Here is a 72089-nt window from a genome sequence, read left to right as displayed (position 1 = left end):
CTTCTTTCACAACAGTGTCAACCCGATGGTTGTTGGCATCATAGAAGGACCGATCAACAGTCAAGTTCACCTCTTCAGCCAATTGACTTGCTACTGGATGCATCTCCTTGGTCAGGGCTTTGAGGGCTTCATTATCAAATGCTGATCTGTTTTCTTGTTCATCCGGATAGCCCTTGGCGATGTCAACTGGATCCAGGTCAGCTATCCATGCTTTGGCTCGAGTCAGTGCTAACAAAGCGCCAGCCCTGGCAGCGGATCGTTTCATCTCTTCTATCTGCACCGGTGTCATCGACAATTTGGCCAATGTATCTTTGATCAACGTTGGTGCCGGTTTGTTGTACGAAGCTGCACAAATGACGCGTTGTGCACCGGTATATAGTTGCTCAATCAACGTATAGACTGCCTTCAATTTCATATGCATGTCCGAACCCAGATGAGTAATCTGGCTACCTGTAATGGTTCAAATAATTTTTTGTTAAACCGGCAAATTCAAAGATGGATATGCAAAATATTTACATGAGATGTTTACCAAATATTGCTGAAGTCATAGCATTCACTTGATGCTTCAGCCTAGTTAACTCTTCAGCCACCGGTTTAAGAGCGGCCTCGGCATCTTTAGCCCGTTTCAACAAAGCAGCTTTTTCAGTTTCCCAGTTGACGCGTTCATTCTTGAAGCCATCCTTCAATTGTTCCATGGCTGTCAAAGCGTCCTTTAGCTCCTCTTTAGCTTTAGAGGTCTCTTTTTGCTGGGACTTGATATTTTCTTGAAGATCGGCGATTTGAGATTCTTTGGTGTTTATATCGGTCTGCAAAAATCAGATGAAGATATTATTTTTCTCAAAGTCCCATGCCTATAACCAGTTATACACTTGGCACTTGGGGGCTAATGCGGATTGCTTTTTTCAAGTTGATTATTTGAAGTCCCAAGGCTCAATACAGGTATTAATCTTGGCACTTGGGGGCTAATATTTATTTGATCAAACACTACCAAGGCAAAGGAATTGACAACATACAGCTTGGAACATGAAGTCCCGGTTCCTCTTCACAAGAAACAAATCGGCCCTTGGGGGTTACTCAGTTGAAGTGTTCTCTATCTCAGAGTCCCAGTTTATCTTCAAAAGACAAACCGGCCCTTGGGGGCTACAATGGAGTTGATGTATAGAACAAGAAAGTTTTAAAAGTGATTTGGAAGATTACCTCATAGCATTCCTTCATCATATTCACTAAACCGGCTTCATAGTCTCAGCTTTTGTATAGGCGGTTTAAGAATCCGGAATGGAGCTCCTGAGTAGAAAGATTGACAAAGCTGGATAATTCTGTCTTCCCTTTCCCCTTGCCCATAGCAACAAATTCTTCCTTGGCAGTATGCTTTGATAGGGCAACCGGGTTGCCAGGGATGGTATGACCAGTACCGGTGATAATAACATCATCATCACCACCTTTTGACGGGCTTGGCGGATTGGTAGTATCCGTGGTCGGGCTCTGCAGATCTATGTCTTTGGCTGGGTTGGGCGGAGCAGCTTGAGGACTAGCCGGGTTAACTTCCGGCGAATTAGCATAAGCATTTTGATCTTGAGGCACAGGGTCATCCACGGCAGTGTTAGTATTCCCACCAGTGTCTTTTGGGATCTTCTCTGGGTCAACATCCTCTGCAGAAGCATCTATTCTTGCCTGATTTCTGAGCCGGCCTTTGGCACTGCAGAATAACAAACAAAGTTTAGTCTATTATAACAGGCGTAAGAAAGATAACTAAAACTTCAGTGTACTTACCCAGGGACAGTTTTGAGGGGAGGCATTTGAGTGGTTGATGAACCGCCAGATGAAGAATTGGAAGACACCTGGTAATTCGAATCAGACGGATTAAGTGGGTATCGGAAGCAACCCGCCAAAGGATAATTTTTTTTGGGAGAACAAGAAACCTCTGGACGATGCTTCCGGGTTGGTGTATCCGGTAAACCAGAAGAAGTGACTTGCTGGCCACTGTGCCGGATTGTGCAACGACCTTCAGGTTGCTGTGTCTTCAAAGAAAATTGCGGATCCAAATGAGCAAGAGGGTGAGAGTATTTTACTTTCCGAACTGCGTGGCGAAGCTTGTGAACCGACACATGATCTGAATCGGAGGAAAGATAGATTACCTCTACATGGTCCGCACGACTGGCCTCCGCATCATCCTGGAAATAGTCATTGTCAATAAGGTGTATGAAAAATGAACCAAGGGAGTCAAGTTCTACCTCTCGATCCGACTTATCAACGTCTTCGGGCAGATCAGAGGACTCGCCGTTCTTCTTGGCTGCTTTCTTCGTGACTTTGCTTTTTGCACGAGGAGGCCTCACCGGTTTGTCTGAAGTTTTCCTCTTCCAGAAAGAATCTTTGGCCTGTAAAATCAAACAAAGGGTTATCGGAACAATGTTAAAGTGGAGACGGATCAATAAAGGTAGAAAAGGTAAACTTCTTACTGCTGGCAGTTTGTTGGAGGTGTAAAAAGGGGCCAATCCGGTCTTGCTGCATTGAGTGATCGGTTCATCCAGCATCTTCCTCATAGATTCAGTGACTTCCTCATCAGTCATTTCTATCTCATGATACCATTGAGGGTCTTTGATGTTTGCGGTATACTCATGTATCAAACTGGAGCGTCGGCTTAAGGGAAGTATACCCCATGAAACCCAGCAACGAACAAGGTCAATGCCGGTTAAGCCATTTGCTAGAAAGGCCTGGAGCTTAGCAAGTTGAGGTGCATAAGCTTGTCATTCTTTGGTTGTGAGCCGTGGTGGCAGTGGATGGCCATTGCTGAGCCGGTGAGCACGGTAACCCGGCAGAGGGTTTTCATCAGCAGGCGCGGTGTTTTGACTGTAGAACCATGTTCGATTCCAGTCTTTCGGATGGCTGTGATGTTTGGCATGAGGGAAATCGACTTCCTTCCTCTTCTGAATTGACACACCGCCAAGTTCAGTATTGGGGCCGTCAGAGAATTCGGTTCGGCGGTTTAAGTGGAAAAAGTCTCGGAAGAGCTCAACAGTTGGTTCTTCTTGAAGGTAAACTTCACAGAACACTTGAAAGTTGCATATGTTGGACACCGAATTTGGTCCAATGTCTTGAGGATGGAGTTGGAAGCTAGCAAGCACATCCCGGAAAAACTTTGAACCGGGAGGGCTAAAACCCCGGTCTAGATGCTACATGAATACAATCACTTCTCCATCTTGAGGCACTGGAGGGCACTCAGGGCCAGGAACTCGCCAATGGAGAACATCTTTCTTGGCCAAAGCGCCGGTTAAAACATATCCATTGAGCTGTGTTTCTGTGATCCGGGAAGGAACCTAGTTGCAAGCAGCGAATTGCTTGGTCATTTTGAAAGGTAAACTGAAAAAGTACGAAGGCCGGTTTATGATTCAAGGTTGATGTGTACAAACCGGTGTTAAACCGGGGAATTATACATGTTAAAACCGGCTATTGCTACTCAAGTCAGGATGGCGGTTTAATTGAGGGCTAATGGTACCAGGCAGATTATGATTTTCTACAAGTTAAACCGCCTATACTAGAAGCAGCAGAGCTGAAATTCACTAAGAGTTGCAGAAACAAGTTTCACAAAATGGTGATATAATTTTGGATCTACCATGGTTCAGTAAAGGGAATTTTCTGAGTCCTACAATGGTGTTAAGGAGAACAGAGAAGGTCTAGATGGGATTTATCCAGGAACAGCAAGATGCTGTAGAACGGCAGACTAAAGCTATGGATCTACCGTAGAAGGAAACTATCAGACATAGCTACGATGCAGTAAGAGGCCAAGGGGAAAAGTGGAGAAGCACTGATGAATGTCGACGAACACAGATGAACACGAAGCCCTAATGGAGACTTAGGGTTAAGGAAGGGAGTACTTACCAGGGCCACGCAGCGGCGGAGGAGTCTCGCAGGATCTCTGGTACGAACAGGGTGATGCAACGGCCTAGTCGGTGCAGATTCGGGGGTTGACAGCGGCGGCGGTGCTTGAGCTCTTCGGGTCGCGAGGAGGAAGACGAGAGGCAAGGAGGAAAAATGGGAAGACCCCCCCAGCCTTATTTATAAAGAGAAGGGGATAAGTAGCAGGCGCGAGAATCGAGGAACCTGAAGCGGCAAAAGAGGGCGCATCTGTCGCCTCGATCTTCGAAAAATAATTAATGAAGGGAATCTTTATTATCTTTTTATACAGAGATGGCATCATGACGATTCACTGCTGCGTTCAGAGGATGACGTCACGACGGTTTATCAAGATTGACAGGGAGAAGACATGATGGCGGTTTACGAGAATCATAAGAAGATATTCACGGAATTTTTCTAAGTATTGAAGATTGACATGAATAGGTTCAAATCAATCTGGGGCCTAATGTTGAGGATATAACTACAGAGTGTAAACCGCCAAGGTGGGTCCGGTTCACACTCAACTATACTGAAGCCCAGGAAGACAAAGAAGATGGCGGTATACTGATAAAGCTTATAGGCCCAGAGCCCGAAGGCGGATTAGGGCCCATAATGGTAAACCGCCATAGTTGTATAACTTGTATTGTAAGTTAGGAAAAGGGAGACCGAGGCGGACACTTGTATGAGCCGGCCTCGGGACTCTGTAAACCGGTCGGGCGTCAACCTGTGTATATAAAGGGATGACCCGACGGCGGTTCAGGGACAAGAAACAACAACTCGAGACTCAGGCGAAGCGTATTCGCTCCCTGGTCATCGAAACCCAATCAATTCCATCACAACTAGACGTAGGCTTTTACCTTCATCCTAAGGGGCCGAACTAGTGTAAACTCTCGTGTCCCTTGTCCGGTTTAACCCCTTTAAGCTAATCTCGTTGCGATGGCTCCACGACTAAGTCCTTCCGTTAGGACATCTGACGTGATATTTCCATGACATGCTGTAAGAAGGAGAACTGCAGTGGATTACATGTTCCATACAAAGGAACAACAAGATTTCTATGAAACTGTTTTGCTTGACAAGAAGCCCATAGTGTGTGATATGAGATGGATTGACTGGAACTACATCAGAGAGAATGAAGATCACTTTCCAGGTGTCTTTGATAGCTTCAATGACTGTGAGGTTAACAAATTTGTTGGCTAGAAGCTCACAAAGTGGAATGATGAGCTAATCATGCAATTCTACTCAACTGCTCATTTCTATCCAGATGGTAGAATTGTATGGATGTCACAGGGTACAGGGTACCAATCTACAGTTGATGAGTGATCTAGATTGATCAATGCTCCAGATGCTCATGAAGATGACTTGGATGTCTATGCCAAGAAGAAGAAGGATCATAACTCAATGGCTAGCATGCACAAGGAGATTCCTGATGTAGACTTGGAAACTCACAAGTTTGGCTCAGTGAAGCACTTACTGTCAGGGCTGCCTACTATCAATACCATTCCGAGGCACACTCTGTTGCCAAAATCAGCAGATCACAGAATGATAAGAGGACACTCCATCAACTTGTTGCATATATTTGATGTCCCTCAAAAGTTCAAAGTGATGAGTTTGATTGTTGAGACAATCAAGAGAACAGCTATAGATCAGAAGAGGTCTTGTGGGTATGCTCCACAAATTCAGGTGCTTATCAACTCCAAGATGGGCACATGCACATATCTGTTGGACAGAGATAATTTACCCCTCAGGCCAGATTTTGAGGATAACACTGTTGTTATGAATGAGGAAGACCCTTCCTCAGTGCAAGCACATGAGAAGAGAGAGAAAGCAAGGGCAGAGAAAGCTGCAAGGATGTCAACAGCTGAAGAGGCATCTGAGGTGTTCTTGAAGAGCAAGCAAGATCAGCCTGGATATCTGATCCAATCCACCTTGAGGATTGAGAAGGGCTTGGCCACCCTGACTCAAAACCAGGAGAGCTTGGAGAAGATCATTGAGCAGAAATTCTATGATCTTAATGTCAAGGTAACTGAGATTCAGTCAGTAGTTGAGCAACTTCAGGAGGAAGTGGAGGAGAAGAAGGGCAAGTCTACTATAGATGCTTTCACTAGAGTGCCCAGGAGTCAGAGGTCTGCTGTAGTGCCTGTTCCAGATACAAGAGCTACTACATCTGCACCAGCAGCCACAACTTCAGTGCCACCAGCTCCAGCATCCACTCCACCAGCTCCAGCTACATCAACAGAAGCTTTCATCCTTGGAGTCATCTCTACACCACCTCATGAAGACCAAGCCTGAGAGACGCATAACACTATGCATATTTTTGACTTTTAGGTAACTTGTTGCCAAAGGGGGAGAAATATGTATAGATCATAGTCTTCGAGAGAGAGAGAGTGCTGCTTCTTTGTCTCTCTTTGCGCTTTATTCGCTTGAACTTTATTGTGTGTTTGCTTGATACTTTATGCACTATGCCTGTTGTGAGATACTTGGATGATCATGTGTTTGATCATATGCTACCTTTATTGTGCGCTTGAATGATATTATCCTTCATATCCATTTATGATCATTCACTTTGCTTGGTGATGAGTGCATGCTTTCAATTATTATCATTTTGAGCGCTCCACCAAGATGTATGTGACATGGAAGAGTGCCCACGATCCCAACACATTGTGCATTTGCAGTCTAAAGCAAATTTTAAATAATGCACAAACTTGGGGAGAGATCTTGCTTGTTACATACTTCTCAAAGCGATGATGTATTTCAATCTTATTATCATTTGTCGAAGCTTTGATCTATATGTTGTCATCAATTACCAAAAAGGGGGAGATTGAAAGTGCAACTATCCCTGGGTGGTTTTGGTAATGATTTACAACATATAGCTCACTGAACAAATGCCATTTCAAGATAAATATTTCAGGAAAGTTCAATGATTAGCATGGCGCGGATAAGGGTTGTGGACCCCTCAAAATGCTAAGGATAAAAGATTGGCTCAAGCTCTAAAGTCCAAGACTCTAGATTTTCCATTTTAGTGATCCAAGATCACATTGAGTCTATAGGAAAGCCAATACTATTAAAAGGGGTTGAGGTGTTGCTTAATGGCTTGCTTGCTCAAAATGCTTAGTGATATGCTCCACAACCCTCAACCACTTTCTCATATCCACATATGTCCAAAACCAAGAGTCAAACTCGGCCCCACTGATTTGATTCATCCGGTGCCACCGAGTTCAGTTGACATAGCCACTGCCAGAAACCCTGGTCTTTTCTGTCTCACCGATAGGGATCTCAGTCTCACCGAGATGGGATTGCAAACTCTCCGTTTCCCTTTATAACATTTTTATCCAACGGAAATGAGCGATCAGTCTCATCGAGTCTGCAATGCAAACTCTCTGTTTCCTTTTCATAATGCTTCGGACCCACCGAGACGAGCGAATCAGTCCCATCGAGTTTGCCTGACCAACTCTTTGGTTAGCTTATTACCAAAGTCCGTCCAACCGAGTTTGTGTAATCGGTCCAACCGAGATTACGTTATGCCCTAACCCTAATGACATCGGTCACACCGAGATGACACGTCGGTCCTACCGAAATTGTCTAACGGTCACATATGAACTGAATTGGTGTGACTGAGATTTCTGATCAGGTCCAACCGAGTTTGGTGTAATGTGTGTAACGGTTAGATTTTGTGTGGAGGATATATATAACCCTCCACCCTCTCCTCATTCGTGGGGGAAGCCATCAGAACGTGCCTACACTTTCACTATCCATTTTCTTAGAGATTGCCACCTACTCATGTGTTGAGACTAAGATATTCCATTCCAACCATATGAATCTTGATCTCTAGACTTCCCCAAGTTGCTTTCCACTCAAATCAGCTTTCCACCAAATCCAATCCTATGAGAGTGAGTTGAGTGTTGGGGAGACTATCATTTGAAGCACAAGAGCAAGGACTTCATCATCAACATGCCATCTATTACCTTTTGGAGAGTGGTGTCTCCTAGATTGGTTAGTGTCACTTGGGAGTCTCCGACAAGATTGTGGAGTTGAACCAAGGAGTTTGTAAGGGCAAGGAGATCGCCTACTTCATGAAGATCTACCCTAGTGAGGCAAGTCCTTCGTGGGCGATGGCCATGGTGGGATAGACAAGGTTGCTTCTTCATGGACCCTTCGTGGGTGGAGCCCTCCGTGGACTCGTGCATCCGTTACCCTTCGTGGGTTGAAGTCTCCATCAATGTGGATGTACGATAGCACCACATATCGGAACCACGACAAAAACATCTGTGTCTCCTATTGCGTTTGCACTCTCCAAACCCTTCCCTTTACTTTCTTGCAAGTTGGATGCTTTACTTTCCGCTGCTTATATACTCATTGCATGCTTGCTTGAATTATGTTAAGATTGCTTGACTTGTGCTAAAATCTACCGTGAACTAAAATTGGGAAAAGGTTAAGTTTTTATTTGGTTAAGTAGTCTAATCACCCCCCTCTAGACATACTTTTGATCCTACACACTTGAAAGGTTATCTCTTCGGACCGATAATTCTCCAGCGTGCCGAATACCACATTGAGTGTGATTTTTCCCACACATCATGCCTCCCGACTGGGAATAATCCCTTAGAAGGTCGTGCTACTTTGCTCATTGCGGCTCCTGTATATTTCCATTTTGTAGAGAGTTTCCTAGTAAATGAGGTTTAGTCCGCTGCCGCCGTCCATGAGCAGTTTGGTAAGACAAAAGCCGTCCACAATCGGACTGAGGACCAATGTGGTAGGTGCCCGGAGTGTTCTGAATTTTGGTTCGTCACTGGCATTGAAAGTTATGGCCGTGTCGTTCTAGGGGTTTATTGCTTCGACTTGGCAGACTTCGGCGAGGCCGCGGAGTGCCCTTTTGCGCCTATTTTTTGAGGTGAAGGTCTCGAAGACTGTCAATACCGTAGGTTTGTTGTCTTCCATGGTATGTTGCTTTGCGGTATTCTTGGTGAGGAGATCCTTGCCGCTCTTGGCCACTTGCCGGAGTATCCAACATGCTCTAAGGCTATGGGTTGGTATGGTATCCGGCGTCGTGTGTATTTTGCATGGCCTATTGAGCCATCCCTCCAGTACAGTTCCGCACCCCATAATGGGCTTCGATTTTGTTGTTGTTGGATCAGGCGACCGACGAGGGTGCATCCTTTTGGTCCAGACGAGGGGTTTAGTGGAAACTGGTGGCTCCCAAGAGGCTGCTTGAGTTTGCCAGGCGCTTTCCATTGCGCAGTACTTCTGTACTATGGTTGCCAAGTCAGCGAAGTGTGATACATGACGGCGGTTGATGGCATTGAGGATCCCCTCGTCCGTGCAATTTTTGCAGAATAATGAGATTGCGTCTTCATCATAGCAGTCTTTGATCCTGTCCTTGACAAGGCAGAATCTGGCTCAAAAGTGATGGACCGATTCCTGGGACTGTTGTCTGATGTAGATAAGATTGCTTGTATCTGGGTGGGTGGGTGGCTTTAAATCCGACTCTAGGTTCGCCGTACGGGGCGTGTCTTCCTGCGGGCGGGTGTCCGGCTCTATGAGCAAGGCAATCTGAACATAGTTCGTCTTCAATGTAGAGGAACAATTGTTGTGCTGCTCCTCCACCACTGCTATCTGATGGGTGATCGGTGGAGATTCTATTTCTCTCCGATCGGGTTTAAGACCAATCTGATCATAGTCTTTAACGACTCCCAGGGCGGCGATGCGATCCAGGAGTTCGTTTAAAGACAACAACTTCGTCGGATCCATCTGCTTAGAGTATTCTGAATTGACACGGAGGCGATTTTCGATGACCCGAGAAGTCATTGTTGGCGCGGCAGCCGAACGGGCGGTCATGATGAAGCCGCCCAGTCGGAGGGTTTGGCCTGAGGCCAGGGCTCCTCCGGAGGTGATGTTGTCATTGATAACAAGGCGAGCCATCAAGCCTGTTTTCGACGTCACAGGGGAACTCTCAATGAAAGCACCAATGTCGGTGTCAAAACCAGCGGATCTCGGGTAGGGGGTCCTGAACTGTGCATCTAAGGCTAATGGTAACAGGAGGCGGGGGACACGATGTTTACCCAGGTTCGGGCCCTCTCTATGGAGGTAATACCCTACTTCCTACTTGATTGATCTTGATGAATATGAGTATTACAAGAGTTGATCTACCACGAGATCGTAATGGCTAACCTAGAAGCTAGCCTATGATTATGATTGTTGTTCTACGGACTAAACCCTCCGGTTTATATAGACACTGGGGGGGGGGGGGCTAGGGTTACATAAAGTCGGTTACAGAGAAAGGAATCTACATATACGAATCGCCAAGCTTGCCTTCCACGCAAAGGAGAGTCCCATCCAGACACGGGAAAAAGTCTTCTATCTTGTATCTTCATAGCCCAAAAGTCCAGCACATGTATATAGTTCGGCTGTCCGAGGATCCCTTAATCCAGGACTCCCTCAGAGGGGGCCGACCGGCCTCAAGGGGCGTGCCCTAAGGGAGGAATCCTACTCCAAGTAGGAGTGGGTTCCCCCTTTCCTAGTCCAACTAGGAGGGGAAGGAAGGAGGAGAAGGAGAGAAGGAAAGGGGGGCCCGCTCCCCTAGTCCAATTCGGTTTGGGATGGGGGGGGGGGGCTCACCCCACCTTGGCCTGCCTCCTCTCTTCCACCACTTGGCCCATGAGGCCCAATAACCCCCCGGGGGGTTCCAGTAACCCCCTGGCACTCCAGTTTTATCCTAAACTTCTCTGGAACACTTCCAGTGTTTGAACATAGCCGTCCAATATATCAACCTTTATGTCTCGACCATTTCGAGACTCCTTGTCATGTCCGTGATCACATCCGGGACTCCGAACAACCTTCGGTACATCAAATCACATAAACTCATAATACCAATCATCATCGAACATTAAGCGTGCGGATCCTACGGGTTCGAGAACTATGTAGACATGACCGAGACATGTCTCCGGTCAATAACCAATAGCGGAACCTGGATGCTCATATTGATTCCTACATATTCTAGAAATATCTTTATCATTCAAACCGCATAGCAACATACGTTGTTCCCTTTGTCATCGGTATGTTACTTGCCCGAGATTCGATCGTCGTATCATCATACCTAGTTCAATCTCATTACTGGCAAGTCTCTTTACTTGTTCTGTAATACTTCATCCCGCAGCTAACTCATTAGTCACAATGCATGCAAGGCTTATAGTGATTAGTATTATCGAGAGGGCCCAGAGGTACCTCTCCGAAACACGGAGTGACAAACCCTAATCTCAATCTATGCCTACCCAACAAACACCTTCGAAGACACCTGTAGAGCACCTTTATAATCACACATTTACGTTGTGAAATTTGGTAGCACACAAAGTGTTCCTCCAGTATTCGGGAGTTGCGAATACAAGATGTGCCCCTCGAGGCCCTTCGAAGGCAGCAAGACAACGGTGACCGTCCTGTCTTGCCTGCATGTGATCCCTTCCCACTTGTAGCAATCCGTGTCGTTCCGCCATGACACGGAGAGGCCTCCGTCTTGGGATAGTTCAACAAGGAACCGGAGAAGAGAGTCCTCTTGCTCCCTGCAGGAACTGGCAGGAGAGGGCAAGCAGAAGACGAGCAACACAAGAGCAAGGCCAAGGGAATGTATGTGCAATACCTTGTGTATGTTTTGTTGTGTAACTGAAGTTTCTCCATGGTATTTTTTGGTGAAATTAGCATGGGAGCCAAAGCTTATGATGTTTGCTTACTGGATAAAGCAAAGCATCAATGGAGGTCTAATCGTCAAGGAGCAGAAGGGGAAATAAGGGAGTAGATCTTGCTCCCATTTTGTCTGTCCCTAGGTCAAGAAAATTGGATTTTACACAGCTGCCCCAAGCCCACCAGGTAGCTTCCTAGCTCACACTGATGTTTGATTGTTTCACGATTGGTTGCCTGCTATAATCTACTACTAACAAGTTACCCAATCTTTTTGTATGGGACCACGAGGAAAAGTCCATACAACCTTCATTTCTTAATGGAATGCTAAGGAATTTTGCTGCTATATCCTCTCAGAATTTATTTTTGATGAGCACTTCATTCCATGGTGGTTCTCCCTTAGTTATTAGGGCACACACTAGTTGGTTATGATTTGTTGGTTGAAGAGTTCGAGGAATCACATCATGGATCCAACTATCTTCATATATGTGGATTTGTTTGCCATATCCTACCCTCCACATTAGGCCCTGTTGTAGCAGTTTCTTTTCATAAGTCAGACTACGCCATGTATAGCATGATGACCTTGGGCATTTAGCAATTCAAAAGTTGCCATCAGGACAGTATCTACCTCTTAACACCCTGACACACAAAGAATCAGGCTCCGTAAGTAGTCGCCAACATTGTTTCCCCAACATGGCTTGGTTGAATATTGCCATGTCTCTGAATCCCATGCCTCCTATGAACTTTGGTGCATACAAGCACATCCATGATCTCCAATGAAGCTTCCTTCTCCCATCATCTACACCCCACCAAAAGTTGGATATAGGTGTTCTCATCTTCTCACAAACACTGATAGGAAGCTAGAAGCAACTCATTACATATGTTGGAATTTCTTGCATAACAGATTTTACCAGAACTTCTTTCCCGGCTTTTGATAATGGTTTATCACTCCACCCATTGAGTCTTTTCCATAGTTGACCAGTGAGAAAAGTAAAGCAGGCAGTTGGGGAGCGTCCCACCTAGGTCGGCATACGGAGATAAGTAGCCTGTAATATATCCTCTTGGACTCCAATCTTCAATTCCACTATTTCCTTTGTCTGTTCATCACAATGTGTGCCAAAAAATATAGATGATTTCTGGAGGTTAATTTTTTGTCCAGAACCATCACAATATGTTTGCAAAGCTCATTTTAGAGCATCTATACTCATGTTATCTCCTTCAACAAAGAACATACTGTCATAGGCAAATAGGAGATGGGAGATATGAGGGCCAGTTCCGCCATTGCAAAATCCTTTCAGATCCCCCACTGCTTCTTTTTGCTGAATAAACAAGATAAGCCTTCAATGCATAATAAAAACAAGTAGGGGCTAATCGATCCCCTTGCCTGATACCTGTAGTAGGTTTAAAAGATTTAGTTAAGTCACCATTGACCTTGACTACATATTTCACTGAGGTTATGCATCTCATTACCGTCTCTACCCTTTTGTTATTAAAGCCCCGTTTCAGTAACACACCCTTGAGGTAATACCAGTCTACCCTATCATAGGCCTTTGTTATCTCAATTTTGAGTGCAAAGCTAGGTTGTTTAACCTTTTGTTTTCTAATTGTATGAAGACATTCATAAGCTATGAGGATGTTGTCAGTAATTAGTCTCCCTCGAACAAAAGCACTCCATTGTTTAGAAATTATCTCCGACAGAAAGGATTTGAGATGGTTAGCTATAACTTTGGAAGCGACTTTATAAATAACATTGCATAAGTTTATTGGGCGAAAACTGGAAAGCACATCAGGAGAGCTTGCTTTTGGGATTAAGACAATTACCGAGTTGCAGAAGCCCTCTGCAATATCTGATTCCATTAGAAAACCCTTCCTTGCAGCACATACATCTTCCTCTAACAGCTCCTAGTTTTTTTTGGTAAAATAGAGCAGGGAAGCCATTAGGTCCGGGCACCTTGGTAAGCCCCATTTCAAAAAGGGCAGCCTTGATTTCATCATTTGTATATTCACAACAAAGAGCTTCATTGATTTCTTCATTCACTTTTACGGGAGTTGCTTCAAGTACATCATCTAGTGAGTTGCACGTTCCAAAAGTGAAAAGGTTTACAGACAACTCATATACCATATTTTTTATCCCTCCATGGTCTTCACATTTTGAACGGTTGGCCTTGTTCAGGAAATTTATCCTATTTGCTCTTCTTCTAACCAATGCACATGCATGGAAAAAGGATGTGTTATGATCTCTTTCCTGCAGAAAATCAACCCTTGAACGTTGTCTCGCCATTATTTCTTCTCTTTGAAACAATTCACATAGTCGTTGTTCAATTCGCTTCTCTTCTTCCTAGCCGTTTGAAGCTGAATTATTCCTTCTGAGTGCAGCAAGCCGCTTCTCAAGGGTTCTAATTTCTTTCTTGACAGAACCAAATGATCTCTTGCTCCAAGTCTGAATTGAACTAGTCAAACTATTTAGTGCAGACCATGTGTTATATAAAGATGGAGCAGCATAATTGAGTTTTCTCCAGTTCTCCTCAATCATATGGTTGTAGTCTAGCGCCCTCATCCAAGCCGCTTCAAATCTGAAAGAATGTTGCACAGGCGTGGTATTTGTTTGGTCACTACTTTTTGCTATTGTTATCAAAATTGCAAGGTGGCCAGAAGAAGTAGTGATAATATTTTCTACGGAGCAATTATCAAACTTTCGAAGAAATTCGCCATTTGCGACAACTCGATCTAGTCCGACCCTTATGTTTATGTCACCATCTTGTCGGTTAGACCATGTGAATTTAGGGCTAGTATACCCCATATCCATGAGCCCGCAAACATCTAGGCAGTCCCTGAACAACAACATCTGGTTTTCATCTCTATCTTTAAAACCCAAGTGTTCAGCACCATGCAGTGCTTCATTGAAGTCTCCAGCACATAACCATGGTCCCTCCCACTAGGCCTTTAGGAGCCGAAGTCTATCAAAGAAAAGGTGCCTTGGCTCACCATCTTGTGCATTGACTATTGTATCAATTGGTTGTGTAGAGTAAGCTTTTAATGATACGAAGAGGGTGGGGCCAAAAGAGAGCGAGTCCACCACTTAATCCTTTGCTGCTCACTGCAAAAGCACCTGAATATCCTAAAGACCACATGAAGTTTCGTACTCTAGTATCCTTCATCTTCAACTCATACAGGAAGAGAAGGGAGGGACAGTATTTACTAATGAGCCATTTTAGCTCACCCATTGTCACGTTTGTCCCCAGCCCGTGACAGTTCCAACATAGTAGATTCATTACATATGGCGGGGCTTCTCTCCTCCAACCTTTGCCTGATCCGCCGATCTTGATGGAAAGTTGGTGAAATCCTTTTTTTGTTTCTTATAAGAATATGAGAGGCCCTCATAACCAACTAGTATTGTAACTAAAAGTGGGTCACTTGTATTATTGTTTTGTCCTTTAATTGTGGGGGTTACATTATCAACTCTCTGCACCATTTTATCCCCATAATTTCGAACCAAGTTCTTGGGACTATATATTTTCTCGTGCTTCCTATTTTGTCCCCTACTACTAGACTGCATAGGGACAATCTCCTTCGCAACCTCGCCATAACCTGATTTGCCTATTAGGTTATAGTTTTGTTCCTTCTTCATTGGAGAAGTAATCTCAGATTGAATCTCGGTCGTGTTTATGTCTGTCACTTCTAATCTTCTGTTATAAGGCCTTTCAACATCATTAATCTCCTCCCCATAATGAAAGCTTTTGCCACTAGATTATGAGTTGTGCCTAGATTTTGAGGTTGAAAAGTTTTTCTTTTTATCATCCTTCACAAACAGCTTATCAGCATTGTAAGGTAATTTGCCATCTTTATCTCTTTTACTTGGGTTTGGTCATTCCAGAGAAGAATGGCCAATAATGCCACAAGAGAAGCAGTAGTGTGGAAGCCTGTCATATTGCACTTCATATGTGTCAAAGGCCTTGTGTTGCTTTGATTAAGCCATAACCCATCTCATCAATGGCTCTGAAACCTTAACTGTAACCCGTATTCACAAATAATCTCCACTTGACCTGCCATCCCTATCAACGTCAACCTTCTCCACTTCTCCTAACTTGGCACCAAGTGAATTTCCCCCCAAAATTTTCATTAACTCAAATCGGGGATTCTTGATCCGAGCCCGTAGGGTGATTTTATCAAAATTGACTTCTAAAGGCCTTAGTTTTGGACCAAAGTTATTGAACATGACCGCATGCTCCCTTATTGTCCATGATCCTCCAGCTATAACTCTGTCCTGATCTCTCTTGTTTGCAAATTCCACAATAGAAGTATATTATCCCTACATATTATGCTGAAAACCTCTTGGGGGAGGTTCCCCCAAGATGGCCTTGAGTTAACATGATAGTATGGATATGGTGGATGTTTGGAGATAATACTTTCCAATCGATACCCAATCTAGGCTCACCAAATCTTCCTCATTTTCATCCTCAAGAATAAATGCAGTGGCATATTCAGATGTGAGATTGAGTCGCTTCATCATCTCAGCCACAATGTCTTCCACTTCGATTTGGGCATCACCAGCCCGAATGCCATTATTGCCCATCAGATCCGCCACCGCCAAAGCCGAGCAAGGACTGGGTCCACTCTCCATGTTTGGCCTCTCGCCACCGCCCTCTACTTCCACCGTTGATGCCCTGCTAGCTCAATCCTTACCCGTGGCCAACAGTGGGCAGCAACACCACAATTTGGCCCAAAATCACCCTGAACATAGCTGGGAGTTGAGGCAGCGAGTGCACCAGATTACTGGGAGTAGGGAAGAGGATTTAGATTTGGAGGAAAACATGGATGAACGCGAGAGATCGAAATCACGCTCACCAGATCAAGCCTACGCCCTGGAGTCGCATTTCACTTGAGGGGACGTGAAGGTTCCTGGGAAGCAGCGTCTAGATACCTTGTCAACGATGGAGGGAGCATTTGGTAACAAGGGGAAATGACTGTTTTTGGGACACACATATACTTTTCTTAATTATTTGGGCTAAAGTTCAAAGGTGTTGGCCTAGAGTTAGCCCAGAGTGCATCTCTCCATTGCTTGAGGGACAAACTGCAATCTTGACATGTTGAGATACATGTCGAGCTTTATGAGTTGAGGCATCCTAGAGCGGCTATTCTAGCACCTCCAGGACCTGTTCGGGAACACAGGTCAAGGTGGCCACCTCTTGTGGGTGTGGCCAAAATGAACGTCGATGGCATACTTGTGCGTAATGGGGAGTCTTGTGCGTAGGGATCATACATGCATGTTCCTGCAATCTATAGTCTTCCCTGAACCTTAACACCCTGCAAGCCCTGAGGCCCTTCCATGCCGGGAATCTCAAGCATTGGCTCAGAATATACTTCTATAGAAGGTTATTATTTCATGTGAGTGTAAAACAGTGGTAGAAGAAATTAAGCACAAAACTAGTGGCAGATATGGTGCTATAAATAGGGAAATTAGGGCATCTCAACTTCTATTTGAGAGTTGTGAGGTTATCTTTGAAGGTTGCGAGAACAAACCGAATGTAGATAGTTTGGCTAAGTACTTGATTTCTCTTAAGCATGATTACAATTTATGGCTTGGTGCTCCGCACGATCCCTTTCCCTTAAATATTTTGTAATTAATATTATTGATAAATAAAGCATATCCTTTCCCTTAAAAAACATGTTGGATACCACAACATACTTTTCCGGTATACCCGAAAGCTACCTTTATAATCACCGAGTTACGGAGTGACATTTGGCAACCCAAAGCAACAATTTAGTATATGAGTATATGACATTCTCATGGCCTAGGACGTAAGTAAGCATTAATACTTTATACGAAAATATCGACAACATATTGACAACATGGTATCACCATATTTTATAAGTTGGGCCTATCCATTACCACTGTTACCCTAACAATGTGTTCAGCATCCTTGTTACAATAACAATGCCCATGGTTAGAAAAACAGAATCACCAACAATAAATGAGTTAGTCTAGAGATTGGACTAGAGATCTATTTGGTATTTATTTCATGCATGCAATAGTTTTTCCTTCGAATGTCACATTCAAGAACAATTACAATTATAGCGCATAAATATAAACTTAATAAAAATGAAATAGAATAATAACAACTTTATTGTTTTCTCTATGGCATGTTTTTAGTAATATAATGATCTAGCTTAGGTCGAACCAAAGTTACACACCTTGCCATGCAAGAATGGGCGAAGTGGGTCTCGGCAATTTATTCTAGAAAGCTGTCAGTGAACCCAGTAGCTTGTCATCGATGTAGACCCAAAAACACTGACGACCAAATCTTGATCGATTGTCATCCCAGAGAAGGAGACACCGTGAGGGCCGGAAGACAATCCCAAATCTGGTCAGATAGAGGAGGAGGACACAAACACCGCAAGTTCCCTAATGAAGCCGCATATAGTTGAGCTTCATCAGTCAGAGAGGACTCGGAGAACAAAATCATGTCACGACATCGACCCTTTCGTAGGACGGTGCTGGTCATGCATATGAAACAAAGACACAAATGAAGCCCATGATCTGGCCCTAGCTGAAGGTCTAGACGCCCACTGCAGATGCCAAACAACATTCTTGGATCAAGGATAGGACGGAGGTGTCTTATTCCTCGCCGCCGCCAGCTAAACAACTATTAGACTTAACACCAACCAAATCTAAGGCAACCAATGACTATACAAACAGCCTAGACCGGGGTTCCCCCACCTCGTCGATGCCAGAAGGCACCTAGAGAGGAGGGGAACATGAGGCAGTGGAAGCCCTATGGAGGAACCCTAGTCACAACTTTTTCTCTCTGCTAGAGGCGTACCTGTTTGTATCCGTATGGTCACTGGATACTATAGATGGAATAATCTAGATTATGTATAATTACCTACATGAACAACTATATACCAAAGTCGCACATGCTTCATAAATTGTGCAACTTCTTGGTTAACTTATAGCATCTATGGTCGGACACCCCAAACACATCTCAAACGCCTGGGCACACAGTTCGGTCACAAAAATGCGTCCCAGATGGGCGCTTCAAACAAGCCTCAAACACCGGCACCCCTCATATATGGGGAGGATATGGGGCACCCGGGCGCATCCGCCACATTGTCCCCACCCACCCAACCCCACATATATTCCTCCCCATCCACTCACCGGACTAAACCCTAGGCTCTTCACTCCACTCCGCTGCAGTCCCCTCCTCCACCCAAGCTCCCGTCCGACAGTCTCCAAACTTTTTTGGCATGGTAGGTAGTGGATCTGAGTCCTTCACCTCCAGATCCGTCGACTCTGAGCTCATCCCACGCGGCCTCGAGGAGGAGATGATCGTCTGGCTTGTGCTCCACCACTCCTAGGAGGAGGCCCATGCGAGGCAGCATTCAAACTCCTTCCATATGGAATCCATTGCATCTGCCCAATGGCAAATGGATCTGGCGCTTAGTGTGCCATCGCTGCCTCATCGGAGGCGGTGTGGTTGAAAGTGCAACTAATTCCTGGGTGGTTTTGGTAATTCTTAACAACATATAGCTCATTGAACTAATACTCTGTCAATATGATCATTTCATAAAGTTCAATGATTGGCATGGCATGGACTAGAGATGTGGACCCCTCAAAATTCGAAGGACACATATTGGCAAAAAGCTCAAGACTCTACATTTTCATTTAAGTGATCCAAGATCACATTGAGTCTATAGGAAATCCAATACTATTAAAAGGGGATGAGGTGTTGCTTAATGGCTTAACTTCTCAAAATGCTTAGTGATATGCTCCAAAAACCCTCAACCACTTTCTCATATCCACATATGTCCTAAACCTAAAGTCAAACTCGACCCCACCGATTTGATCTATCCGACGCCACTGAGTTCATTTGACATAGCCACTGCCACAAGCCCTAATCACTTCAGTCTCACCGATATGGATCTCAATCTCACCGAGATGGGGTTGCAAACTCTCTATTTCCCTTTGTAATGTTTCGGTCTCACCGAAATGAGCGATCGGTCCCACCGAGTTCGCAATGCAAACTCCCTATTTCCTTTTCATAATGTTTCGGTCTCACCAAAATGAGCGATCGGTCCCACCGAGTTTGCCTGACCAACTCTTTGTTTACCTATCCCTGAAATCGGTTGCACCGAGTTCATGTGATCGGTCTCACCGAGATCAAGTTATGCCCTAACCCTAGCACATCAGTACCACCGAGTTGATCATGTCGCTCCCACCGAAAACTCTAACGTTCATATTTTGAACCGAATTGGTCTGACCGATTTTCACCATTCGGTCTCACCGAGTTTGGGAACCTATGTGTAATGGCTAGATTTTGTGTGGAGGCAATATATACCCCTCCAATCATTATTCATTCGTGGAGAGAGCCATCAGAACATGCCTACACTTCTAGCTTTCATTTTCTAAGAAAGAACCACCTACTCATGTGTTGAGACCAAGACATTCCAATCCAACCACAAGAATCTTGATCTCTAGCCTTCCCCAAGTTGCTTTCAAGTCAAATCATCTTTCCACCATAGCCAAATCTATGAGAGAGAGAGAGTTGAGTGTTGGGGAGACTATCATTTGAAGCACAAGAGCAATGAGTTCATCATCAACACACCATCTATTACCTTTTGGAGAGTGGTGTCTCCTAGATTGGTTAGGTGTCACTTCGGAGCCTATGTCAAAATTGTGAAGTTGAACCAATGAGTTTGTAAGGGCAAGGAGATCGCCTACTTTGTGAAGATCTACCCAAGTGAGGCAACTCCTTCATGGGCAATAGCCATGGTGGGATAGACAAGGTTGCTTGTTCGTGGACCCTTCATGGGGGGATCCCTCCGTGGACTCGCATAGCCGTTACCCTTCGTGGGTTGAAGTCTCCATCAACTTGGATGTATGATAGCACTACCTATCAGAACCATGCCAAAAATCTCTGTGTCTACATTGCGTTTGCTCCCTCCAAACTCCTCCCCTTTACCTTCATATGCAATGATTTATAGTCTACTGCTATACTCTTAGAATTGCATGTGTAGGTTGATTGCTTGACTGTGCTAAGTTGCTAAAATCTGTCAAGAATTAAAATTGGGAAAAGGCTAGGTTTTTAATTGGTCAATTAGTCTAATCACCTCCCTCTAGACATACTTACGATCCTACAAATGGTATCAGAGCTTTGGTCTCCATTTGCCTTGATTTCCATAGCTTTGGTGATCATAGCCTTGGTTTCACCACCTAGGAGAGTGTGGCTTCTAGCGAGGGAAATTACCACCGTAGAGGTCCTTACTTTGATGGTACTAATTTTGCTAGTTGGAGACATAAGATGAAAATGCATATTCTTGGGCATAACCCTGCCATTTGGGCCATTGTGTGTATTGGTTTACAAGGTGAATTCTTCGATGGGAGAGAACCGAATCATGAAGCTACCACAGAAGAATTGAAGATGTTGCAATATAATGCTCAAGCTTGCGATATCCTCTTCAACGGATTGTGCCCCAAAGAATTCAACAAAATCAGCTGTCTTTAGAGTGCAAAGGAAATTTGGGATACTTTGATTGATATGCACGAAGGTACCGACTCCATCAAGGAATCCAAGTTGGATTTGCTTCAAAATCTGCTTGACAAGTTCAAAATGAAGGATGGTGAAGGTGTCACTGAAATGTATTCTAGGCTTGCTCTCATCACAAATGAGATTGCCGACTTAGGAAGTGAAGAGATGACCGAAAAATTCATCATCGAGAAGACCTAAGAGTCTTGGATGAAAAATATGATACCATGTGCACTTTGATCCAAATGATGCCAAATTACAAAGATCTCAAGCCAACCGAAGTCATTGGAAGAATTGTTGTTCATGAGATGTCACTCAAAGATAAAGAAGAGCTTCACAACAAGTCTAGTGGTGCTTACAAAGCCTCATGTGATGCTCCTACACCATCAAGTGAGAAACAAGCCTTCAATGAAGAATTGAGCTTAATGGTGAAGAACTTCAACAAATTCTACAAGAGTAGAAGCAAGGAAAGGAGTTCCAAGTCAAGGTCCTACAATGACAAAAGATCTTCTAGTCGTGAGCGAAATTGCTACAATTGTGGAAGACCTAGACACTACTCCAATGAGTGTACGACTCCCTACAAAAGAAGAGAAGACTCACCTAAAAGGAGAAGGAAAAGGGAAGAATCACGTCCAAGAGAGAGAAGGAGTAGAGATGATTGCTATGAACGAAGAACCTCTCGCAGAAGCAAGGATTCGGAAAGGAAGGACAAGTCATCAAGGAGCTACACAAAACGAAGACATCAAGCTCATGTTGGTCAATGGGTATCCGGTTCTGACTCCGACCACCACTCCGAGAGAAGTTATCACTCTGACTCCGAATATACTCAAGATCAAGGTGTTGTCGGTCTAGCACTTGTGTCAACACTAGTAGAAAAAGGCCCATTTGTCCCGGTTCATATGGCCCATTTGTCCCGGTTCCTGAACCGGGACTAAAGGGTCAGTACTAAAGCCCAGTACCTTTAGTCCCGATTCGCCCATGAACTGGGACAGATGGGGCTCCACGTGGCCGCTGCGGCTTGCCCAGGCAGGAGGGCCTTTTGTCTCGGTTGGTAGCGCCAATCGGGACCAAAAGGCATCCACGCGTCAGCAGTTCAGGGGCCGGGTTTTTTTGTTTTTTTTGAAAGGGGGGGGGGGTTGGGGGTTTTGGGGGTTTTGTAGGGTTAATTTAGGGGTTTCATATATTATGTTATCTAGCTAATAGAGAGAAGTGTCCTCTCTTATCTCCATGCTTGGTCGATGCTACATACTATACGTATAGACAGGACTCGACACGCTAGCTAGCTAGTAAGAAAATGAAGGAAACCATTAGTACAGAAGATCGTCATGAACATATACAGAGAGAAGTGGTCGACCTCTCCTTCTCCGAGAGATTGGTCGAACAACAAGTTTTCGCATATCTATCTGATGCTACTGGCTACATATATACAATATAAGATCTCTTACAATCCCCTAACATCTAAAATCAAGTTCCACATAGTATTCTCCATCTTTATCGATGACGTGGTCAAGAAAGAATCCCGCCAATTCCTCTTGAATTGCTCGTATGTGATCTTGTGGTGGGAGTTCATCCCACATCTGAAACATCTAATTTGAAGAAGGGGGTCAATACATATATATGAATGAAACTCAACACAAATGATGGTAATAAAATAAAATTTTGAATATTATTGCTTACGCACTTCATATTGTTTTTAGAGTAGCCCCGCTCACAGGCCGTGTGGCGGATGAGCTCGCAAGTGTAGTATCCATAGTAATTATTCCCGGGTTCCTGCCACAACCACTTTACAAGAAATAGAGTTCAATCAAACTGATAAGCAAGCATGCTAAATGGTATTGATGAAACTAGCTAGAATCAATGGGAGATGCGTGGAACTAGCTAGTAGTACTTACTTTCAGGTGTTTAAATCGCAGCTCCCCTGGCAGTCCCGGAGCATATGTGGTGAACTTTTTCCAAACCCTTCCAGACAAAGAAAACAATTACTTGATATTAGGAAACGAACAAAGTTGCCAATATGGTGCGATAATGACGATTGAACTTACTTCTCGAGCATTTTAGTCATGGCCGCATACTCCTCGGGATCTTTTCATCTTGAGTCTATGATGGTTACTAGTCCCTGCTCAAGCTTAATCTCTAGCAAAATAAAGTGGAAGCTGCGCGCGCATGCATAACTCATCAATTACATTACTATAATCTCGAGTAATAAGGGAAACCAAATATGCACAAGACAGGAACACTCACTTGAAGTTGTAAGCAAATAGTATTATATCTTTGTTTTGATCTCGAAGTAACGATCATAGCAAGTTAGCCTCGATTTGTTTGGCATCATGTTTAACATTCCATTCATCTATGAGATTTGTGTTAATGAACCCAATATCACCGATTTGTCTTTTCTTGCATTCGGCAATCTTCAATCTGCATAATATAGTGAGGATAATTATATATACATGTAATGAAAGAGCTGAGCTATATATAGGGACTTAATTACAGAAGTAGTACTTATAGACAGTAGCAAGTGAAGATTATTTTATCGAGGGCCTTTTGATTGAAAACTAGAAGAACTCCTCATATGGAACAGACTACAGATCAATTCCAACAAGGTTTTGCTCCTCTTTAACTCTCAGCGTCAAAGTATCCTTCCCAGACTTGCTGCACATGTCCATGTACCAATCATGGAATCTTTGCATCATCGTTGTTAGAGGAGGATGACCAGGTTTGACGAGAGGCTTCCTGTGCCGGTATTTGAATTCTTCCACCTCCGATGTATAAAAATGTGCACCGTTGTGCAGGTAATCTCCAGGATTGGTACCGGGCACCATCCCCGGATGATTAGCGATGATATTGCTAGACACCTTGAGCGGGGGCCACGATTGCTTCGCTTCTTCACCGAGCTAGGGAATTTTTTCCCACTTCTTCGCTATGCTAACCTTCGATCACTGCAAGTACTTCCCGACCACTCCGCTTCCTTATATGTCCATTCAATAATGCACTCATAGTTGGTTTGCGGCAGAGGCGGTGGTGCTCGCTTCAGGCATCCAAAGTGCGCTTCCCTTTCATCGGATCTTTCTTCTCCTCTGGGGGTGGATGTTTCATAGCTCTTTTTATTTCAAAAAAGTCCTTCACTTGGGCTTCAACGATCTGCTCGTTTTCCTCCACGGTCATCTCGTATGGTAAGTTCTCTATAGGCTTGAGAGATGGACCAAATCTGTATTGCCTCCCGCCTCTAGCTGTACTGCTAGACGCCGGAGCAGACGGAGCGGCTGCGACTATCTTCTTTTGTTGCTTACGAGGCGGAGAAGAAGGAGGTGCAGTGCTATGACGCGCCGGAGCAGCCGGAACAGTGGCGTCTGTGTTCCGCCGTCGCCGACGAGGCGAAGGAGGAGGCGGGCTGCTCGGACGCGCTGGAGCAGATGGAGAAGGAGGCAGAGTACTGCCGCCCACACGCACCGGAGCAGGAGGCGGAGTGCCCTGATCACTTGCCGGAGGAGGAGGAGGAGGCGGAGGAGGCAGAGTGCCCAGCTAACTCGCCGGAGGAGGAGGAGGAGGCGGAGGCGTGAAGTTCAGAAGCTTGTTGTGCTCCTTTCGCCATAGACATGGAGTCTTCGGAACAAAACCCAATTGAGTCTCCCCTTCACCTGTAGGGTGGTCAAGCTGGAGCTCCTCAAATCCCTCCATTATTTCATCCACCATCACAACAACATAGCCTTGTGGAATCGAAAGGCAGTGAAAAGTTGCGTCGGGTTCAGGAGGGAACACAGAGCCGACAGCCGCCTTGACTTTGAGGTTCTGCCATTGCGTCATAATCTAGCACTGGTGTGACTCCGTGATAGCATCCACGGGGTAGCTAGGAGCCGTGAAGTTAGGCTGCTGAACGAGCTTGGTGGAAGCCATGCTGCTTCTTCGCTGAGATGGCGGGGTAGCTTCTGGGGTAGCTTGGGCAGGATCTCACTGGTTCTCAACAGCTTGTTGTTCCTCTAGCTTTCGTACCCTTGCCTGAAGCTTCTGCAGTTCGCTCAGCTCTACTTTCCTCCTCCTCTCTTGGATTTTGTAACCGCCTAAGTTGGGAAACCCAACCTTCCATGCAACAGAGCCTGGCGTGCCTCGTGTTCGTCCAAGGTGCTCAGGATTCCCGAGGGCCTGTGTGAGCTTGTCGTTCTCTCTGTCAGAAACGGACGTCCCTTCCTGCGCTGCCTTGATTGCTCCCTGAAGCTTCGTGATGGGTGCTGCAAGTTGCTCGTCTGTCCAACAACACTTCCCTGTTTCAGGGTCCAAAGTTCCCCCAACCCGGAAGAACCAAGTCCTTTAATGGTCTGGCCAGTTCAATGTCTGCGGTTTGACCCCTTTAGCAATCAGGTCACTCTCAGCCTTGTCCCACAACGGTCGGGCTTTGAGGTAGCCATCTAACCCCGTGCGATGGTGATGCTACTTCTTTGCAGCATTTATCTTGTTTGTTGCTGACATCTTCTTACTCTTCTCTGATGTCTTGTGGGACACAAATGCGGCCCAGTGATCTCTTATCTTCTCAAATCGGCCGGTAAATTCCGGAGTCTTGTTTTTGTTGACATACGTTGATTTCAACTCATTCTTCCACCTCCTGAATAGATTTGTCATCTTCTTGAGAGCGTGAGCCTTGACCAATGTCTCTATAACTGGCTTATCCGAATCCTCCTCTGCTGGTAGGGTAAAAAATTTCTTCAGCGCGGTCCAAAGATCATCTTTCTGTCTATCTTCTACATAAGAAACTTGAGGGTCTTCGTTCTTAGGCTTATACCATTGGTGGCTGCTGATCGGGATCATGTCCCTAACAAGAACCCCACACTGAGCAGAAAATTCTTCCTTGGTCCGGAGTGGTTCAATCGGTTGGCAATCGGCCGCGATTTCTGTGATCCTGAACCTTTCATCCTGGCGCAACCTTTTCTTCGGGCCTCGTCTCGTTACCGAAGTTTGGCTCGATCCGCAGGGCTATAAAAGAAGAAAGAAGAGTTAATGTGTGTACATACCAAAACAATTAATGCATCGATTAGCTAGTCGCCATAGGCTTTATATATATGTATATATATATATATATACATACATACCTTGTTAGACTTTGCAACAGCTGATCTCGACTCCATTCGGTCACTGGAGCCGTCATCACGGTCGCCGGAGCCATCATGATCATGACTTTACTCCTCCATTGTTCGATCACCGTAGCCTGCTTCCTCTCCTTCCAGACCATCGGTTTCATTGAGAAATAATGGCAAGACATCACGTCCATCGCGGATTATGTCCGCCAATATCTCTTCTTGTTTGAAGTCTCTTTGTTGATCCATAGTTTCTGCAAATATTACAACATGGCAATTAATATACAAACATGAGAGATGGATATATTAATAGTGGCAAACATAGACCTAGCTAGCTAATCACACCACTTCTAGGGTTTGGGGTGGCCTTGAAAATGCTCTTTTAACTTTGTAAATTTGGGTTGCCTCGACGCTTCTAGGGTTTGGGGTGGCCTCGGCAACGCTTCTAGGGTTTGGCCCGTACCGCCTCTCTCATGAATGTCCGACGTCCGGACCGCCTCTCTCATGCATGTCAAACAAGGGATTTAACAAGATGGCACCATTCTGGATGTGCAGAAAAAAATGGTCCCTATTTTTCCTGATCTCATCTACCCTTCTATATGTCACGTTGTCTAGTGTCAAAGGATTCAATACTTTGACAAAAGAGAACTGCGCATATAGAATGGTAGATGAGATCACAAAAAAATTGGGATCAACTTAATTATGCACATCCATAATGGGGGCATTCTTAATAAATCTCTTATAAATCTCGAGAGAGTTTGTCGGGTAGGAGCGGGAGGGGGTACGAGATCGACAACGTGTTTTCTATGGTTTGGGTGTCATTGAGAGTTGGTCGAGCGAGAGGGGGTTGAACGACGTCCCCCTGTCAACCCCTCGGTGATCCTCAACCCTCGACCCCTCGACGACCCTCAACCCTCATCCCCTGGGTGTAAGTGCATCTAGTGCCCCTTAGTGATTTTGGTGTATTGAAGACTTATAGGTTAACGGACTAATGCGTTCGTGAGTATACATAGGTCTATAAGTCTATGAGGAGTTTGATATTTACAAGGAAAGTCGACCCCTAAAAATGAATATCTTCGACTGAAGATTTTGGTATTTCTAAAGACTTTCATGAAGACTTTGAAACTGAAGAAATTGGTGTATCCGTGAAGACTTGATATTCATGCGAGGAATATGAAGCTTGAAGACTTTGTTTTCATAGTTTTGTTTTTCTCTTTCTTGAGTCATAGGAAACACCGTACTGTTAAAGGGGGTCGAGGAAATACTAAGGAAAAATTTCCATGTGATGCTCAACTCAAAATCCTACACCTACCAAACCCTTCGAGTGAAGCCTTTGGAAATCTCATACAGTTCAGTCAATTTCTTCAGTGACAAAGACGAAGTTCTTCTGGTCGCTGAGGAATTTGTTCTGACTGAGGAGTTAGGAATTCGCTAGTGCGGATTGCCTACACAGTGAGGAACATGATAGCCCTGAGGAATTTGATAGTCAAATTTCCGACCGTTGCTGTGCTACGCGCCAGCTGTCCCAAAATATCTTATCCACCTAACGGTCATATCAGACAAGGGCATTTATGTCTTATCATGTCGGGCTGCTCCCTAGGCTATAAATAGCCGCCCCCTACAACCACTAGCTGGTTGGCTGCTCCGAGAGAAACTGACACTTGTCATTTGAGAGCAACCCATCCTCCGAGGACTTTGAGCGAAAATCATCGAGTGAGGAAAATCCCAAACCCAAACACCTACAAACCCCAAAGTGATTGAGCATCACTGAAGAGATTGATCCTGCGTGGATCCGACGCTTGTTACCTTTGAAGACTGTGCTTCTTCCAGACGGTTAGGCATCATGGTCTAGAGCATCCAAGAGGAATTGTGGATCGCCGAGTGACCGAGTCTGTGAAGGTTTGGAAGTCGCCTGAAGACTTACCACGAGTGATTGGACGAGATCTGTGTGATCTTAGTTCAAGGAGAATATGGTGAGGACTTGGTGTCCTGAGCTGCGTGCTCAGCGCCTGGGTGTCCGGGACTGCGTGTCCTCGAGTTTAAATACTCAGCCGCTCCAACCAGACGTACAACTGAGACAGCAGTTGGAACTGGTCTAACAAATCATTGTCTTCACCAACCTTACTGGTTCTATTTCCTCAACTCTTTCATTTCCTCATTACTGTGTTGAGTGATTGTTCATATCTGTGTTTGAAGACTTTGACTGAAGACTTTCTCAATTTCCTCAGTTCAATTTCTTCAGTCTGTTTTTCTTCACCTTGTGTTATCCTGTGTGTACGCTTTCCATACTCTATGCTTGTCTTCATTTCATCATGATGACTATGTCTGTATCCTGTTATGCTTACTTCTGAGTACTTATTCCGCTGCTAGTAGTTCTTCGCTAAGGAATTTCCTCACCGGCAAATTCCTCAGTGAAGAATTCATAAAAATTGCCTATTCACCCCCCTCTAGTCGATATAACGCACTTTCAATTGGTATCAAAGCAAGGTACTCCCTTGTTCTGTGTGATTTTGGTTTAACCACCTGGAGTTCTAGTTATGTCGACTGCAGGATTGAGGAACGTTTCCTGCCCCATCTTTGACGGTCATGAGTATCCTCGGTGGAAGGCCATGATGAAGAAGCGACTCATGGCTATGGACAACGAACTATGGACCGTCACCGAGATCGGTCTTACCGATCTATGCAAGATGGCTGAAGCTGATGACATTCGCAAGTACACTCTCCTCAACCTCACAGCAAAGGATGTCATCTGCACAAGTCTGTCCCGAAATCAATTCAGGAACGTCATGCATCTCAATCACGCGAAGCTAATCTGGGACCGTCTCTCTGAGGTCTATGATGGACATCTAAATCGTCATGATCCTTGGCTTGATGATTACAAGGAATCTCTCAAAGAGATGACATTCGAACTAGAATCATCATCGTCCAACCCCTGCCTTATGGCAAAAAGTGCTAAGGTAAACGAATGCTACCTATCCGAGTCCAGTGATGATGAATCTGGCGATGAATTTGGACCTAGCTATGATAAACTTGCTTCCCTTGCCACTAAACAACAAAGAGCTTTGGAAAAAGTTCATTACATGCTAAATAAGAGCGATGATATGTTGGGTGAAGAAATGGATCAGTCAAAAGCCTTGGCTGAAAGTCTTCAGGGACTCCATTCCAAGTTTGACGATCTTCAAGGTCATCATAACGCTCTCTTATCTGATCACGAGAAACTTTCTCTTGAACTTCTTCAAAGAAAGCAAGATCTTGAGAAGCTAAGAGTGAGTTATGAAGATCTTCAGAAGGATAGCGATTCATTACTTGCTCAACAAATCAGCGCTACTCAAGAAGAATTTGTTCCTCCATGCTTAAAGTGCATTGAACGTGAATCTGCTAATTCTTCACCTGAATGTTCAAATGCTTCAACTATTAAAAATTCTTCACCTGCCTCTGCTATCACTAATTGCTCATCTGAGGACATTGCTAGTATCACTGACGATGCAGGGCTGAAGGAATTGTACATGATAGGCATGTACAAAAGCCTCAAAGGGCATCAGATGCTTTGTGATGTGCTCAAAAAGCAGATCCTCAACAGAAACCCTAGGAAAGAGGGTATTGCCTTTGAGAGGAAACTCAATGCTGATGGAACATATTGGAAGCCTGAGCAGTACCCCAAAACCTCATGGGTTGCTGCAAAGGGACCTCCAGTTGATCCATCTAACTTATCTGGCTTTACATGTGAATCTTCTCATTCTTCTGATGAGTCATTTGACTCCAACTATAAACTGTTCAAAAATCAGAATGGTGAAGTATTTGCTAGATATGTTGGCACTAACTGCAGGAACGGTTCCCCTATGAAGAAAATCTGGGTTCCCAAAAGTTATGTTGAAAGTCTTCAGGTGAATGTCCTCATGACACCACCTGTGAAGAACAGGAACCCCAGATCCAATTCTTCATATGGACCAAATTCTTCACATGGATCAAATTCCTCAAATGGATCAAAGTCCTCATATGATCATCATCATGCTAACCCCTCTGTTTCGCAGGGTAGAGCTAAGGGCTATGAATATGCGCATTATTCTTCAAATCATTATGTTCATAAGTCCTCGAAGAATTTCTCTGCTTATTCATATGCTTACCCTAACCCCTCTTATGTGAAACAAAATGGATTGGCCTCAATGCCACCTTTCTCATATGGTGCTCGCAGAGTGATGAACTCTTTGCCACCCCTTCAGATGTGGGTGGTGAAGAAAAAGAACTAATCTCTTATGCAGGGTCAGGTCTCCAGACATGCTTTAAACGTCTGAAGAATTTGCTGGAGGCCTGACAAAAATGCCTGAAAGGACGCAGGCGAATCATGATGAAATGAACTTTCATTTGACACGTCCTCATATTGAAATATCTGTTTTACTGTTGATGAAATTCATCTGATGAACTTGATATCATATTCTTCACTGATGAAGTATATGAGATCGTAAGTTGCACTAATTCATCTGCAGGATGATCAGCCCAAAGCCAACGAGTGGGTTCTAGATAGTGGATGTACAAATCACATGCCGGGTGACAAGAGTCTATTGATGGATGCTCCTTTATCACCGTCGCACTGAAGCACATCATCTTCACTGGCAAAGGCAAAAGTCAGGTATTGGGTCTAGGTAAGGTTGCGATCTCAAAGGATCGACACATGGACAAAGTCATGCTTGTCGTGTCCTTAGGATACAACCTCATGTCTGTCTCAATGCTTTGTGATCTTGATATGGTTGTTGTCTTTAGAAGATATCGATGTGTTGTGATCATGGAAGCTGACTATTCCAAAGTCTTCGAAGGCTTTAGGAGAGGAGATATGTATATTGTTGATTTCTCTACAGGACCACAACCAGCAATGTGCTTGCTTGCAAAAGCTTCAGAAGGCTGGCTATGGCATCGACGACTTGGTCATGCTGGCATGAGGAATCTGGACACGCTTGCGAAGAAGAAGCATGTCATTGGCATTGAGAATGTCAAATTCCTCAAGGGTCACTTATGCGGAGCTTTTGAAGCTGGAAAGATGACCAAGGCCAAGCATCCAGCGAAGACTATCATGACCACTACTCGTCCATTTGAATTGCTTCACATGGATCTCTTTGGTCCTAATCATTATTCTGCTGTTTCAAATGATGCATCTCTATATGGCTTTGTTATTGTTGATGGCTATTCTCGTTACACATGGGTACACATTGTCACTTACAAACATCAAGTGCAGGAAATCTTCAAACGATTTTCCTCGAGGGCTTCAACCAACTTTGGTGTGAAGATCAAGCACATCAGAACTGACAATGGAACCGAGTTCAAGAATTCCGGTCTTGATGGCTATCTTGATGAACTTGGTATTACTCATGAGTTATCTGCTCCTTATACTCCTCAACAGAATGGCGTCGTGGAGCGCAAGAACAGAACCCTCGCTGAAATGGCTCGCACTATGCTTGATGAATACAAAACACCTCGTCGTTTTTGGATTGATCCAATTGATACTGCGTGCCACATCATCAATCGGGTATATCTTCACAAATTCTTCAAGAAGACTGCCTATGAACTCCTCACTGACAAGAAACCCAATGTGAGTTATTTTAAAGTCTTCGGTGCTAAATTTTGGATTAGAGATCCTCATCACAATGCTAAATTTGCACCGAAAGCACATGAAGGTTTTATGCTTGGTTACGGAAAGGACTCACACACCTACATAGTCTTCAACAACATTCTTCACAAGCTTGTTGAAACTGTAGATGTGTGGTTCGATGAAACTAATGGCTCGCAAAGAGAGCACCTACCTTCTGTGATAGATGAACCAGAACCTGAGAATTCTATCAAGTTCAAGGCTACTGAGGATGTTATTCCGACCGAAGAATCTATTGAAGAATTCATTCCAGAATGTCAAGAAAATTGAGCTGGTGCACCTGATGAAAATGCTGAAGAAAATGGTGCCGAAGAAAATGCTGATCAAATTCCTCAACGTCAACCAGCTCATCCTCGCATTGCAAAAGAAGTGCAAGTGGAAAAGATCATCGATGACATTCGAGCGCCAGGTCCTCTCACACGCTCAAAAGCTTCACATTTATCTAACTTTTGTGGGCACTATGCTTTTGTCTCTATTACAGAGCCCACTAAGGTAGATGAAGCATTTCTGGAGCCTGAGTGGATTCAGGCCATGCAAGAAGAATGGCTTCACACCCGGTTCACTCGACCCTACTCTCTTTACTAAATCTTATGATGGTGAACTGTTTGTGTGCTAAATATACGTTGATGATATTATCTTTGGCTGTACTGACCAACGTTATAGTGATGAATTTTCCTACATGATGAGTGAAGAATATCAAATGTCTATGATAGGAGAGTTGAAATTCTTTTTAGGTCTTCAAATTCGTCAACAACACAATGGCATATCCATATCTCAGGAGAAATACCTCAAGGAAATTCTGAGGAAGTTCGGCATGCAAGACTGCAAAGGCGTCAAAATTCCTATGCCCACAAATGGCCATCTATACACTGATGAAAATGGTATTGACTTCGATCACAAGGTATACCGCTCCATGATTGGTTCGTTATTGTACTTATGTGCATCTCATGTGTGCCCGATTTCAAGCTGCTCCGAAGGAATCACACCATAAGGCTGTGAAGCATATTCTTCGGTACCTAGCTCACACACCAACACTAGGATTATGGTACCCCAAGGGCTCTACTTTTGATCTCATTGGATATTCTGACTCTGACTATGCTGGTGATCGTGTGGACCGCAAGTCAACATCTGGTACTTGTCATTTCCTCGGACGATCTTTGGTCTGTTGGTTCTCGAAGAAACAGAACTACGTATCACTATCTACTGCAGAGGCTGAGTACATTGTTGCTGGTTCGTGCTGTGCTCAACTACTATGGATGAAGCAAACCCTCAAGGACTACGACATCAACATGAAGAATGTGCGACAATGAGAGTGCAATCAAGATTGCTCACAACCCAGTTCAGCACTCGAAGACAAAGCACATTCAGTTTAGTCATCATTTTCTTCATGATCATGTGTTGAAGGGCGACATCTCCATCGAGCACGTGAAGACTGAAGAATAGCTAGCCGATATCTTCGCAAAGCCCTTGGATGAGAAGAGATTTAGCAAGTTGTGGTGTGAGCTAACTATCCTAGAATCTTCGAATGTTCTTTGAAAAAGGACACACATCCTGACACTTACGCAAAATTGATGACTTAGATGTGCAACACATGAAGAAACGTTTTTCTTCAATCAATGAAGAATAACACTCTAAGTGTGAAGAAATTAATTCTCAGAACCCGAAGACAATTGTACGCGGTGTCTCAAATTATCATTCTTATATGGTGGGTCACGCCACCACCAAAGTTGAAAATCTTCATTTTTTGAAATTCCTCAGTTTTTGAAATTCTTTAGTTTTTCAAATTCTTGAACTTTGCAAAATCTTCAACGTTTCCGTCGTTTTTCTTCATTAGCGATATATATATATATATATATATATATATATATATATATATATATATATATATATGAGTTTAAGTCCTATACAACATTCACTTATGGCTAATTCTTCAAGTTGCATTTTCTGCTAAGTGAATGTGATCGGACCCTTCCCCCTCTATGCTATACTCAACCTAGTCTATTCACAAATTCTTCATGTGCGTTCTATTTGAAACTCGTTCAAAATCTTCACTGTGTCTTTGACAACTGAAGAATTTGTGAACGGAACTTTAAAACTAATCTTATCCAAATTTTCGGTTTTTACCGCTCAAACCGTTCCGAATCCCATGATAGACTTATCTATTCACCCACGATCTAACACGATCTCCACTCCTCAGTACGTGGGTGACATATGTCAAGCGAAGGAGAAGGGTCACGGGCAGGTTCGTCCTAAATCTTCGGGCGAACAGTTTTTCACTGCGACTATAAATACCCCCTCATCCCTTCCTCACTTCCTTTACTCCGCTCGACCGGTCTCTCTCTCGCTCAAGCTCCTCAAACCCTAGCGCCGCCGCTACTCCATCATCGCCGGTGAGGAAGAGCTTCACTGCCTCGACCTCGTCGCCGTCGTACTCGCGCCGATCGCGGAAATCTTCACTCCGCCGCCGCCGTAGCTGTCTTCTTCCGCCAAGTTAGGGCGTGGAAGATCTACATCGACGAACTTCACTGTTCTGCTTCTTAGTTCGTCGTGTTCATCATCCAGGGTAAATTAAAAGTTACTTTTACTACCCCTTTTGATTCAAAATTTCACAACAAAATCTTCAAAGGTGTTTTATTCTTCAAATCCTCACACACAAAACACCTCACTAGTCATCTGTTCTTGATTCGTTTCTCTAAGCATCGTTTCTTTTTCAAGATTCCTCAATTGTGTGGATCCTCGATCTATACAACTCTGGAACCTAAGACAAAGAACGCTTAGTGAAATTCTTCAAGGCTACTCTGGTCAAATTCCTCAAACTTGTTCTTTTTGAAAAACCTTCTGAGAACGCATATGACCTCTCCAAATTCCTCGCAACTATACTCTATTCACAGTTACTCATGTCCGCTGCTGAATCACTAGGTTCTCATCAACTTAACTCATTTGCAACGTTCCTCGAAGAAAAGTTGCATACTTCTTCAGAAAATTCGATTGTTCAAATTCCTCATCTGAAGAATATGGCTGAGGCTAAGGAGCCGCGGAAAGGAGGAAAAAAGCATGAGGTCATGACTGCTTTTGAAATACCTGAGGACCTCTATGCTGATTACTGCACACCTGATGAGGCTAAGTACGGAAAAGAAAATAAAAATCAGCGCAAGGTGCGCATATAGAAAATTGAACCGAGATGGGCAAGAGAATGGAGGGAGTATAAATATGTGACTCCAAAGTATATGAAGAAATTCACACTTAATCCTCCATGCCCAAGAGCTCCATTGGCACCTGGCCAAGTGGCTGACCCCACCAGCATCAAGCATGGTGAGGACTTTCCTGAAGAATGGGCCAAACTCCAAGCTAAGTTGGCAAGACAAGCCAAAGAAGCAGTGAGGAAATTCAATGAAGACTCTGCTGCTGCTACTGCCACTGAGGCCTCTATCAAGCCAAGAAAATCAATGGCAAAGAAGCCTGCTCACAAGCCAAGTGCTTCACCAACTATGCCCTCACGGCCAAGCTCCTCAGCAATGCCCTCACGGCCAGAATCTTCAAATCCCTCACGGCCAATTCCAACTACTGCTCCTCCTCCAAAGTCCTCGGCTGCTTCGGAAAAGTCCTCAACACCTGTACATCTGGCCACATGCCAAAGGACAACAGGCATCTCTATTGCCTCTGGTGCCTCAGCAAGTTCCTCAGCTGCACCAAAATCTTCATCAGGCCCCACTCTGTTGAAGACTAAGGCAACGGCTGGTCGAGGTCCTTGGCCAAGTCCGAAGAAGAAACATGTTTCCTTTCACGTGCCGTCTGACGAGGAAGCTGATGATGATGAACTTGCAGAAATCATCAGAGCCCGACAAGAAAGGGCCGCTAGAGCCAAAGGCACAAATGTGCCACTGCTTTTGGATCCAAGGGCGATCCTTGATTACATTGATCTCTGGCACAAGGATTCAAATACTCCAATGCTTGATTTCAAGTTGACTCCTGGTCAAAGTCACATGCTGACCCATTTCATCACTGAAGAGAAATGGAAATTTGAGAAGGCCAGGCAGATGAAGAAAACTCAGTTCAGAAAAGCAAAGTTCCTGAAGAACAATATTGTCAAGATGACACCTGATGAACTCCTCAAGATTCAAGCTGAAATCAAAGCCCTCAGCGATGATTTCAATGCTTACTATGCTGATTGGCAAGGAGCCAAAGTTGGGTTTGTGAAACTGACTGAGAAATTCACAAATGTTGCTGCCCCATCACAACAAGAAATTCCTCTGCAGCGTCTGCTCAGCCGATTGAAGAACATGCCAGCACCGCTGATGACATTCAGGCTGCTGAAGAAAATGCTAGTTCCAGGGCTGATGACTCCATTCCAGCCGCTGAAGAAATTGCCAGGGCATCCACTAGTGGTGCGCCTGAAGAAACTGAAGAAGTCAGGGCAACTACATCAGTTGCGCGTGAGGAAATTCAACCAGAAACCTCAGTTCCATCTGCGCCTACCCCAACTCCAATTCTTCCATGTGCATTCGATGTGAAGAAGATCAAGGCTACAGAGCGAGCTACAGTGAAGAAAAGGAAAGCATCCAGTGCTTTAGAATCTTCAGCTCCAAAGAAGATGAAGCATCTGACAAGCTCTATTGAAAATCCAATTGATGTTGTTCCAATTTCCACCATGTCATCAAAGGACCTTGTTCCTTTTGGTGAGGAATATGTGATTCCAAGCGGATCTAATGAAGAAACTCAACCTGCTGCTTCGTCAGAGCAGGTTGATGAAGAAATTGAAGTGGATGCGATCCCTTCAACACCTATTGCTTCCCCGCCAATGCCTCAGTTCACAGCTAAAGAGGGTGGCGTTGAAGAAATTGAAGATGAAGACGTGGACATTGGCTGCACAACGCCAGTGATGAATGATGACTTTAGGGAAAGTCAGCACCCCAATACTCCACTCTCCACCCCACTTCAACAGATACCTCAGTCCCCTACACCAACAGACATTCCAGCCGCTAGTGCTGAAGAAGCTGCTGTTGTTGAACCCTTGAACACACAACCCGCTACTGAAGAAGAACCAGAAATTCCTCAGCCTGAAGAACCTGAGATTGCGATTCCTGAGGTTGTGATGCAACTCACTGACACTCCTGTGCCCAAGCCAACGGATCCATCTCAAAGAAGCAAAAGTTCAAGGCTGAAGATTTCTTCAGCGAGCATGTGTTCTTCACTGACTATAACCCCTATGACTCTGCTCGCATAAGGAAGAGACGCTTCTGGACTGCTAGTCAAGCAAACTTCTATTCCTCAGTACTGTTCAACAAAGATAAAGTCTTCGATCATGAGCATATTCCTCATGTAGACATGGAGTCTCTGCCGTGCTTCGAGCCAATCCTCAGTGTTCTTCACAATGCTGGACTATTAAATTTCTGCACTGACATCTGTGACTGGAATGAAGAACTTATTCTTCAATTCTATGCAACGCTGCACATCACAGGAAACTTTGAAGATGTGAATTCATGGTTGTTGGACTGGATGTCTGAAAATACTCACTACAAGGCACCATCAACTGAATTGCTTCGTGCCCTTCCACTCAGTCCTCCCCTTGACGGTGCTCGTTGTGTCTACAATGAACCTGAACTTTCAAATCATTTCATGCAAGTGCTGATGAAGCCTTTGAAGCCAGGGCAGGGTCCTCGAACCAAATTCCTCGTCAAGGAATTACTATATGTGCCCCAGACTGTCTATCGCATTCTGTCGAAGACAATGAGTCCAATCAAAGGCCACGACTCAAATTATGAAGAGGTCGTTGGCATCATGAAGAACATGCTTTTCAATATCATTCATGGCGTTCCCGTCAACTTCCATGATTTCTGCATGAGGACTCTGGCGAATATTGCTATGTCACCTTTTGAACTGAAGCCTTATGCACCATGGATTATGAGATTCATCAGGACAAGGGCTTCACTAAATTACAAAGCTGACACTTTGAACCATGGCAGCTACTTGCCCCCGATTGAAGTCCTCAAATGGACATATTCCTCAGCTGATGACAAAGGCAAGGCAACTGTTGTGATAGATGAAGGCATTCGTCCATTGGATGGTTAATTTCGCAAGGTTGCATCCTACTCCACCAATGATGACTCTGCCACACATGACTCCGTCGCCAAGCAAAATCCTCAAGCGACAGCTCCCAGGGTGATGACTGATCGTGAGTTACTCCTCAGTCTTCATCAGAAGGTTGATCGCAATCATAAATGGGTCAAGCGTTAGTTTAGTTCAATTCTTCACAACATGACCTCAACACACAATGCGGTGAAGAAAAACCAATACTACCTCCATGAAACCTTCAACCGTACCTGGGCTGTTCTATCTCATGTCTACAGCGCTGTAGATCTGAAGAATATGGGTCTCAAGGAAGAAGTTGACTGGTGTGCACCTCCACCGAAGAAATTCAAAAAGGTCAAAGTTCCTTCCTTGGTGGCCAGCTCCTATTCTTCATCACGCGAGACTGATGAAAATGAAGACTTGGACGACACTCCAGCAGGCCCTACTACAACAACAGAGCCTAACAACGATGGCGCTCCTCCATCAACTTGATATTCTTCAGGGGCGTTAGTCCTCAGTTTCGATCCTTTTGGTCATTCGATGACAAAGGGGGAGAAATTTGAGTTAGTCTTCAAGCGGGTCTATTATATGGGTGTTTTTGCTAAGTTACAACTCTCGTTCTTCTGAAACTTTATTGGATCGAGTTGTAATCTTAAACCCGATGGTGCCCTGATACTTTTGATGCACTATGCTTTGATACTCTTGATGCGTTATTCTGCATGCTTGTTCCTCATTAATATTATTGCATGCATGTTGAATCTCATCAGGCACCATATTTCATCATGCATTTCAAATTCTTCATATGATATGTCAAATGCGTGTATGAATTACAAGATATAGGGGGAGATCTCCATGATTCAACTCTTCAAGTGTGCATTGCTTTAAAAAGAAAACTCCTCACTATGCACATCTTCAGGGGGAGTTCTTCTATATCTTGAAATCAAATTCCTCAATATCAGTACTTACACTTCATATGTTTATCCCCGTTGAAAACTTAACCTATATTGTCATCAATCACCAAAAAGGGGAGATTGTAAATGCATCTAGTGCCCCTTAATGATTTTGGTGTATTGAAGACTTATAGGTTAAGGGACTAATGCGTTTGTGAGTGTACACTGGTCTATAAGTCTATGAGGAGTTTGATATTTACAAGGAAAGTCGACCCCTAAAAATGAATATCTTCGACTGAAGATTTTGGTATTTCTAAAGACTTTCATGAAGACTTTGAAAGTGAATAAATTGGTGTATCCGTGAAGACTTGATATTCATGCGAGGAATATGAAGCTTGAAGACTTTGTTTTCATAGTTTTGTTTTTCTCTTTCTTGAGTCATAAGAAACACCGTACTGTTAAAGGGGGTCGAGGAAATACTAAGGAAAAATTTCCATGTGATGCTCAACTCAAAATCCTACACCTACCAAACCCTTCGAGTGAAGCCTTTGGAAATCTCATACATTTCAGTCAATTTCTTCAGTGACAGAGACGAAGTTCTTCTGGTCACTGAGGAATTTGTTCTGACTGAGGAGTTGGGAATTCGCCAGTGCGGATTGTCTACACAGTGAGGAACATGATAGCCCTGAGGAATTTGATAGTCAAATTTTCGACCGTTGCTGTGCTACGCGCCAGCTGTCCCAAAATATCTTATCCACCTAACGGTCATATCAGACAAGGGCATTTATGTCTTATCATGCCAGGCTGCTCCCTAGGCTATAAATAGCCGCCCCCTACAACCACTAGCTGGTTGGCTGCTCTGAGAGAAACTGACACTTGTCATTTGAGAGCAACCCATCCTTCGAGGACTTTGAGCGAAAATCATCGAGTGAGGAAAATCCCAAACCCAAACACCTACAAACCCCAAAGTGATTAAGCATCACTGAAGAGATTGATTCTGCGTGGATCCGACGCTTGTTACCTTTGAAGACTGTGCTTCTTCTAGACGGTTAGGCGTCATGGTCTAGAGCATCCAAGAGGAATTGTGGATTGCCGAGTGACCGAGTCTGTGAAGGTTTGGAAGTCGCCTGAAGACTTACCACGAGTGATTGGACGAGATCTGTGTGATCTTAGTTCAAGGAAAATACGGTGAGGACTTGGTGTCCTGAGCTGCGTGCTCAGCGACTGGGTGTCCGGGACTGCGTGTCCTCGAGTTTAAATACTCAGCCGCTCCAACCAGACGTACAACTGAGACAACAGTTGGAACTGGTCTAACAAATCATTGTCTTCACCAACCTTACTGGTTCTGTTTCCTCAACTCTTTCATTTCCTCATTACTGTGTTGAGTGATTGTTCATATCTGTGTTTGAAGACTTTGACTGAAGACTTTCTCAATTTTCTCAGTTCAATTTCTTCAGTCTGTTTGTCTTCATCTTGTGTTATCCTGTGTTTACGCTTTCTGTACTCTGTGGTTGTCTTCATTTCATCATGATGACTATGTCTGTATCATGTTATGCTTACTTCTGAGTACTTATTCCGCTGCTAGTAGTTCTTCGCTAAGGAATTTCCTCACCGGCAAATTCCTCACTGAAGAATTTATAAAAATCGCCTATTCACCCCCCCTCTAGTCGATATAACGCACTTTCACTGGGCGACCCTTGACCCTCTACCCAAGTTCCGACCCATGGCCGCTCGTGTTCTCTTAACCTTTAAGGGATTTAACAGATGGCGCCATTATGGATGTGCAGAAAATGGTCCATATTTTTCCTGATCTCATCTACCCTTCTATATGTCATGTTGTCTAGTGCCAAAGGATTCAAGAAAACCGTTGCTTCATCATTTGCCAAAAGTAACAGGCGCAAAATAGTACGAAGCTCTCCAAAATTGTTTTGGAACGGAGTCCCGAATAGGATAATTAGCTTTTAGGTACGAAGTTCAGCAAGAGCCTTCCAAATATCGCTATTTGGAAGGCCTTTGCTGAAATTTGTACCAAAAAGAGAATCATTCTATCAGGAACTCCGTTCCAAAACAACTTTGAAGAGCTTCGTAGCATCATATGCCTATTACTTCTAGCAAATGATGTAGCCATTGATTTCTTCAATACTTTGACAGACAACGTGATATACAGAAGAATATATATATATATATATATATATATATATATATATATATATATATATATATATATATATATATATCTGTGTGTGTGTGTGTGTGTGTATGAAAAGCAAAGATATAAAGTTTCGCCACAGACATTGCAATCACGGACGCCCATATGTGTTGGGATCTGCTCCCTCACCTTTCCCTCTTTGCATTTTTCTTCTTTTAAGTGATTGATGGATAATTCCTCTTATAGACAAACCTGGACCACTCACCCTGCGTCCAGCCCTGTAGCGCGCAGTAGTAGGCTGGCAGGACAACAGGTTTGGTAGTGATGGGCCCGTGATTGCAGCCATAGGTAAGGTTCTGTAGAACCGTCGGCCCATCGCCGATGTACATGATCGGTGCCTAACTTTATCCACCCCGTCTCTCTCTCGCTCGTTTATCCACCCCATCGCTCTCTCTCGCTTGTTCTCCATCCCGTCCAGATCCCGCCACCCCCAACCCTCCCACCCTTCCCCTCCACAGCGAGCCACCTCTACCATCCCGGCAAGTCGCACAGCCCCAACCCTCTCCCACCCTCATCTCGGTTCTCCACATCCCCTCGTCATGCTACCCAACAGGCTCCCTCCCTCTTCTGCTGCACAAATATCGGCATGATCCGGGGAGCGGGGCACGTCGATATCGGCATCAACCTGTGTTGCCGTAGTGTTGGACGCTGTGGCCGTCTCTTCCCACTGGCAGGAGACGCGGGGCCTGTCGCGGGCTTACCTGGGAGGGTCGACGGTGGGCACGACCTGTACTGCTTCCTGCTGGCCTCTCACGGCCTCCTCCTGGTCCATAGCTACTCCGCGACTCCAACTTGGAGGCATTGAGAAAAGGCCTGTCTTTTTGTGCTCGAACTTCTTGCTTCTTCCCTTTGATTGTTGTTGGACGTGTGATTTTGTGGTTGTTCGGGCTGGATTGGTCGTCAAGCTGCAAAAGTAGTAGTAGCCAGATTGCTACTAATTTTTATAGATTACTTACCAGGACGTTGAACGGATTCAATTCTTTCTAGTTTGTGTGTTGTTGTATATTTTAACTTTTGTGTTCCTAACTACGACCCTCTGAATGTAATGTTGTTGTTCTGAATTTCGCCCTGGCCTGCTCCTAATCAATGTTTTTTTGGTTTGGTTTCCTATGTAATGCATTTTGGATTCGGTGATGCAGGTGACTAGCCGTAGATGTGGACGAGGACGACATCGTCTGTTCCGCAGAGGCCATGTCCTGCTACCACGACCACGAAGCTGGCACGTCCGCGGGCGCAGCAGACAACAAGGAAGAGTAGTGCACAGTAGGTTGCCGCCGCTCGGGTCCCAAAAAGGCCATTGCTCCTCCACTTGGTGGGTTGAGCACCTCGGTCGATTAGTTTGGCAGCAAAGAGGAAGAGGACAACTTCAGTTGTCTGGGCTTCGGAGGCGGAGGTTACGGAGGAGGAGCTGGAGAAGGCAAAGCTTCATTTTGGGGGGCTCATGGCCGAAGATGGGAAAGGGTGCCAGCGATCTTTTAGTTTAGGTATTATACCTCTAGAGTCAGACGAGCACCACTTCTAGGTGAACTATGTCCGAAATATAATAAATGCCTTCATGTTTTATATGAAATCTAATGAAAATCCGTCGTTTTTTGCATGAACTTTGTCTCGTTTATATGAAAATCCGGTTGTGTTTGCACAAATTTCTTCCGTTAGATTGGATGGTGGCCTCCCGTATCCATGTTTGTGGACTGGTCCCCTCTATCCACGGACGGACGCGGGAAAAAATTTACGGCTCATTGTTGGAGATGCCCTAAAGCCCTATTCAGCCCCAAGACTATTTACAGGGGAGGAGCGGGTAGAAAAAACAATGTTTTTACCGTGGCAAAAGTCAAATGCTCGCGCCCTGAAAAAAAGCAACTCTCGTGTCTCATGCAGTCCTGGGTTCAGAGGTCTACTGGCCCTTTTTTGTCGGTTCTCCCTTGTACGTCATCGTGCAGACAGAGGAGGGCGGCCCATGATTAGAGTCACGTAGAGACTCTAAAGGGCAGCACGGCTACTCCTTTGGGTACCAGGTTGACCATTTGGTGTTCTACCAAAAAGCCCGATAGCAGCAGAAGATCGACGAACTTGGTTTCTTCGTAGGGCGGCAGCACACATCATATCTAATGTACTTCTCCCCTGTGAAGTGTTTGATAAAACAACTCAACGAATCTAGTCCTAGCTGCTGCAGCGATCCTGCGGCGAGGGGCAGTGTTGTCTCAATCAATGATTCAATATCATAGTATTTCCATTCCACCATGGTTCATGTGTGCATTATTTCTAAAACTCATCCATCGGTTTGCATGATTTTTATGTATCGATCGATCATGTACACCCATGTATGAGCGCATGGCCTATAGCATCCTCGATACTGAAATCATGTTTTCTCCAGTGCACCATGCAACGAGGATTTTTGCAAAGGCATCCCGTATATGTAATGTTTTTTTTTTGACTGTGCCGTATATGTAATGTTGAATGTGCTTCTTCTGAAAAATTGACTTCTTTCAGGCTGGCATTTTTTGACGCATGGATGGATGGCTACGGGATCCCAGCTTCGGGGCTGAGCGCACGCGGACAGATTGACGATGCATCATCGGAATCAGAAGAAGAAGAGAGTATTGGTTTCCCTGCAGGAGGTGGCGTTGCGGAGTCAGAGTGAGACGAAGAAGATCAGAACCAGCCTAATAGGAAGGCGCCCGCCATTAGCTCGAGGTGCAGCATCAAGAAGCTTCACGATTTGATTGCTTCGCTTGACGAGGAGAAAAGACAGTACGTCTTGGAGATGGAGGTTGCCTTGCCTCTCCTTGTACTGTACGAACATGGTTTGCTCACTCAACAACTAACATAAATCACAGGCTTACTACATAGGAAACACAACAAAATCGATAAACGATGCCTTTTTTTGAAGATCCAACTGAACATATGTACAATGTAGGAAATGATGAGTGATATAGTTGTAGTTCGTCACAGCACTGAAACTCTGAAAGAACAAAAGAAGTGCCACACATTCTCCTATTTTCAGAGCCATAAACATTCAGCAAACACTAGAAACTGACGAAATGCATGCATAGGTTCGTCTGACCCGTACCTTAGGGAGTAACCCTAATGTGCATGTTGCAGTCCTGCCTCTTTATGTAGTCATTTCTTCCATGGGTGAGCCAAAGACAGAACCACCATGCAAAATGAAAAGCCTATTACTCAACATAGGATTTTTTTCACTTCAATTTTTTTTCACTTCAAACACAAACTGTCGATAAAACAGAGAAAATACCTGCTTCCCACTGTTGTTGTGACTCGCTGCAACACGGAGGGGGTCGACGTTGACGGCAGCAGGGACGATGGCTCCTGCAAGAATGTCTCCCATCCATCAACACTCGTGGGGAGACTCTGGCTTCCGTTGCTTGGGTGGCCATCTCTGGACCATTCCATGCCGACAAAACTATAGCTGAACACCGTCGTTAGCGGAGCACAGGGGCACCGGTGGGGAGAGATACTTGATGTATGCAAAGATAGTAGCGAACCGTGGCGTCAGTTATTGCATGTAGATGGCCAGTGGCGTTTTGTGATTACTACGCAGCTGGACGGCTACCGCCCATGCATAAAAAGAGACCATCAAGCGACACTTGATTCACGTGCAAACGGTTTTGAACCGTGTACACAGAGCTAGAAGAAAATGGCAAGTTTTAATGCACGAAGATCTAGTACTTAGCAAAACAGTCTTCACCTCCGACAAGAAAAAAAATCCGACAGATGCAAGGTAATTACCTGCTGCCCACTGCTCTGAATGGCTGGAACACCGACGACATCGATGGATGCAGGGGCGAAGGTTCCTGCAAACACGCTTTCAGTTGGAACAACCCTGACGTAGTGGCTTGCCCTGCTTGCAGCCCTGACGTTGGTATTGGCCAACGCAGTTGGAACACACTTTCAATTGTCTATGATTGAAAATCCTTAGAAGCAAAAACAAAGAAGATGAAAACATGGCGTAATTTATTGCTTTCGGATGGACGGTGGGGTTCAGAGGGCAGGCGCAGTTGGACGGCGCCGTGCACGGTCGTAGACAATTACTCACCTACATTTTTTAGGGGGCTGGATTCAATGGGACTTTCCCTGCTGCCACATAAAAAGAGCCGTCCAAACGGTGTCGGACCTTGCATACTGAGTTGACCAATACCAAAAGTGGCAGCTTTCAACATCAGCACGAGGGCAACACAGCAAGGAACTTTTGCTAAAAAAGATTTAAAGTGGACCCCGGAGCTGTTTACCGAAAATGGTTCCCGTCGCCCTCTGCCGCACAAGAAAGGAGCCGCTGCTATCACCCTCAAATGTACTGACATGTCAGCCGCTAGGTTTCCAAACAAGGTGTACACCACCATAAAGTACCATTCAGAACTTTCCTCTTCGGTCATGTCGAAAATCAACAATTCAGAAATTTAAAACCTTATCTACAAAAAGTGCGGATCTCAAAGAGCATCAACGGTTCCGATAGCACACACCCTAGTTGCTGTTGATAGCAAATCCATGTTCTATATACATACATATACATATACATATATATATATATATATATATATATATATATATGTGTGTGTGTGTGTGTGTGTGTGTGTATATATAAATATATATATATATATATATGAGATCAGAAAAAAATGGACCAACTTGTGCACATCCATAATGGGGGCATTCTTGTTAAACGGAGACCCTCGACCCCTAGTCGACCCTCGACCCCTCGGCGATCCTCGAACCTCGACCCCTAGACCCCTCGACCCTTGATGACCCTCGACCCTCGACGACCCTCGACCCCTTGACGACCCTTGACCCTCGACGTACCCTCCATAACCCTCGACGTACCCACGACGACCCTCAACCCCTCGACGACGCTCGACCCTCGACGACCCTCCACCCCTCGACCCTCGACCCTCATTCCCGACACCCTAGTTCCGGACACTCTCGTTCCCGATAAAAAATAAGAAGAGGAAGAAGAAGAAAAAATAGAGGAGAAGAAGAAGAAAAAATAGAAGAAAAAAATGAGGAGAAGAAGAAAAAATAGAAAATTTTCTATCTCTTCTTCTTCTCCTCTATTCCTTCTTCTCCTCCTCTTTTTCTTCTTCTTTTTTCCTCTTCTTATTTATTTCTCCTCTTCTTCCTCTCATCTTCTTCTCCTTCTTCCTCTTCTTATTTTCCTTTTTCCTCTCCTTCTTTTTCTTCCTTCTTCCTCTTTTCCATACATATAAAAAGTTTAGAAAATACATACATACATACACCTAAAAATACATACATAAATTTTTTAAAAATCATATGAACAAATAATATGAACATATGAACATAAAATACATCTAAAAACATAAAAATCATATGAATATAAAAATACATTAAAAAAGCATATGAACAGGGGTGGCGCGGTCAAACCGTAGCGTGGGGCGGCGCGGTCGGACCGTAGTGCGGGGCGGTGCGGAGATGGCGAGGGCGCAACAACGGCTACGGGGTCGGGGTAGGGGCGGCGCGTGCGTCGAGGACGACGGGGTCGGGGCAGGGGCGGCGCGCGCGACAGGGTTGACGGGGTCGGGCAGGGGCGGCGCGTGCGGCGACGGTGACGGTGTCGGGGCAAGGGCGGCACGACGACGGCGTCGGGGCGAGCTTCCGCAACGAGGAGGAGGATGGTGGCGGGCTCGGGGGCACGCACAACGATGGTGAGGAGGGCGTGCGAGGAGGTCCGGCGCGTCGGTGAGGGCATCGGGGCAGGGGGCCAGCGAGGGCGTCGGGGCAGTGCTCAGGGAGGCGACAGCGCGGTACGGCAGCCTGGCGGCGTCAAGGTGGTCGCGGCGCCATCGGGGAGAGGAGATATCGAAGGACGAAGTGAATGGAAAACTGCTAAAAGTGTTGTTTATATAGCCACACCTTTGGTCCTGCTACCTCTTGAGCATGCGTTGGTTTTTCCCTTGAAGAGGAAAGGGTGATGCAGCAAAGTAGCGTAAGTATTTCCCTCAGTTTTTGAGAACCAATGTATCAATCCAGTAGGAGGCTCCTCAAAAGTCCCACATACCTACACAAACAAACAAGAACCTCGCAACCAACGCAATAAAGGGGTTGTCAATCCCTTCACGAAAACTCGCGCAAGTGAGATCTGATAGAGATAATAAGATAAGATAAATATTTTTTGGTATTTTTATGATATAGATTGGAAAGTAAAGATGCAAATTAAAGTAGATTGAAAACTTATATAATAAAAGATGGACCCGGGGGCCATAGGTTTCACTAGTGGCTTCTCTCAAGATAGCATAAGTATTACAGTGGGTGAACAAATTACTATCGAGCAATTGATAGAAAAGTGCATAGTTATGAGATTATCTAGGCATGATCATGTATATAGGCATCACGTCCGCAACAAGTAGATCGAAATGATTCTGCATCTACTACTATTACTCCACACATGGACCGACTCCCGTCTGCATCTAGAGTATTAAATTCATAAGAACAGAGTAACACATTAAGAAAGATGACATGATGTAGAGGGATAAACTCATGCAATATGACATAAACCCCATCTTTTTATCCTCGATGGCAACAATACAATACGTGCCTTGTTGCCCCTGCTGTCACTTGGAAAGGACACCGCAAGATTGAACCCAAAGCGAAGCACTTCTCCCATTGCAAGAAAGTTCAATCTAGTAGGCCAAACCAAACTGATAATTCAAAGAGACTTGCAAAGATAACCAATCATACATAAAATAATTCAGAGGAGATTCAAATATTTCTCATAGATAAACTTGATCATAAACCCACAATTCATCGGATCTCGACAAACACACCGCAAAAAGAGTTACATCGAATAGATCTCCAAGAAGATCGAGGAGAACTTTGTATTGACATTCAAAGAGAGAGAATAAGCCATCTAGCTAATAACTATGGACCCGAAGGTCTGTGGTAAACTACTCACAACTCATTGGAGAGGCCTTGGATATGATGTAGAGGCCCTCCGTGGTCGATTCCCCCTCCGGCGGAGCGCCGACGAAGGCTCCAAGATGGGATCTCACTGATACAGAAGGTTGCGGCGGTGGAAATAGGTTTTTGGGGTGCTCCTGGATGTTTTCGGGGTATGTGGATATATATAGGAGGAAGAAGTATGTCGGTGGAGCCTCGAGGGGCCCACAAGGCAGGGGGGGCGCGCCGGCCACCCTCGTGGAGGCCTCGGCTGCTTCTTGACGTCCACTCCAAGTCTCCTGGATAGCGTTTGTTCCAAAAAGATCGCTCCCGATGGTTTCATTCCGTTTGGACTCCGTTTGATATTCCTTTTCTTCGATATACTGAAATAGACAAAAAAACAGCAATTCGGGCTGGGCCTCCGGTTAGTAGGTTAGTCCCAAAAATGATATAAAAGTATAAAGTAAATCCCATAAACATCCAAAACAGGTAATATAATAGCATGGAACAATCAAAAATTATAGATACGTTGGAGACATATCAAGCATACCCAAGCTTAATTCCTGCTCGTCCTCAAGTAGGTAAATGATAAAAACGGAAATTTTGATGTGGAATGCTACATAGCATAATTCTCAATGTAATTTTCTTTTTTGTGGCATGAATGTTCAGATCCAAATGATTCAAAATAAAATTTCATATTGACATAAAAACAATAATACTTCAAGCATACTAACAAAGCAATCATGTCTTCTCAAAATTGCATGGCTAAAGAAAGTTATCCCTACAAAATCATATAGTGTGGCTATGCTCTATCTTCATCACACAAAGTATTTAATCATGCACAACCCCAATGACAAGCCAAGCAATTGTTTCATACTTTAGTAGTCTCAAAAAATTTCAACATTCACCCAATACATGAGCGTGAGCCATGGACATAACACTATATGTGGAATAGAACGGTGGTTGTGGAGAAGACAAAAAAGGAGAAGATAGTCTCACATCAACTAGGCGTATCAACGGGCTATGGAGATGCCCATTAATAGATATCAATGTGAGTGAGTAGGGATTGCCATGCAACGGATGCACTAGAGATATAAATGTATGAAAGCTCAACAAAAGAAACTAAGTGGGTGTGCATCAGACTTGCTTGCTCACGAGGACCTAGGGCATTTTGAGGAAGCCCATCATTGGAATATACAAGCCAAGTTCTATAATGAAAAATTCCCACTAGTATATGAAAGTGACAACATAGGAGACTCTCTATCATGAAGATCATGGTGCTACTTTGAAGCACAAGTGTGGTAAAAGGATAGTAGCATTGTCCGTTCTCTCTTTTTCTCTCATTTTTATTGGCCTTTCTCTTTTTTTTATTTGGCCTTTCTTTTTTTCTTTTTTTAAGTCCGAAGTCTCATCCCGACTTGTGGGGGAATCATAGTCTCCATCATCCTTTCCTCACTTGGGACAATGCTCTAATATTGAAGATGATCACACTTTTATTTATTTACAACTCAAGATTACAACTCGATACTTAGAACAAAGTATGACTCTATATGAATGCCTCTGTCGGTATACCGGGATATGCAATGAATCAAGAGTGACATGTTTGGAAGAATTATGAAGGTGGCTTTGCCACAAATACGATGTCAACTACATGATCATGCAAAGAGCAATATGACAATGATGATGCGTGTCATAATAAACGGAACGGTGGAAAGTTGCATGGAAATATATCTCGGAATGGCTATGGAAATGCCATAATAGGTAGGTATGGTGGCTGTTTTGAGGAAGGTATATGGTGGGTGTATGGTACCAGCGAAAGTTGCACGACACAAGAGAGGCTAGCAATGGTGGAAGGGAGAGAGTGTGTATAATCCATGGACTCAACATTAGTCATAAAGAACTCATATACTTATTGAAAAAATCTACAAGTCATTGAAAACAAAGTATTAAGCGCATGCTCCTAGGGGGGTAGATTGGTAGGAAAAGACCATCGCTCGTCCCAGACCGCCACTCATAAGGAAGACAATCAATAAATCAATTATGCTCCAACTTCATCACAAAGCGGTTCACCATACGTGCATGCTACGAGAATAACATACTTCAACACAATTATTACTTAAACTCATAATTACTCCACTAGCATGACTCTAATATCACCATCCTCATATCTCAAAACAATTATCAAGCATCAAATTGATCATAGCATCCAATTCACTTTCTATGATAGTTCTTATTATACCCTACTTGGATGACCATCATTCTAGGACCAATTTTATAACCATAGAAAATACCATGTTGTTCTAAAAGACTCTCAAAATAATATAAGTGAAGCATGAGAGATCAAAAATTTCTACAAAACCAAGACACCGCCATGCTCTAAAAGATATAAGTGAAGCACTAGAGCAAAAATTATCTAGCTCAAAAGATATAAGTGAAGCACATAGAGTATTCTAATAAATTCCAAATCAAGTGGGTCTCTCCCAAAAGCTGTGTACAGCAAGGATGATTGTGGTAATCTAAAAAGAAAAGACTCACATCATACAAGACGCTCCAAGCAAAACACATCATATTATACACCTCCTGCACTATTGCAAAATTTGGCAACACCCGTGTGTCATTGTCGAAAGAATCTACATCATATCCGGAGTGGGCTGAAATTGAGAAAAAACTTAAAGCCAATTTTGCCGCTTGCCATCAGAAACAAATAGAAAAAGAATTGGCTCAGATAAAAGAAGCATTTTCAATTGGTAGTATCAATGAAAAGAAGGATGATTCGGAACTTGAAAGTGCTTCGGTTGAAAAAGCCGAATCAAGTAGTATATATTCCGAATCCATCAAATCCAAAGAGGTAAGCATTATTGAGAAAGGGCATGGCAAGCATAGCAAAACAACCATGTTTGATTTTTTAGAAGTTAATGGAACCTACTTACTACCCTATGAGTTCCGTGCCGTAGAAATTGACAAGCCTCAAGGACAAGAGCAAGTAGTAGCCGAACAAAGTTCGGCTGATAAGGATCTTCGAGGTAATGATGCACAGAATAAAGAAAAAGATGATGAAAAGGCATTGGTGAGTCATCCAAAGACGAAGCTAGATATTGTTCAAGTCACACCACCATCATGCTCTCCCAACGTATTTGAAGAGGTATGCATAGCGAGTAATTTACCTATTTTCAGATTTGCTTGCAACTTCATTATTGATGCATCTATAAGAAATATTCTCATAAGTAATTTTGAAAGACCAATGAAGAAGGGTAATTTACTTGTTAGCAATAAAATTGTTATGGAACATATCAGTCAACCCATTGCGCCATTTATAAAGACCAATAGTGACTTATTGTTACAACCAAATCTTTCCCCGTTGCTTTATCTACAGTTCATATCTAGTTGGGTAGCTTTGCTTATTTCGTACCTGGCTTACACTTGGTCTCAACTGAGACATGTATGTTCTAAATATCTTCGTTTCAGAAATTTAAAGCCAAGGTTAAATTCTATTGAGAAACCCGATGCTAATATAATATCTTATCCGAAGACATCGGAGATAGAGTGGAAAACACAATGCATAGCCGAATGGAGAGATTCCAAATCTGAACCATTCGTTTGCTTATCTCCAAAGCCGTTCACACAGCAAGATCGGCTAGAAAACAAGAAGTATACCTTCAATTCAAGCATGTGTGATCAAATATTTGATTTGTTGCTGAAAAATAATTACACTACAATTCTTGATCACCATGTTAATCCATCAATCCAAGGACAAATGTATTGTAAGTTGCATCATTCGTCCAAGCATAATTTTGAGGATTGCAACATATTTCATCACATAGTTAAATCGGCCATTGAAAAAGGATGATTGAAGTTTGTTGAAACACCAAGAGATGACCAGTCTATTCCCATTGGTCCCGATGGCAAAAAGTTTTTGCATCGGCTGCTTTAAGCCGATCCATTTAAAGAGAAGGTAAAAACTGCAGGTGATGGGATCAAGCTCTCAAGTAAAGAAGTCGTTGAAGAGTATAATGAACAGAATCGTGAGGGCGAGAATTCCATCGAAGCTACAATGGAGGCACCAAGAACTGGGGGGGGGGGGCAGCAAGCAAATCCAATGGTTGATGGAAGTAAACCAAAAGAAAACTATTGGATAAATATCAAAAGAAGAGCGAAGAGAAGAATTCTTATCAGCCAAATCATGCAAAAAAAACCAAGATCACCCCCAAGGCGCAAACATGAGGATCGGCATTGGCAAAGTGAGAATTTTACTGCAACATATTCATATCCTTATTTTGGGCCGCCAATGCCAATGTCGTGGATGCCTCCCTATGCTCATATAGATCCATATCCATCATGGGACAGGTATGATATAAGGGAACATTCTCCATCTTATTTTAGACCATCTCACCAATATTATGCAGCTCCAAAAAGATCAACATTTGAACAATCACATGTTAAAGACTGTTTCAATCATAAGGAATCGGTCCAAACTTCAAGTAAGAAGAAAGAAGTGGTCAGGCAAGTTTACCATGTAAAAAGAGATGGTCGTAAGAGTGCAACTTCAAATTTGGTCTTAAATGAAAAGGAGCCAATTAAAGTGTTGACATTGGCTACTAAAGCCAATGAGACGAACCAAGCAATTATTGAGAGTCAAAGTGTTAAATCTGAAGAAAAGAAGTTGAGAGTGCACAAGGTAAAACAAGAATTGCCATTGCTTCAAAAAAAATCGCAGCCGGGGTGCCCACTCGGCTTATCATATTGTCAAAAGAAGAAATTACAAAAACTTAGTACACAAGAACTTGGGGAAAGGAATATGGCATGGGTTCCCAAAGGAATTACTCAAAATAAGAATTATGTGCAAGCTTCGATTACAAGAAGTGCGGCAAAGGTGAAGAAGGAAAAGAGTGAAAACTATGAAGGACCAAGCCAAAGGTTTCAACATTTCGGTCCACACATTATCCATATTCTTCAACTATGCCATTAATGCCTATGACATGGAGTTCATCATCACGTATGATTGGTTACCCTCAATGGGCTTATTTTGATCCGTGGATGCAATATAATTTCTTATATCATGAAAGGGTATTACTAAATCACTATATATTTGATTAGTTATAAGTTGTTGCCGATCCAGAGGGCTGAAATACTTGATTTGTCATTTCATTTGTTTATTTCGTCTATACATGCTTTGGTGGATGAAGTTTACATGGACCTTATGTTACGACCGATATTTACCTATCACCCTAACAATATTGCAAAGTATGGTCGATGTAGTACTCTAACATCGTCCTTAGTTCGATTGGAGAGCCAGCCAAGTACTATGGAGATTATGTTTTGATAGTTGAATTCATAACAATGGCCACGGTGTTGGTGTTGTTTATATATCTCCATATAGTGTTGTTCTGTGAAGCCTCATGCCTCTTAAAATATTTATTGCACAATAATCAAAGCCGAATATGCAATGTTATTCGGTTTAGAACTTTTTCCATATGTGCTAAACATATTGAGGCTTTCGGTGATTTTTTATGAGTAGTGCAACAAATATCCAAGGGTTATCAATGTTTTGATGAATCACTTATAGTTTATCTTGGGGTATGTTTAGATGAAAATTTTACCTTGGGTTGCTTTAATATTCTTCATATTTCTAGACATGACAATTGGAGGGAGTTGGCATAGCAAGCATCCGGCTACCATGTCCGTCATGGTGTATTGCACATCTATCAATAGCCGATGCTTATTCTTGCCAACATAGGTAAGGCCGAATTGAAGCTCACCACCTCGGCCACTAATGAAACTTTTATGCAGGCAAAGCAAGGATTGGAGGAAGTTCATTCTTGATTATCTGCAAAATCCTAGCGAAAGGGCGAATAATAAGGTTCGGAGGATGGCTTTGATATACATGTCTATGGAATCTTATCATCAGATTGTCATATAAGTTGAGAAGTTTTCACCCAAGTTGCATCAAGAGGTTCAAACAAGCAACGACCAATATATAACTATCGTCCTTAGCATAAACATGGTCGATACATAATTATCACCCTGAGAAATATAAATGGCCGATGGAGTGTTGACATCGTCCTTAGAACAAATACATTGCAAATTATTTTTCGGCACGCAAGTTTTGCCGAAAACAGGGGGGGCATGTGTTGACACCAGATTTTGGCACGGTCAATACTTAATTAATATAGTCTCAAATGGAGAAGTGATCTACATAAAAGTTTTTCGTATTGTCCATATGAACATCTTTGAAGTTTGGGCTATCACCATCCGATCTCATCTCGACGGCCGAAATTGTGTTCAAAATACTGAGATTTTGTATTTAGAACACTATTCGGCTGATTACGCCCCCAAGACGGTCTCATATGGAAAAACTTATACAGAAATTGTCTTTGTCTCATCGAAACAATCGATTTTTATATAAAAATCATCCAGATCCGAGTTCGTATGCAAAATTTAGAGCAATCGGAGTGCAGCCTTGTCATGAGGCGAGATGTGGCGCGCCCCACAAGAAGCATGTCTGAAGGGTAGCACGAGGAAATAGCCTGTTTTGCGCGGCCGTTTTGACCCTCAAAATGACCCCTGATCAAAAAATGTTCAACATGAAAGTTGTTATCCTCGTTGAAACGGTCAAGATTTCTTTTGGGCTCATTTCCATCTGAGGTCGTTTACCACCACAAAAAGGACCCGCAAGGTGCAGGCAGTTTAAACCGAACAGTTTTGGAAAGTTTGGACAAAACCAATCCGAATTTGACTAGGGTTTTGAACGTGAATCCAAGCCTTTTCGTTGCACGGGAAGTCCAGTCGTCTCTTATATATCCAAGGGGTGACGGACGATTGAACAACACACAATCGATCAAATCATCTACCACTTTTATCTTTTATCTTTTCTCCTTAACCCTAGTTCTTCTTGTTCCTCGTTCTTTGTTCGTTCTTCTCATTGCAGGGCGGCGAACCTGGAGGCCCTAGGGGCGATCAGGTCGACCTAGGGCAGCCCATAGCCGCCGCATGCCCTGACGTGGTCCCTCCCGGAGGTGTGGGGTTTCAGGTCCTCAAAAGCACCCGCCCAATTGCTTCCGTACCGCGCTTCCGGACGGGTCTCCTTCGACATGAGCTGCGGTGCATCACCCCCGGCGTCGAGGATACACGGTGACGTGTTCGTGTGCAAACACTCCAACAACTTCAACAGATGCATTCGTCCTTGGAGTCCTCTCAACGCCACCTCCCGAAGATCAAGCTTAGAGAGCTGCATAGCACTATGCATTTTCAAGCTTTTTGGTAACTTGTTGCTAAAGGAAGAGAAAATGTATAGAGCATAAGCTTAGAGAGAGAGAGAGAGCTTTGCTTATTTTTGGCTCTTTTTGCTACTTATTTGCTTGCTTGGTTGGTTGATACTTTATGGTTATGTGTGTGAGATACTTGTATGGTCATGTGTTTGATCATATCATACTTAATGTTTGTGCTTGGATGATGATATTCTCTATCTCGTATGTATGATCATTCACTTTGCCTTGGTGATGAGTGCATGTTCCTTTTTCTATCATTTTGAGCGCTCCACCAAGATGTATGTGACATGGAAGAGTAACCCATGATCCTAATTGTTTGTGCATTTGCATTCAAAAGCAAATATTAAATAATGCACAAATTTAGGGGGAGCCCTTGCTTACTTCTCAAAGCAACGATGTATTTCATTCTTATTATCATTTGTCGAAGCTTTGATCTATATGTTGTCATCAATTACCAAAAAGGGGGAGACTGAAAGTGCAACTAATCCTTGGATGGTTTTGGTAATTCTTAACAACATATAGCTCATTGAACTAATACTCTTTCAAGATGATCACTTCAGAAAGTTCAATAATTGGCATGGCATCACTACAAAAAAAATACACTTCCGTGATGATACGTGTTTGTCACAGTAGGTCACATTTTTTGTCATGCATGTACATCCGACAGAATCAAGATAGTCATACCTATGCTGTCGTAGAAGTGTTCCATGACATTACCAAAATTATCATCACGGAAGTGTCCACTTCCATGACGATAAATCGTGCGTCATAGAACTGCTTTCGTCAAGGGTGACCGACACATGGCATCCACTGTAACGGAACGTCGTTAAGCTATCGGGTCAGGTTTTGGATCCGATAACCCATTAACAGCCCCGACCAATGGGGATTTTCCACGTGTAAAATCATCATTGGCTGGAGGAAACACGTGTCGGCTCACCGTTGGGACAGATGTCACCCACTCATTGGACAGAAGGCGCCTATGATACGTCGACACGTGGCACGGCCCAACAGAGGCCCATTCCTGTGAAAAGGTCGGCCCGTTTGACTTGGTCAAAAGGTGGCGGGCCGGCCCACGGAAAGCCTGTTAACGGCCTGTTCGCATATAGCCCATTTACAGCCCGCTAACCGAGGGCCCGTTACGCCCTATCTGAATTAGGCCCAGTAGCGTCATCTGGGCCGTCCAATATGATTCAGCCCATTTTAACTTCCGGCCCATGTGTGGCCCATGACTTCTTTCGGCCCATATGAGGACCTTTGTAACTCTTGGCCCATTAACGGCCCGTTGTGAAACTGGCCCGTAATGAACAGTGTATCACTTTATACCCATTAACGGCCTGTTATTCCATTGGGCCGTTTCCAGCCCAAGTTATCTTTCGGCCTTCTCAGGGCCCATTGATTCTTGGGCTCATTTGCAGCATTCGGTTACATACGGCCCATTACTGTCATTTTCTGCTTGTGGGCCAAATTCAGCCCGTCGTTACAATCGGCCCATTTGCGGATCGTTAATACGTTGGGCCGTTTTCATGTCAAAAAAATCCGTTGGGATGTTTTCATAGAGTTATCAAATACGGCCTATTAACGGCCCGTTATGGTCCACGAATAGTACGGCCCATGATTGGTGAAATGATGATACGCCCCGTAGAAGGCCCCTGGATCCTACGGCCCGTATGAGGCCCATGGATGGTACGGCCCGTAGAAGGCCCATGGACCCTACGGCCCGTAAAAGGCCCATTGATCCCTAAGGCCCGTATAGAAGGCCGATGGATCCTACGGCCCGTATGGAAGGCCAATGGTCCTACGGTCGAACGAAGGCCTATGGATCATACGGCCTACAAGAGGCCCATGGTTACAACAGTCCGTGTGTTGCCATGATTATTTTGGCCTAGTTACCAAAAACACAGAAAAAGAACTGTAGTGACTACAAGCAAACAACTAAACAAGACAATAAGGAAATAAATAAGCAAGCAATTAAGGCTAGCCTATTACCGCTATTACACATATTACATCCACTGGGCATCAAAGTTCGCCAGCAGTGCAAATATAGGGAACAAAGCAGCATATTACATACACTTGGCCATCAAAATTGGCCACCAGTGCAAATAAACGCGGCAGCAAAACGTTATCCTGAGTATCACCATGCTGGCAATAAGCTTAGCAAGATGATTAGCTTTGTCCTGTTTGGCGCTAAAATCCTCCAACGCTTGCTGTTGCACCAGAAAGTATGCATCTGAATGCTCCAGGGACTTCCGCAGTCCTTTCGCTCTTGTCGCAGCATAGCTGATCGATGTCTTTCAGCTTGTAGTTGAGACTCAAGAAACCGAATTGATTCAGACAGTGAGTTTGAATAGCTTGTGCATGCGGTAGTGGCCAGTAACTCGAACACTAAACCAAGACAGGACTTTGGGGTTGTCTCGCTGTCTTCAAGATAGTCTTCCTTAGCTGTTTTATCAGCTTTGTTGGAGACCAACAAGGATGTGTCACTATCCTGAACCTTATCTGCATTACTTCCTTTACCATTGCTTAATAAGGCACTCTTCCCCAATATTCGGTCAGCATTCTAAAAGAAGAAACAAGCAGACACATAACAAGTTTAGCATGTACTAGTATATGAAACTCATTTCGGTGAACCAGTTCATTAGTAAGGTGGACAGGATTAAACTACCAAGTCTTCTATTGCCAAGTACTAGTACATAATAAAAGCATCAAACAAACATATATCTATATCCTATGGTCACTGCATTGTCTTGCCAAATCCCAATAGAGACACGGTTCAAACATATCAGTTCAAGACAAAGCAGCAGTGAAAGAATACAAAGCATGGGAGACTACACGACAGAGTAAGATTTCAGATGGGTACCACGGGTCTACATGTACAACAACAGTATTGGCTCTGTTGTGATGCTAGTAATGTGCATGATATGAAAGTCAACTGTATACACAATTGAAATTGAAATCAACAGAGCTATTGATAAGAGCAAACTTGTTACAGAAACATGCGTGAACATACCTGCTGTGCCATTGGAGTTTCGATTGGATCCTTCAATTTAAAAATAAGTTCGTATCAGTAAATACATTGATACAAGAGCAAAGCAATCATAGTTTAAAAAGGTGCACATAAGCGAGCGCTTAAGCGCACCTAGGCTCTAGGCGTTGGCAAAACGCATTGCGCATAACTATGCATAATCTATGCATAACTGCGCATAAGCATGCGCTTTGGTCAGTAAAGCGCAAGGCGGTGGCAAAATGCACAATTAACGCCTAGCGCTTTTTTGAACTATGATAGCAATGGAATCTTAAATTAGAACAGTTGTTCTTCAGGTTTAGGCACTTGTTCTACATGAACAGAGTACAGTAAGATGCAAGAATAAAATACTTAAAAATAGAAAATGAGCTCATAGACCTTACCACATTCTTGGTTCGGGACCAGTACAGAACAAGGTGTTCCCAGTCATCGTCCAATAAATGTGTCTCAGGAGAACGTAAGGGAATTTGATGAGTTTCTTTGCCGGTGAAGTACGTTTTCTTCAGGTAATTCCGATACTGCCACCAAGCATTCTTGAAGATAGCAGAGGTATTAGCACAGGTTACCTCATCCTGAGTTTCCAAATCGGTCCTTCTCTATAGAGAAAAATGGGAAAATTTGTTGTATTATAACCATCATGGAGGTAGGATGTATGGGACGAAGCAAAGTAATTGCCATGAATAACATTACTTACACATAACTCCTAGACAAACACCTGCAACTGGCATTTTCCTTCATCTTCAGTATAATATTTCCAAGATGGGAAGATACGCACATACGATTTAACAACATCAAATGCGATAGATGCTAAACTACGACTGGCTGGTTGTGCTTCCTCCACAGGAATAGGCGTACTAACTGGTGGAGTTGGGGTTCGTCGTGATAGTACTGGCCCTTTGGGCACTGGAGCTGCCTTACTAACTGCTGTTGTTTGGGAGCTCTGTGGTGGAGATGGTGTTGTGTCAACAGGAACTGGGTTACTATCGGCTGGGGTTGGGGTTAGATTGGGTGAAGCTGGTTCTCTGTCCATCGCAGTAGGGGTACAATCTGCGAGAGTTTGGGTTATGTGTGGTAGGGCTGGTTCTTGTGCATGTACAACCGGGGTGCTATCTCCACCAAGAGGTAGCACTGTTTTATTTGAAGACCGTGTTTTTATTCCGCTAGATACTGGCATCACCCGCTCCAATTCAAATGGCTGATAAACAGGAAACATAGTTGAATGTACAGACATTGTATGAGAGACAGATGCAATAGATAGTGTGGAAAAAAGAGGGCATGAAATAGTTGACATGTATATTGTTTAACTAAAACGGATAGCATGACATAATTTCACATATATGATGTCTATCTAAACTGGATAGCATAGCATAACATAATTCAAAGATATGATGAATAACTAAACAGGATCGCATGACATAATTCACCTACATGTTATCTAAGTAATCAGGATCGCATCATTTAATTCACATATGTGATTTATATGCTAAACAGAGGGCATTCGATATGATGTCTGAACTAAGAACATGGTGTTGAATATTGTGTATATGATGTCTAAACTATGCAATGCAAGACACCGTATGCATGATATGAGCAGTATAACCGTGCCAAGTTAGAGCATACACCTCAGTGGGGGAATAGGACTGGTCATCTGTCTCTGAATCCATCTCTGAGGAGCTATCGGGACCCAACAAGAGATCTGCTTCGACAGGTAGCACTGTCTGCTCTGAAGGCCTTGTTTTCACTCCAGATTTTTCCATCTCCCACCCAAATGGCTGATTCACAGGAAGAGTAGTTTAATGTACAAACATTGTCGACAAATGGAAATGTAATGAAGAAAAGGATGGGCAAGATATCATTCAAATATATGATGCCTGGTTAAACAGGATGGCATTGCACATTTCACATATATTATGGCTGGCTAAAAGACATGAGACTGCATAATTCCCATATATGATATAGAAACTAAATAGGTGGCATTACAGAACATGTCTAAACTAAGCAGATGACATATATGATGTCAAAAGTAGGCACTGCAAGGCAACATATGCATGATATGACTAACATCATCATGCCAAGGTAGAGCAAACACCTTGGGGGTAAATAGGAGTGGTCAGCGGCGTCTGAATACGCCTCAGAACAGATATCTTCCTCTGGATTACAATCTGGAGAGGGGTGGGGAGGGTTTGCCATTGAACCCACCATGGAGCGATGTCTGCATGACATTGTATTGCCGCGCAAAACTCTTCTCTTTTTCTCTACATGTTCAGCATGACTGTGTACAATATCTGACATGCATACGAAAAAATATGGTGAGATTATGTAAGGAGAGCATGCAGAAATTTAGAGTGATGGTAACAACCAGTGGATCGACGTTTTTCCGTTGAACCAAAATAGCCCTAATGGATCGACGTGAATGTATAGTAATAACTGACGCAACAAGTGTACAACCTCTTTGCCGTAGCCGTGTCGACCTCAGCATCATTGGGTTGGTCGCTGAAGCAGTTGAGGCAGAGGTGGCTGTCGGAGGTGTGGAGGAAGATCTGAGGAATCTGTAGACGACGTCCAGGGCACTGCTCTGTTGTGATGGATCGTTCTGTCATTGGAGCAGCTCCGGTGAGCCGTAAGACGTCAAGGCTGAAGCAGCACAAGACAGACATCGTCAATCTCAACTGGGATTCTAATAGCATCTCCAATAGATGATGAAAAATGGATGTAAAATTAACATCACCAAAAACCACCTGACTACAACAGATGAGGTAAAAACTGTTGACTCTGAACTTAACTGTCGAAACTGAAATTAACTGTGGAATCTGAATGCTACTGTCGAAACTGAACGCAATGGTAGCAGAGAGAAACTTGACATGTAGTTTAGGGAGGGCCTGCAGTTCATCTTCAACCTGCACACCCCTGAGCCGCCTGCCACCACCGGCCGAACCGCCGGCCCCAGCGCCGCCTCGCCGCCCCAAAACAACTCGCCACTGCCGCCCCGGCCAGCCCTCTAGGCCCCCCACCTTGAACCCTAAGATAGATAGTGGGGTACCTCTCCGGCGAGCCCCCGTCCCCGTTGCGGGTGGTTCTTCCTTAACTCCGGCGAGCCCCCCCCCCCAACCCCTGAAAATTGACTGACCCAAAAGTCAATTCAGTCGAATGAAGTGTGGCTTAATCGGAGCAGAGCAGTAGCACGAGCGAGGTGGAGAGCAGCAACAGCAGCTGGGCGAGCGAGCGATCGAGCGAGTGCCGGAGCAGCAGCAGCAGCAGCACGAGCGAGCGAGCGAGAGCCGGAGCAGCAGCAGCAGCAGTGCGAGCGAGCGAGCGAGAGCCGGAGCAGCAGCAGATCCGGCTGGTATGGACGCCGTCGTCGAAGGTGCCTCGCACTGGGGGAGAGCCATCGTGGAGATGTAGCCCGTGGCGCCGGCTACACGGTAGCTGCTCCATGGCGGTGCGGGATGGAGCACCGTCGGCGCCGAGAGGTCGAGTTAAGGAGAAGGTGCGATGCGATGAGTGTACAACCTCTTTGGTGGCGTCGAGTAGGCCTCGGCTTCGTCCGAGGAGTCGGTGAGGATGCTGCAGTTCCGGTGGAGTAGGTTAAGGCGGCGCTGTGGGGATGGAGCAGCCGCGATAGATGAGGCGATCGTCGGAGCAGCTCCTTGGAGGTGGAGGACGGGGTGGCTGAACCGGTGGGACGGCGAGATGGACGACGGATCCTCATCCGGGGAGGTGGACGAGGGACGTCGAGCTGTTGCGGTGGACGACGTCGTCGGGGAAGAGGCTCCGGCTGGGTAGCGATTACGTGGCGGACAGAGGAGGGTGGGGTTTCGCGGCTGGAGCGGAGAGGTTATGGCGGCCTGGGATTTCGAATGGCGAAAAGGGGGCGATGGGAGGGGGTGAAGCATGACTTAGGGACGCGCTTGTCCAAAATGTAGGGTTTGTAACAAAAGTACCCCCCACCGATTTGAACTAGCGGCCCTTTCGGCTCAGGGTTAGAAGGGGGATTTCGCGTGTCGGGATTTGGCAGCTGGAGGGAGTTTTCGCGCGCGTTGTAATTTCGGGATAGCAAGGCGCAGGTTGTGAAGGCGCCAGTTTTGGGAGCACGATATCTGAATTTTCGGGATATAACAAGACGCGGGTTGAATTTTAGGGACAAGCCTAACGTGTAGTAATATTGTACTTGTACGTACCAAATCAATTCGCACTTCCCTCAACCAAAAAGAAAACGAAAAAAATAAAACTATTCACACCACACAAAGAGAGAGTCTTGCCCCATTTTACTATACAAATGCTATTCAAAGCTACTCCCTCCTTCCATCTATATAGGGCCTAATGCGTTTTTCGATGCTAACTTTGACCAAATATTAGAGCAATGATATATGACATGCAACTTACACAAAGCACACCATTAACTTCATCTGTGAAAGGTTCTTTCAATGATATAATTTTCACATTGTGCATGTCATGTACTATTAATCTTGTCAATAGTCAAAGGCGGTCTTAAAAATCTCATTACGCCCTATATAGATGGAAGGAGGGAGTATGAATCCATGTTATGTCCGATTAATTTTTTTCGCTTTGCTGTATAATGCATGTAACCTACTCATACCAACATTTTAGTGCATTCCAAATGTCTATACTACCGCTGCAATTCGAACTAAATTTGAATTCGTTTCTCTATTTCAATAAGAATCTACAATCATGATTGTTGCCAACTTCAACCATCATAGTTTCCTTGCTATCCGCCAGATATAAATCGGACGGCCTATAATGCAGGATGGCAGGCACACCATCATCAACAACTCCGTTTTTTATAAGAGTAGAGATAAAATATATTAAATGTAGTATAACATGTTCATAAACACACCATGTGTATCACCGTTATATATATTCACACATACGTCGGTTTAAAACACTATGATAAATTCTTCAAATATCCGAATTCGCTTTTTATAATGAAGTATATATGATCTCTATTCGTCTTTTACACCCACACAACCCTCTTATCTTTGTAGCTAGCGCTAACTTTCTCTTGTGCATGCACACGCCCGCATCCCTCTCACCCTCCCTCAGCATTCTCTAGCTCCATCGCGCAAATTCGTCTTTTCACTTTAGGTCGTTCACCCATGGTGTGTGTAGGCCCCCCAGCTCCTTCTTTACGGCACACATCGATCGATATGCCTCTCTAGCCAGGTGTGCCTAGCACAAACACAAGCTTCCCCTCTTCTCTTGTCACCGTCCATGCCTCACTCCCACCACTCTTTTCATCGTTCTCGTACTCGCACACTCCTCCCCGCTCGATATAGTATGCCTCTCGTACCACCTCCTACATGCATCCCTCTATCTCTATCCTTCTCCTCGTGCCTCGTTTGCTTCTAACACACACATGCATGTATACCGATCGATCTCCCAACATATACCTGGATCGACTTTAACTACCCCCCCATCGATCGACGTACCTCACAAGTTATGTCTCTCCTTTCTCTAACAAAGGGCGATTGATCTTCCTATGTAGTTATGTCTGCTTACCACAGCCACATCGTCCCCCCTCATCATTCGTGCATGCCTCCTGACCCGTCTCTCACACGCACGTGCACAGACAACAAGCAGCCATCTCCTCTCTTATTGATATTGCGGGCGTGCCCTCCGTTTGTCTAGCAAGCCTATCCCACCATTTGTTAGAAGCAACTCCACTACCACCCCCTCCAACACTCTAGCTCTGTCTCTCTCCCAACCTTATTCCTCTCATGCACATATGCATGGATGCCGATCGATCTCCCTTAATACATGAGGCAGATCGATCTCCTTAATACATGAGGTAGGCCTCTCTCCTCCTCCACACATATACCAGCCATTGTACCTCTATAGTTAATTGGGCCTCCCTCTTCCCCCACCACACACCGATAGTCGAGCGCTGCAGGTAGGTATCCATGCCACAGAGACAAACTGCACATGTCCCCTCTCACGTTCCAGTAGGCCAGCCACTCTATATCTTTGACGTGGGCACACACAAATTCGATGGCACTCTTTATCGATCGCGCGCGCACACACACACACATCATCCCTCTTTTCGATTCTATGGACACCTCAAGCCGGTGATACCTCCACTCTCTTCTCGTGGATCGCCCCCTCTATATATATGTTATATCCAGGACTCTATTTCACACACATTGCATATGTTACATTTTTTGATTGAACCCCCCCCCCCAAAAAAACTCTCAAGAACCCACACACTATATCTCTCTAGGTTTGTATCTCTCTCACACAACCCCACGTAGGTGGTGTACGTATACAAGAAGAGAATAGGTGCACCGTGCACGTACTCACGCTTCGTGCCCAGCCACACCCGCGCGGGTACACGGTGGAGCTCATTTCTTTACGAAATGGCAGCCCACGTGCTAATTTGAACGCCTGTAGCGGTTGTTTACCTAGGGAGGTCGTGTACCACGCCTGCACGAAACAAAGTTCGACTTGACGCGTTGCCGCGTTATTTTTAAATAAAGTTATAGCGCTCAATGGCACGTACACAGAATATAAAATGATTTTTAAGGAGAAAAAGGTAGTCCGCTCACTATATACAATGGAGCCTTGCGTGCCTGGTTTGTCGCTCTTTAGAGTATCTCACACAAGGCCGCGGTGGCCTCTCTCTCTCATTGTTGGTCACTGATCCGGCCGCGTCTCGTCCGCCGGGGGAAAGGGAGTGCGGTGGCCTCTCTCTCTCTCTCTCACCGTTGGTCATTGATCCGGCCGCATCCCGTCCGCCGGGGGAAAGGGAGGAAGTGCATAGTTTCTCCGTTCGACGGCGCTGAGGCAGCACATCCCGATCTGCGGTACACGCTGTTCTCTCTGACCACGCTCCGACGCGGCAGGGCCTACGCCACCTGCTCGCAGATTCCGCCCGTCGCCACTCACCTAGTTAAATCCCGACGACCTCCAGGTATCCCCTCCGGCCTTGCTCCACTGCCCATCTTCCCACGTCGCTGCATGTGGATCTTCCATAGTTCTTTGCCCAAAACGTAGCTCATCCAGCGTACTTTCCATATTGCATTCTCGTCCTCACACCGTTTTAGACAAACACAACTGTGTTGCTATCTTCCCTTAGGGCAAGGAATATGCTTCTTTTTTGTCGTCGCATGTGTCATCAACTGTTATTGGCCAGTAATTGTTTCCTTTCTACCTCTTTTTTGCAAACAGGGCTATCCATTTCACCTCGTTGCTATTGCAACCTTTTGGTGAACTGCACAAATCACTTTTTTTCTTAAGAGTGTTTTGTGCAATTGTACTAAAATGTCACATGGGCAACGTCTCTACATTTCAGTGCGACTGCACAAAGGGAGATTGGTTTTGCTCTATCCTCCTCATCCAACTCCGAGCCTAATCTTCTCCAACTATTTAGTCTTAAAAGAGACTGCAAAGGTGACCGGCTTCTATTTATGTGTTTATTGTTTCATCAGCAGTCCTCTATTATCGTAATCACACTTAATATCTTTGGAACAGGGACGCTCAGCTCTATTTTAGTGGAACTGCACAAAATGATCGGAATGTTGCATGCTCCAGACAGCTACTTTTTTTCCCAACATGCCTTGTTGATTTAGACAGAGCTGGGGGGACGTTGCTGCCAATGAAAGCATGGATCAATTTTAATTTAACACCTTCTCACAACTCTGTCTTCAGTTGTGATGTAATTATTAGCTCTGATCTGCTAATAATTGACATGCATTAGCAAGGAAGTTAGTTTTTTATTGTTTCCGAAAGAGCATCGATGGCAAGACACGCGAAACAGAAGCTGAAAGCTCACACCATTGTACAATTTCATGTCTCGCTGGAAAATTATTTGTATAGTACGTCAATTATGTAAACAAATGATGGAAGCTTGATAGCATTGCCAGAAGCCTCTTCATCATCCGGGTCCATGTGCCATGCACAAAATTATACTCCTTCGTTCCTAAATATTTGTCTTTTTACAAATTTCAAACGGGCATATTTTAGAGTGTAGATTCACTCATTTTGCTTCGTATGTGTACTCCCTCCGTTCCTAAATATTCTATTCGTCTTTCTAGAGATTTCAACAAGTGACTACATACGGAGCAAAATGAGAGAATCTACACTCTAAAATATGTATATACATCCGTATGTGCCAGTCCATTTGAAATCTCTAAAAAGACAAATATTTGAGTAGTCACTCGTTGAAATCTCTAGAAAGACAAATATACTCCGGAGTATATTTAAGAACCGAGGGGGTAGTGCACAACCGCATGGGAGACTCAGCCCGGTCGTTGCGCCGCATTAATAGTGAGTAATGAGCAGTCAAATCGTAAGCCCCACCTTTCCCACTGTAAGTTGCTCTGAAGAAGCAACCATCAATACGCTCTTCTTTGAATCCGCTCATACTACTCCATCCGTCACTGTTTATACAGCGCGCTTCAGAAAAAAGAAAAAGATCTGTGGGACCAAGGCGACTAGCGATCGGCCTGAAAAATAGCATTGGTAGTTATAGCACGGCGTCTATTACTAGTAGAGGGAATAATGCGTACACACATGCATGCAGTGCTTCCACCCCGGGTACACACATGCATGCACTTACTCCATTCCGTAGTTACATGGAGAGAAAATTGTGGACTTGATTGCGGTTACCACGCCCTAATTAATTGAGCATTAAACCAAACGCGTCTAAAGTCTCTCTGGTGGTGGAAATGCATTGAGAGAAATGCATCATAATGAAGCGCGCCCTGTAAACTGTGACGGAGGGAGGAGTAGTATGAAGGTTCAAAACCAAGTACGCGTATGGCCAGTCGGTCAACGCACCTCCTCTTGGCATATCACTGACATGTGGGACAGGAGTGTGAGCAAACCGATCTCAATTGACGGCAAAGAGCCAACCCGCCGTTCCTTGAGAGAGACGAGGAGCGAGAACACACAGACGGGTTCGCATGGAGGCCAAGATATATTCGAGCATGGTTGGTTGATCGATATCATTCATTACATGTTGATGTTGGGCTGCCGTTTTCCGCCCTTCTCCGGAATAAACGTGTACTTTATCAGAGATAAAAAGAAATAAGAGTACAAACGCTCCACCATGCGGTTCTAGTAGTAGTACTACTCGTACTACTGCGCTTGGCTCTTCGCCTCTTCGTGAAGTCGAACAATGATGGTACTCCGCATGTTGGGTACTACAGTGTATGCCTCTGACAATCTGACACCGAATGGACTGATGCATGTCCACCGAGGGTAGGTTGCATTAGTCAAAAGGCGTAAGCGAGCTTCACCTTGTCCTGCAAGCTTCTCCTCGTTCTGCGAGTTGACGGGACACACCAAAAAGTAGTGCTAGTCCATACTCCCTCCTTTCCAGTTAATATGGCTCAATCCTTTTTGCGGGTAAATGAGAGAGCTTTATTCATATATAAGCATTCTTAGGACGATCAGCCAAGACACTGGTCACTAGGAAGCGAGGTACCCCGCAAAAAAAGAAGTAGGAAGCGAGGTGTTTCATCAAGCCAGCTCTCGGCCACATTCAAAGTGCAGCAAGCACGGTTCGCACGAAGATGCGCCGCAAGGTTTGCTGACCTGTTTACATGCTGAATAACAAAAAAAGAGGAAATATTACCGAGCGCTACTATTTGTAACAGGATATGAGCCAGAATTAAGCGAGAATTGTGGCGAGTGTTCCATGCAATCAACTTCCATTATCACATGCGAGAACCCTCGAAGATAACCAAATGTGTTGAAGATTGCTTTATCACATTTTAAAATTATAATAAGAGTGCAGACGCTCCTCCATCCGGTTCCTAGTACTAGTATAGTACGTACCTTTATAGACTATATTAGTAAACTTTGCGCTTGGCTGTTCGCCTATTCAGGAAGTCGAACAATAGTAGCACTAGTAGTATAGTGTATGCTTCTAGCAATCTGACACCGAATTAACTGTTGCACGTCCACCGCCTGAGCGAGGGAGAGCTTGCATTAGTCAAAAGTTTCTCCTTGTCCTGCGAGCCACCGCACGCAAGTAATGCTAGTCCATACTGCCTCCTCTCTGGTTAATATGGATTAATTTCAAACGAGATAAATACACTGTCTGTCACTATATATTTTTAAAAATACGGTCAGTGGACTTCATAACACGCTCATTGTGCTCAATATATATATTCCGGTGTTTATACAGTCACTAGCTCACCCTGACTGAGTATGTGTGTGCATGCACGTGTAGGTTGAGCACTTAGCGTGACCGTGTGTGTTCCGTCATGTGCTCAGACATGCATGCATTAGGGCGTCACGCGCGTTTTTGCGTCCATGTGTACGTGTGACTGTTGCATACACGTAGGGGGAGTACGTGTAGGGGCCACTAAGGAGCAGTCAAATCACACAGTAAATCACGTCTGTAGGGTTCGTGTCTCACCCTCCTCCATGGCTCGACCCCACACGGTCGCTCGGCATGCCACTCACCGCAAACCGAGTATACGATAACTTTCCCGCCTGCTTGTCGATGGATCGCGCCGTGGAGTACTACTAGCAGTACTGGAGGAGATTGACGAGTTGGGGGAGGACAACTAGCTGTAGCACGGACTCCCAAAAACTTTTTACATGCATGTTGTAGCCGGCTATTGCGACCTTTGAACGCGGAGCAGTCGCGTGCACCCGGAAGCTGCGCGGGCGATGCTCTCTCGGTCGGCGCGCCGCTTCAATGCCGGGCATGAATGCGGCACTGACCGTTTCGGGCGGGAAGCACGCACGGGTGATGAAGAGGGTTCGGGTTGGTCAGGACCGGCCGTGGCAGCGGTCCGGACATGCGCAAACAAGAGATGATGTACGTTAATATTGCTGCATATATAATTAACAATGTGAATAATGTGCCAGTTGGAAAAATATGATTGGAGATGGAGATGGAAATGGAATTTTACGTAAACATAGATATGCATGTCTATGTCTATGTGTGTGTGCGCGACGACTCTCGCGACGTGGAAGCGGGGGCGTGTTTTTGATCGAGTTTTCTTTCTTGGTACGTTAGAAAATCAGTTTGTCCAATTCACATCTAGATGTTATTTAAGGATATCACATGTAAGCTCCCACAAGTATATAATGTAGCAACAAGAAACAAAAAAAACTAGGACAAAAAAATAGACCACAATCTATCGATGCTCATGGTCGCGCCTCATGGTTGCGTCGGCGGGTGAAGCTGATCGATTTTCAATGAAAAACAAGCTATCTTCCATCAGTGCTCTTTGCTTGTTACGCACAAAGATGATATCCTTCGTCAGTTCACCTTGGTTGCGTTGGAGATGCGGTCGTCTTTCACGTTGGTGCAATTTTATCACACAATTGGCTATGAACCAAATGTTTCCTCAAAGAAGGATCGACGTTGATACTAAGAGCATAAGTTTTGTATTGATTTCTAAGCCTTCTCACAACTTTGTCTCCAGCTCCCTTGTAATTTTATTTGTCCAGCTATTAACTTTGATTTAAAAAATAATATGGACTAAAAACCTGGATGGATGTAGTAGCCCTCCATTTTTATTTACTCCGCATATTAGATTTGACTGAAGTCAAACTTTGTAATACTCTCAAACCTTTCCGATAATTGAAATTAAAATTCTTTATTTGTACACACTCTCACACGTTTCCGATAATTTGGCGCATGTGTGGTTGTTCACTTAAGGGAGGGTAGTGTACCACACGTGAAGGACAGGAAGTGCGACCAGGACGCGTGGGCGTGGATCGTTAGTTCATCGGAAGTAGTACTCCCTCTGTACATTAAATAAAGAGTTTCGTTTCGTACTTACACAATTTAAAACGATTGTTATGGAGAGAATAAGAAAACCACTCCACTATATATTAGTCGTATACACACGAGAGTACTATATGGACGCAGCTTCATTGACTTAGTGCACCTGCCTTTGGGTTTATGACAGGTGGGCCCAAAATGTGGCTGGCTCACCTGTCATACAGCCAAAAGCAGATGGAGTGAAGGCACCGGAGCTCAGTCCGTACTACATTAGTATATATATAAGCGGGAGCCTCAGCGCTTGTTCGCTAGGGTTTGCACTCTCCACACGCTCGCCGCAATACATATATGTTACACGCTGGAGGCTCAGCGTTCATTTGCTAGGGTTTGCTATATTCACAGTCTCTCACCCTCTCTTCACCAGATCTAAACAAGACTGCGTTGGCCTCTTGTCTCTCTCCCCCCTCACAGCTGGTGAAGGAGGCGTCCGTATCCCGTCGCACCGGGAAGGGGAGGAGGTGCAGCGTTAACTCTATCGCCTTCGGCGAGGGAGGCAATCCACTGCCGGCTGCGCTGTTCTCTTTCACCCAGCGCCTGTGCGGGAGGGCCACCGACCCCTTCTTCCTCGCTGCCGTACGTAGTGTGGGCAGATCCGGCCTCCCGCCGCACGCCTTGCCACATCCCGACGACCCTAAGGTATAAGTTTCTTTGAAACCGTCGTTGCTCTAGCTGCATGTGGATCTTTTTCGATCTGTAGTCGAATCTAGGTCTTGGTTCAAAGAGGAAAGAAAGGTGCGGTGGGGTGGAGCATGAATCTAGGACGTGGTTCAATGAGGAAAGGAGGGAGGAAAAGTAGTATAGACTGGCTATCCAGCCGCTTTGTTGGTCGAAAAGGGAAAAAGGGGGTAACCCAGTACACACATCTGTAAGGAACCGATCTCTTTGTTGAAAAGGGAAAGAAACTGGGGGGGGGTCGGGTAGTTTGTGCAGGACTAGATTTGCTGCCCTCACATAGGAAAAAAGTTCAAAGAGAACAAATATGGGACCAACACAGATATGCTGCTTGGCTACATACTCTGCATCACCCATTTATACGTCTGGACGCACATGGTGCTAGCATGTCCCATACAGCTATTTTGCTGTTGTTAATCTAAGGGCCTGTTTGGTTCCAAATAAGTCACCAACTTATAAGTCGAAAAGTGAAAAAGGTGACTTATTTTGCCAAACAGACCCGACTTATAAGTCACCCCAACTTATAAGTCATAAGTTGCTCCACCCCAACTTAAAACTTATAAGTCACCCCCTTTTACGTGTGTCCCACCACCTACATGATGTTGATTGGTGTGGGAAGGTGTGTCAGATGACTTATAAGTCAGGTGACAACCAAACAGGCGTAACTTATAAGTCACTGGTTTTAAGTCACCTGACTTATAAGTCAGGTGACTTATTGGAACCAAACAGGCCCTAAGAATGCCGCCGGAAAATTGAAGCAATGCCACTGTTAAAAGTAAATTACATTTTTTAACGAATGTTGTTTCAAGAGAGTGTCTCTGTTAATATGAATCAATGCTACCGTTTTAGAAATGCTACTATCCTACTTTGTTTTCCATCCAAGATAAGTTAGATGCTTCTTTCTGTCACCGTTTGTTTCATCCTCCTTTATCGGCAAGTAATTGTTTCCTTTTTTGCCTCTGTTAAAACAGGGGTATCGATTCAACTTGTTGCTATTGCGACATTTTACTTCGCTACTCGAAACACTTATGTTTTAAGAGTGTTTTGTGCAGTTCAACTTGAATGTCACACCGGTGACTTTGCTTAATTTTGGTGGAACTGCACAAAAGGAGATCGAGATTTGTTTCCATTGTTCCTGTCGAGTTGTTTCAAATCTTGGTCTCTACCACATGATATCTATTCAACTTGTTGCTATTGCGACATTTTGCTTCGCTACGCGAAACACTTTGCTTGATTTCAGTGCAACTGCACAAAATGAGATTGGATTTCCTATTCGTGTTAGCAGATTCGTATTTTATCCTGGTGTTCTCATGAAAGGTCAACAGGCCTTCATCCACATGATTGTGCAGTGTGCTTTGAGATGTTGTGCTACTTGTATTGGTACTGTTTTAAATAAATGTTGAATTGAAGCTATTGTATTGCTGTCTTTTCCCATTAAGTAGTGAACAAAAATGGGACCAACCCAGACATGATGCTTGTTGCTTTGTTACAACAAACTCTGCATCACCCCCTTT

This window comes from Triticum aestivum, chromosome 7B (genome assembly GCF_018294505.1).
Source record: "Triticum aestivum cultivar Chinese Spring chromosome 7B, IWGSC CS RefSeq v2.1, whole genome shotgun sequence".
Taxonomy (NCBI): domain Eukaryota; kingdom Viridiplantae; phylum Streptophyta; class Magnoliopsida; order Poales; family Poaceae; genus Triticum; species Triticum aestivum.
Note: the sequence above shows the minus strand (reverse complement) of the source record.